The sequence below is a fragment of the Pollicipes pollicipes genome, unplaced genomic scaffold (genome assembly GCF_011947565.3).
Source record: "Pollicipes pollicipes isolate AB1234 unplaced genomic scaffold, Ppol_2.1 Scaffold_7261;HRSCAF=8764_pilon_pilon_pilon, whole genome shotgun sequence".
Taxonomy (NCBI): Eukaryota; Metazoa; Arthropoda; class Thecostraca; order Pollicipedomorpha; family Pollicipedidae; genus Pollicipes; species Pollicipes pollicipes.
Window position 1 is genome coordinate 46331368 of NW_023597054.1, and position 61833 is coordinate 46393200.

The 61833-nt window shown below is 48.7% G+C and overlaps 4 protein-coding genes across 8 annotated transcripts; 3 read left to right on the top strand and 1 right to left on the bottom strand.

Annotated features, from left to right (window-relative positions):
- Positions 1-4747: 4747 nt before the first annotated feature.
- LOC119112576 (charged multivesicular body protein 7) lies at positions 4748-17774 on the top strand. 2 transcript variants are annotated; one of them, XM_037236791.1, is made up of 9 exons: positions 4748-4830; positions 10117-10383; positions 10717-10894; positions 11269-11512; positions 12031-12152; positions 12546-12665; positions 15720-15818; positions 16137-16443; positions 16791-17774. In XM_037236791.1, exons 2-9 carry the CDS (start codon positions 10136-10138, stop codon positions 16895-16897), a joined length of 1425 nt encoding a protein of 474 aa, XP_037092686.1. In that variant the 5' UTR covers positions 4748-4830; positions 10117-10135; the 3' UTR covers positions 16898-17774. The 2 variants fall into 2 exon arrangements, with proteins under 2 accessions (XP_037092686.1, XP_037092685.1); XM_037236790.1 differs by having other exon boundaries at positions 4769-4840.
- Positions 17775-30653: 12879 nt separating this feature from the next.
- LOC119112881 (cyclin-dependent kinase 9-like) lies at positions 30654-33743 on the top strand. Its single transcript, XM_037237176.1, is given in 3 exon segments — positions 30654-30689; positions 32232-32453; positions 32455-33743. Coding segments are annotated over 2 exon segments (1164 nt in total). The 5' UTR covers positions 30654-30689; positions 32232-32243; the 3' UTR covers positions 33409-33743.
- A 1488-nt stretch (positions 33744-35231) lies between these two features.
- On the bottom strand, positions 35232-42707 carry LOC119112158 (uncharacterized). 3 transcript variants are annotated; one of them, XM_037236208.1, is made up of 9 exons: positions 42635-42707; positions 40669-40846; positions 40056-40194; positions 39655-39762; positions 39012-39173; positions 38628-38758; positions 37754-37892; positions 36882-37011; positions 35232-36588 (listed from the first exon to the last, which is right to left on the bottom strand). In XM_037236208.1, the coding sequence occupies exons 2-9, from the start codon at positions 40842-40844 to the stop codon at positions 36497-36499; spliced, it is 1077 nt and encodes a 358-aa protein (XP_037092103.1). In that variant the 5' UTR covers positions 40845-40846; positions 42635-42707; the 3' UTR covers positions 35232-36496. The 3 variants fall into 3 exon arrangements, with proteins under 3 accessions (XP_037092103.1, XP_037092104.1, XP_037092102.1); XM_037236209.1 differs by having other exon boundaries at positions 40669-40849; positions 42669-42678; XM_037236207.1 differs by having other exon boundaries at positions 35233-36588; positions 40669-40849.
- Positions 42708-42993: 286 nt separating this feature from the next.
- LOC119113181 (sequestosome-1) lies at positions 42994-45168 on the top strand. 2 transcript variants are annotated; one of them, XM_037237528.1, is made up of 2 exons: positions 42994-43102; positions 43502-45168. In XM_037237528.1, exons 1-2 carry the CDS (start codon positions 43089-43091, stop codon positions 44928-44930), a joined length of 1443 nt encoding a protein of 480 aa, XP_037093423.1. In that variant the 5' UTR covers positions 42994-43088; the 3' UTR covers positions 44931-45168. The 2 variants fall into 2 exon arrangements, with proteins under 2 accessions (XP_037093423.1, XP_037093424.1); XM_037237529.1 differs by lacking the exon at positions 42994-43102 and adding an exon at positions 43122-43205.
- The last annotated feature ends 16665 nt before the right edge of the window (positions 45169-61833 follow it).

Below are 61833 nucleotides of genomic sequence, written 5' to 3' on the forward strand. Positions count from 1 at the left end.
GGCAAGGCAATCCTCGGGCTCGGCCTCTGATGCCGCTGTTTCCCTTTTGTCCAATTCCCACGCAACCTTTGGTGGGTTTCCCGTTGCGACGATGATGCGAGACTGTGCAGCATGGGGAAAAAGCGTATTAGTGCCTGTCGACGTGCTGCGACATATGCCAATGCAAGAACTGTAAACGATTTGATGACGTGGTGTTCATCTGTGATTTACGTGACACCGAAAGTGCTGCGCCGAATCACGCCTGCTTGCCGTCAGAGATGAAGGAGGACGTAGGGAACACGCTTTCTACGTCGCCACCACAGATTCAGCGATAAGAAACTGCCACTGTTACTTTCACCGACTACGCTTTAGTGTCAGCAGCCATTGGCTGAGAAAAGGCAAAATTTCGAATGTACTAACCCGCGCTTTATGGCACAGGTGCGGTTCTTGTACCTGCGGTGCCGAGCTGGCGCCGAGGTGCTGCTATGTTGCATAACGGGTGACTGCAATGAGCCATTCTCTACCGATTTCGAGTCCCGAGATGCAACTGCTAGTCACTTCGCTGGGAGAAACGAAATAGCCCTGATGCGTTCCGATCGCGCCATACCTAAGTAGGGTGATATGAACTCAGCCAAATCAAGAACTTTGAGTTTGCATTTTCTCAAGGTGCATGCAACATACACAAAAGAACACATTATAGGAGACGGCCTTGGTTAAATCACACACCTTCCCCTTCAACAAGACTATAACAAGACTATTTATTCTCCGAATAAGCCATAATATCAGCTGCAAGGTTTATCAATAATTAATTGGCTGGCGTCCCAGCCAAGCGCCCCGGGCTGGAAAGCCGGGAGACACAACTCTCACAAAGCTTTTTCGGGAATTAATTGCCCAAGTTGGAAATATATATGCAAACCAAAAGAGTCCAAGGCGCATCTTAAAGAAACAACAATTAGAAATCCTGCTGACATAAAAGGTCAAGGTCAGGCAAAGGCCTGCAGACCCCCCATTACATGTTTGCAGGGGCTGGGTCCACTGGAGTGTTTCATTTCCTCAAAAAGTATATGCTCTTTGGCTAAATGAGGATGCTGTGTCACAAACATGTAGATGTCACAATGGGATCAGATCAAGGTCATTCCATTACTGTGATAATTTGCTGTATTCATGTGATCTATGATTCAAAATATTTTCACGTTCATTTTGATCGAGTTACACAGCTTAAACGTCAGCTACAATTTTTTCTGGTCATTACATAGTCAAGATGTGGGTAGGACGTCAAGATGAAGTCATATGAGGCCAACATGACACACAGTATGCTAGTCATGTCATGCATGTTTCTGGATTGCTTATCCCACAGGAATCCAATATTATCACTTATAATCTTGCATCAGGTCATCTTAGTGCCTGAAGAGATCAAAACCTGTCATTTGTTACTACTTACTATGACCTTTGAAATGCATTTAATAGCTATGTGCAGGTAAGGAAATTTATTTTGAAACTGCTGCATAAAAGCTACCACGCTGCGCATGTCTTATTGAAATGTAGTCTTCATAATTTCCAAAGAGGTAGAAATTTCAATTTGTCAGCAATAGTGGAAAACAAACTTTTGTGTAACCATTAGACAATGCCTAGTGCACAGCCTGCCTTTATTTATGCATGCATAACACACTCCAGCATGATTTTCTGAATACCAGGGGCAGCCATACAGTGTCTTATTCTAAATATCAATGACAATGGGACATAAGTAAAAGACCTGGTCACAGCATTTCTTTCTATACAGCATGCACAGTTCTCACTATTGGTAGCTTGGGGCACCAATGCATGTCCAATGTCTATCCACAGCAGCACAGTCTTGTGACAGTTCTTCTCACTGTAAGGACTGCAGACACCCCTCTTTCCATGCCTCCCTCTTGGGTACCTGTCTCTGACAATTTCATTGCAGGTCCCTGGTATATCTAAGCAAAAAAGTGGAGTGCTATAGTTATCATCAGATTTCAAGGGAAGAGCTAGACTTTATGATAACTTTGATATAATTGGATTCATACAACAAATTATGAAGCCTGGACCCCAAAGCATACAATGGAACAGCTACAAAAAATGTTATCTGATCATCGCCATGGAATTTATATATCCATCACATAATGTGCTTATGTGCACTCATACACCTAAGGAAGATATGTGATGATGAAAAATTGACGCAACATGGGATTCAGTCCCCAAAACAACCATAATATGTAATCAGATGAGATTGCAGCCTAATGCTATACATAAATATTCACAGCATTATGTTTGCTACCTGTCATTTGTACTGCTCATACTTGATGCCTCAAAATGACTTTAAAAAAATCAAAAAAGATGCTAGTTATCTGAGCAGTGTCTGGATTAATTGAAGAGATGCATCAGCTTTACAACATGCAATAACAATAATGTGGTATATTTTGCACCACCAGGTTCATACATGCCTTCAAAAATGCAGCTATAGAAACACAACACACACAATCAAGCATAGTGCAAGACAGCAGGCAAATCACTCAACTCCCTGCAACTAGCGGCCCAAAGCCGCCTTACACTAAAATCATGGAGAAAAACCTGTGCCTTCAACATTACCAACAGGTTAACAAATGGCTACTGCACACACAAACAGCATGGTGTACCAGTGTTGGAAATTCCAAAAAATGTCCTGGTAGCGGAGTACAAATTTTCTCTGGTGGAGTACAAAATTATCGAAATGCTGCGGGTCATTACAGTTCTATTTAGCTTATCTTTGAGAGATAACACTACAATGGGTGGTACTCAGCGAAAGCGCCACTTTTCATATACAGCAATTCATGTAAAAGTGCTTTAAATGAAAGGAAACACCAATATTAAACATGGCACACTGAAACAACACAGTCTCATACTCTGTACTATGAAACACATGTGCATATACATGAGTTTTCAATTTATGAAAGGCTCTGGGTCAGGGTGTACTTTCCTACCTAGCGTTAGAAGAAATAATTGTACGCCATTCGTCGTGTTTAAGACAGGACATATCATAAATAATCGCAAAACAGGTAGATTCATGCTCTTACCTTCAAATTTTTTATAATTGCGATGGCGAGCTCCCGAGCACCACATACGCACAGCAGCCGCAACTTAATGTGGTTCGTCATCAATGGTCGGTTAAGTCATCTCACGTTTGAGTTGGTCCGCAAACATAGGAAGTGACAGCTTTGCTTATCTACAGACCGGTGCGATTCTGGTACTTTCTCATTTCCCGGTTTCATTCAAAGGCGATTCCATTCAACATTCACGCACTTTTTTACATTTCCATGCATGGTTTATCATGTACCTAGGTGGCAACACAGGCTGCTTGCTATTGGGCATCTTAGTCTGGTGGGTGCAAGATTTTTGCTCTTGCAGATATCAATACATGGCTCCTGATGGAAGCAGCAAGTCTGAACCTGTTGCATGTTCTGGTTTTATTTTGTCCTGACACAAAGAGGTAGAACAGGCTTTTACAAAAGCTGTTTTTGTTCCATCATGATGGAGTACAAAGTACTTATTTTTACCCAGTAACAATCCTGGAGTACAAAACCTCCTGGTATACATTACACCAGGAAACGTCAAGTTTTCCAACACCATCATGTACAATACAATTCTTTAGCTTTCGTGCATACCACACAAAAACTTCAAACACATCATAATTAAATCCAACATGCATCGCCCCCGATCCCCCACAAAACATCAATAAGATGAACTGAGAAATAGCAAGCGACACCCAGCACACACACGTAGCGACGTGAGTCAAGGTTGGTGAGCTCATTTTGTCTCTTTCGCGCCACGCATTTGGCACTTACCAAAAATGAACAAAATTAACTCAAAAATGAAATGGGGATACACAGGGATGACAGGGGGCTGGGTGTCTTATAGGATTTGCAGTGTACATAGGGGCAGGTGCTCTCTTATCCCAGGTTTTTGGAGGGTGTATAAGCCCGGTACTCAGCCACCTTCTATTTTGGAGGGTGTGTAAGCCTGGTGTGTAACCACCCTCCGTTTTGGAGGGTGTATAAGCCGGGTGCGTAACCGCCCTACGTTTTGGAGGGTGTATAAGCCCTGGTGCGTAGCCGCCCCACGTTTTGGAGGGTGCACACTGCACAGCCTTACTTTTACAACCTGCATCAGTTATGAGTGAGATGACTCAATGAAGGCACTGCATATGAACTAAGTCAAATGAAAAATAGAACAGGAATGAGTCATGAGCTGAATCAGATCCTAAATTCTGTGACCCATTCCCTAGGTGACGCAAGAACTTTGAGCCAAACCCATGCCTAATGCAAACCACTACAGCCCGAGTACCATGTTCCATCATCCGCACTACCCGCAACACGACATACCCCAAGGCCTGTAGTCCAGGATATATCAATATCACACTCATCCCGTAGAAAGTGCTGTTTTGTAAGTTAGGTGCAAGTGTTTCCCCAGGCACGCGCCTCCGCTGCTTGCCCGCGCTCCCCACTGACCGAAATCGGCCGACTGCGTCCTTGAACCAATTCGCCACCAAATGAGAATTGGGATGCCAAAATGATTGAAATGAATGGAAATGAAGGTGTTCCACTCCCATGGAACGAAAAGACATTGACGAGGTTCACCTCTAATCAAGCCACATTTCCGATGTGGAGCCCTGGGTTACCGGGCTGCGTTGTTGAATACCTATGCGTGCCAAACTCTGCCAGTTTTAGCACGAATCGGTACTAAACACGACTCCCCTCTTAGTAAGATTCCGTACTAACAAGGCTCGAGGACGTGTTGACTGGGCTCGCTGGAAGTAGGGAATGGGCTTCCATTTGATCATCAAGAACGGGGTTTTAGGTCGGTTCAGGTAGATTTAATAAGGTTGCATGGCACGGCGTACCTGGCCGAGGCGAGGTACACTGATATCAAGGCTATCTAACGACTGATATTAGCCATCATTACCTGCTTAGTGATTCAGTCGCAAATGCGCACCTATATGCATTGTTACTTTACTCCTTTGTCCAGGTGCCGCTGCATGAGATCGGTGAAAGTATGCATGTAATGCGAGCTGGTTTGTTTCATAGGTCTCATTGATTATTTTCAATTACCAGACTGCTCTGGCATGGGTTGGTATGAGTTAACCAAACAAGCTCACAGTTGTGTGACCTGTAAGCATGGTTGTTGTACTGTATAAAAATTATGTTATGGATATGGTTGTACTTATTTTCTATGTGAGTTGTTCACTGGCCTGATGCATGCCTGGCAGATCATGAACAATATGGAGATGGCAGACTTTTGGAACCCTGATGTTGAACAGCATGTCATGGTGACATTACCTAAAATCAATGTTAACAGATCAAACACTGGTATGTACTTCAGCACACATTTTTGCTGGGTGACAGGGATGTGAGGTTAATTTCACTGCCTAATTGCTGGTGGTATTGGAGCATGTGGAAGTGCAAGACAGGAGTATAAAATGATCATAGTTGAACATTTGTATTGATGATGAAGGTCATATGTATAATTTTGAGCAAGATATTCTGTACACATCAACCTATGGCCTGTCCCTATCTTAATTGCATTGAGTCATCTTAGGGTGACTGTAATATATGCATGCCTTGCCAAAGAAACATTTGCCATGGCCATGACTGCTGTGTTTGACAAGGTGGGTGAGTTGTAATACAAATTAATGGGTGTAGGTGTACTTTCCTACCTAACGTTAGAAAAAATCATTGCACACCATTCGTCGTGTTCAAGGCGGCACATATCGTAAATAATCTCAATACAGGTAGAATCATGCTCCTACCTTCGAATTTCAATAACTTCGATGGCGGGCTCCCGAGCGCCGCGCGCACCGCACCGCCTGGGCTCCCCAGCGCCGTTTCTGCGTTGCCGTTGCGTAAATACAATATTTCTGCTTACTAAGAACTCTACAAAATGTACGGGACCAAGGTAAACCATTCGTCGTGTTTAAGGCGGAGCATATCGTAAATAATTTCAAAACCGATAGAATCATGCTCCTACCCTCGAATTTTAATAAATACGATAGCGAGCTCCCGAGCGCCGCACGCCCCGCACCGCACTGCCTCGACTTCCAAGCGCCGTTCCTGCGTTGTTGCGAAAGCACAATATTTCTGCTTATCAAGAACCATAAAACATGTACGGGACCAAGGTAACAATAATAAAGCAACCAAAATCGTTTCTTATCGAGTTTAGGTACATTTATGAAACACGCAGGCCAGAATAGTCCAGAACATATCCTAACCTAACCTAACCTAACCTAACCTAACCTAACCTAACCTAACCTAACCTAACCTAACCTAACCTAACCTAACCTAACCTAACCTAACCTAACCTAACCTAACCTAACTGAGAATAGACCAGAACCTAAGCTAAGCTAAGCTAAGCTAGCCTGACCTGACCTGACCTGACCTGACCTGACCTAACCTAACCTAACCTAACCTAACCTAACCTAACCTAACCTAACCTAACCTAACCTAACCTAACCTAACCTGAGAATAGACCAGAACCTAAGCTTAGCTAAGCTGACCTACCCTACCCTATCCTAACCTAACTAACCTAACCTAACCTAACCTAACCTAACCTAACCTAACCTAACCTAACCTAACCTAACCTAACCTCCCCACCCTATATCCCCTTCAACCCGGCATCTCATTGGCATCCATGTTCCATGCCATATATAGGTGCCATATAGTGAGCTTTTATTTAGCTGCCATGTTCTCATTTTGCTTTACATTCCCCACCCAATCCCCCTGCAACCCATGGTTCCGTTGGCGTCGAAGATCAGATTTCATGGATTCTTGCTACCTTGTCCCGGTACATTTTTATGGTTCGCAGTAATGTTGTGACCCGAGCAGTAATGGCGCCGGTGTCGCGGGTGCTGTGCGTGTGCGGCGCTCGGGAGCTCGCCATCGTAATTATAAAAAAATGAAGCTAAGATCATTAATCTACCTGTTTTGTGATTATTTACGATATGTCCTGCCTTAAACATGACGAATGGTCTACTTTGGTCCCGTACATTTTGTACAGTTCTTGGTACGCAGAAATATTGTATTTACGAAACGGCACTGGGGAGTCCAGGCGGTGCGGTGCGCGCGGCGCTCGGGGGCCCGCCATCGAAGTTATTGAAATTCGAAGGTAGGAGCATGATTCTACCTGTTTTGAGATTATTTACGATATGGCATGCCTTAAACACGACGAATAGTGTACTATGATTTTTTCTAACGTTAGGTAGGAAAGTACACCCTGACCAATTAATGTGTGTCATAGATGTCACCATCTTGTATTTAAGTATTGTTTCAATGAAGTTTTACTGTCATGATGTAGCCCAAATGGTCAACTATGGAAGGCAATGAACACTTAATTCTTAAAAGGTTATGTGCAAAGTGAACACCTGTGGGTGAGATTTGACATGCATTAGGCAGTTAGGCAATCAAACAATAGAATTGTCATACTGTATGTTGCCCAAAGTAACCCCAGTAACTGGGTATACACAAATTATTGTCTTCCTAGAGGTGGAGGGTCTCCAAGCTTTTCAGTCCATGTTCCTTCCAAAGACACTTCCACTGCTCCCTCACTGTGTTTCCCAAAGTGTGTGTGTGCTGATTTGAATGTAATGAAATGAATGTTCTTATCTGCTTTTATCTTTCTCCATCTTCACATTACAACATTTAACTGGAGCAAGCTGCATGCATCATCATCTTTGCCATAAGGTGGTCAGCCATGTGCTGTCACTTTGTGATGCCCATGAACTTCACTTGCAGGTTCTGAGTACTAGAAAGTAACAGCACACCCTATGTTGGTCTGTTCCACAGAATGTGCCTTGTAGGGCTCTGCAGGCACTATGTCATCTCCTGCACTATGCTCATGATGCACAATGCAGTGATTGATGCATGACACAATGATCAATGCATTTATAACCTCAGCCACATTGCCCATGTTTTTTACTTCTAAATGTTTTAGCTGCTGTAGTTTGTTTTTCAGCATGCTGAAAGCATGTTCAATTTGACATGTGTTTTTTTGTATGGTCTGTTGAAGTGGTGCTGAGTGGCGCTGAGGTGATCAGTGTTTCGGGAAAGGGTGGTGATCTCCGGGGAAAGGGGAAGCTCTTGTCCTCAATGAGGAGTGTGTTAGATGGGAGAAGCTGCCGCTGATGCTCCCTGAGGTCGCAGCAGAGGGGGGGGGGGGGGCTTCTCCAAAAAACAGGAATCGTGGGCTGATCGCGGAACCCTGGAAGTACATCAGTGAGTGCGCCGCGGTGATCACAAGCAGCCGGTAGATGTACTGTTTGGCGATGCTTGTGGGTATTATGGGCAGCTGCTATCTCCTTGCTGGGTGCATCCATGAAGAGAAAAGGCCCGTCGATGGCTGCAATTACACCCGGGGAGTCGACGCACGCTGCAAAACCTGCGATGGTTTCACGCAGCCGCGCTCCTATTGGCCACGCGATGGCATCACCGCTCGCGGCAGCAACATATTTGCAAAATGCTGTCAGATACTAGCGTGACCCAGATTTTGAAGTTGCAAACCTGTTGCCAATGTAGTGTTGGGGCACTGGCTCAGCAAGATGTTGCAGCGCAGGCATCACATCTTCCAACGGACGCTTCTGGTTGTCTCTGCGCTGGCCATGATTGTCATAATAAGGAGCCAGCTTTGCCTGAAGATTTTGAAAAAGCTGTGTACGAGATACGAAACTGCGATTCGAAATCTTCGTCATCATGTCCTGAATTGTTTGTTTTGTTTACGCGCCGTTGGCGCTTTGGCAGGACCAGAACCGCTACGTCGGCGGGTACACCACTGTAATAGTCACTTTCTGGACCCCGTAACGTAGATAGTTCGTCTGGACAGTATGATTGTGGAAAAGTGTATCTATGCCTTGAATGCTTTGGAATGTAAATATACTGCATAACCTGACGTCACATGTCTCCATGGATATTGTTTGTCTGTGTGTCTATATGTAGAACTCCCCTTCACGCGACTTGTCACAACATGAAATTTCTCCCTGCACGCGCGCTCCGAGTAAAGCTGTATCCCTGCGTGCAACCACACGCGCTAAAACTCCTCCATGCGTAAGAAAGTATATGGACGACCCCAACATACATGCACGATGATGTTAGCTAACATAAGGCGTTAAGTTACCAGTGCTTGGCGAACTTCGTGTCCGCGGGATGATCCACTGCATGTGGTTACGCTCGCGGAACGCCTGAAATAACGTAGCGTCTTTCGGAATCGAGGACGATGATCTGCTTTTCTCTGCCTATAATATTCTCGTTAAGGTAAGTCATCATGGTATATGCAGCTGTCGCGAGGGTTGCACCTGAAGTATTTGTACAACTGTACATTGAAGAACATTTAACTTTCCCGACTCGTCAGTATCATATCTGCTGCGCGTCAAGTGTATTTATTGGAAAAAGCCGATTTTACTAGCCGCCATGTTTAGGAGTTACTTGAAGCGTTCTCGATGACGTAGACGGCGTGGCTGTGGAACGCCATAGGTTGTTACCTGAAAAGGCAGAGCATCTGGCAGCATTTGCTCATCAAGAACGGGGCCCTGATTTTACTAGCCACCATGTTGAGGATTTACTTGGCTCTCCATGGCGTCGATGACGTAGCTGTGGAACGTCGTAGGTTGTTATCTGAAAGGGTGGAGCATCTGGCAGCATTTTCCCCATCAAGAACGGGGCCCCGGGCGCGGTGTATCAGCGCGTTGGTGTCGTTGGACGGTGGGTGGGTTAGACATGTGCTGGTGGGCAGCAGCGGACCTAGGCACTGGATGCATCGCAGGGAAAGATTGTGTGTGACTGGTGGAGAGATTCGGCTGTAACCCGCAAGCAGTATCCCTCGTTCAGTCGTGAGTGTGACGCGCGATGCCGTCGAAGTTGCGAGAATAGCTAGCCTCCATCTGACTTCGTTCACAGATAAATATTTTTACATTCTTTTCAGTGTATATTTGTGGTGAACAAAATGTCTTGGGGCTAAAAACACCAAGAAACATCCAAGTTTCAGACACTGGCATGTCATGTGCAAAGTGTCCAAGCAGCATTGCATGCTTCAAAGAGTTGAGATGTTTTCATCGAAGGTGCATGATTTTGTAACAAGACTTACAGCCGTGTTTTCTTCCAGCCTTCCAACACGAGCCAGTATGGCAGCAGTACCAGCCAACTGGAGGGAAAGCGAGATTATTGTGGGCGGACTGTTCGGACCATTCCGCTCTCGTCATGTGAACCCCGTGGGCTACGACTGCAAGATGGCCTTCTGGCGCCAGGAGCTGGCTGATGAGTGTCGCCGTCACCAGCTGTTGCTGCTCAACCGCCATCGGCTGGAGACCACGCTTGTTGTGGGCATCCACCGGCCCAGCTGCCTGCAGGAGGTGTTTAGCAACCTGAGGAGGTGAGGCCGTGGTGGAGTCGGCGTTCCGGCTGCTCTTGTCTTTTACGCTACTCCACCCCACCGTGTAACAATAGATTGTTTGGTACTAATTTTGGTATGCATGCTGATACACCTGCATAGTTCGCTGGCTGGTGGGTGTCTCAGCAATGTTTGAGTATGGCAGTGACATATTTAGCTGTCGATTGTGTGTCGCCCCAATAAACATTGACTGGCCCTTGGCAGAGGACGCAGGCACAGGCAAAGGGCGCGATCGCGCCACCATTCTGCGTGGAGTTGATGATGCTGGCAATGGCTATCGCGCCGGCGCCGTGTGACCCGTGCCTTGCGATGCAGGACGGGCGAGATGATGACTGAGGCTGAGTTGCGCCGCCGCTGCGCCGTCGCTCGTAGCTGGACGGCCTGGGGCACTGAGCTGCTCCTCTGGCAGCCGGCCCGCCTTTTTTGGAGCTGGGTCAAGCCGGCGCTCTGGGCCGAACCCGAAGAGGACGTTGTGCTGCTGACGGCGCTCAAGGTACGTACATGGCAGACGGTGTGCGGGCAGGCGGGCACACTCAGTCTGGAGCTAGCATGGTTCCATGGGTGCTGCGTTACGGGGTTTTATGAATGTCTATGGGGTTTTGTCTAGGCAGTAGAAAACCAGCATGCTGCCGCGATGACATATGTGAGTTCTCGGGTTCCACGGTGGTGTACAGAAGTTTGCCGATGTCAAATATAGCAACATGAGGTCCTATATAATGGCATGCGTGATGATATCCATTATAGACATTGCAGGATTTGGTCTTGTAGCGTTTTGTGTGCGTTTTATCACATGGGAAGGCACCCTGGGCTGACTGACGGCGTTGTTAGTGCACCGCTGACGCCCCTGCCGCCGCCGCCGGCCGGCAGGAGCGCAGCGACGAACTCTACGCGCGGCACGTCTCGCAGCCGGCCGGCGGAGAGCTCCTCCTGGTCGACCAGTTGTGGCGGCTGCATGACGCGCTGTTCGCGACGCGCGCCGACCTGGAGCTGGCGCTGCTGGAGCTTGAGCGCAACGGCCGCGCGACGCTGGACGACGTGGACGGCCGGCTGGCGGTCAAGTTCCGGCTGGACGGCGAGCCGGTCGCGCCGACTGTCACCGAACTGGAGCGCGGTGGGTCGGACGGGTCAGCGCGCGCGCGCTGCGACCGACCAGAGACTGGGCGGTGATGGGGAGGGGGCAGGGTGTGGTTTCCTTTTCAGTTAAGAGCTCCAGCCTCTCTCGAGCTGGGTCTCCAGCCCCACAATTTTTAGAAGAAAGTAGACTTATTCGTGGAATACGTGTTCGTTGTCGTGTTTTCTGGCGGTAAATTTCGTCAGTTTTCACTGTGCTGTCGACTCATTTTACGAAACTACGGGAGGAGGACTTGTGACGCGGTAACTGGGGATAGTTCGGCGAGTCGAAGAGGGGGAGAGGGGAGATGGAGCGATAGGTTCAGTGGTGGTGTCATTTTTCTCGGTTTTTGACCAGCGAGGCGTGCTGGTGTGCGCCAGCACGCTTTGACGTGGGCGAAGCATGCGGAACGCGATCTGTGTCAGCGCGTGCGGAGAAAACTCTTCCGCTGCTCCAGGGCGTGGGGTCGCCTTCAGGCGCAGCGCCCGTTGGCTTCTGTGACCATGTGTCATCCCCAGGCGTTCTGCGGCTCAAGCTGGTGCAGAGTACCATGACCAAGGAGGTGACGCAGCTGGCGAGCGATCAGACGCAGCTGAGGAGCAGCGCTCGTGAGCTGCTGAAGAGCGGGCAGAGGGAACTGGTGCGTGTTGATGCCGGACGGGCGGGACGGACATGCTGCAAAGGGGAAAGCCCTGTTTCTCGTGGAATGTAGAGCAGCCATGACCGGCCCCTGGTGGCATGGGTTAATCCTAAAACTGACCGTCGTAGTCGCTGTGCCGTTAAACCCTAATCATGATCATCGGCGTAGCGTGCCTGAAGCCGTTGAATTTGCACGGAAAACTGGATTTTGCTCGGGCACTATTGCCTGTTGGACAAAGCTGTTTGATTTTTACGGTGTCTTGTTCAATCTTTACAAGAGAAGTAGTCAGTGTGTTGCAAAAACATTTTACTGGTGTGTGGTATTGCAGTATTTACAGAATTTTCGCATCGAATGCACATGTGCTGATTTTTCCCGTACATACTGGATTTGCAGGCAAAGCAAAAGCTCCGCAAGTGGAAAAAGATGAATGTGTCTCTTGAACAGAAATCCATGACCTTGGACAACGTTCAAGATATGCTAGACAGCATTGAAGAATCCAAATACAACCAAAAGGTGGGCTAATTTAGTAGGCAGATGTGAAAGTTCAATACAACTGATGTGTTCAATACAACTCCCATTCAAGCTCTTTGGTGAAGTAAACATGTGATCAACGTAGCAATGCGATACAATTAAGGGACTTCACTCATGGGGAGTCGGTTGGTGCCCATGCCATCCTTCCATTACAGTCGGTTTGTCATGATTCAGTCTTCAGACCAACCCAGTCTTAAGCGGGGTTTGTTTGGCTGGCTTGGTCGGTCGGTCGGTCGGTCGGTCGGTCGGTCGGTCGGTCGGTCGGTCGGTCGGTCGGTCGGTCGGTCGGTCGGTCGGTCGGTCGGTCGGTCGGTCGGTCGGTCGGTCGGTCGGTCGGTCGGTCGGTCGGTCGGTCGGTCGGTCGGTCGGTCGGTCGGTCGGTCGGTCGGTCGGTCGGTCGGTCGGTCGGTCGGTCGGTCGGTCGGTCGGTCGGTCGGTCGGTCGGTCGGTCGGTCGGTCGGTCGGTCGGTCGGTCGGTCGGTCGGTCGGTCGGTCGGTCGGTCGGTCGGTCGGTCGGTCGGTCGGTCGGTCGGTCGGTCGGTCGGCGGTCGGTCGGTCGGTCGGTCGGTCGGTCGGTCGGTCGGTCGGTCGGTCGGTCGGTCGGTCGGTCGGTCGGTCGGTCGGTCGGTCGGTCGGTCGGTCGGTCGGTCGGTCGGTCGGTCGGTCGGTCGGTCGGTCCGGTCGGTCGGTCGGTCGGTCGGTCGGTCGGTCGGTCGGTCGGTCGGTCGGTCGGTCGGTCGGTCGGTCGGTCGGTCGGTCGGTCGGTCGGTCGGTCGGTCGGTCGGTCGGTCGGTCGGTCGGTCGGTCGGTCGGTCGGTCGGTCGGTCGGTCGGTCGGTCGGTCGGTCGGTCGGTCGGTCGGTCGGTCGGTCGGTCGGTCGGTCGGTCGGTCGGTCGGTCGGTCGGTCGGTCGGTCGGTCGGTCGGTCGGTCGGTCGGTCGGTCGGTCGGTCGGTCGGTCGGTCGGTCGGTCGGTGGTCGGTCGGTCGGTCGTTGGTTCGGTCGGTCGGTCGGTCGGTCGGTCGGTCGGTCGGTCGGTCGGTCGGTCGGTCGGTCGGTCGGTCGGTCGGTCGGTCGGTCGGTCGGTCGGTCGGTCGGATGCTTGGATGGTTGGTTGGTTTGACGATCGGTTGGTGGGACAGACGGCTGGTTAGTTTATATGGACCGACCTGTCAGCAATATCTTTGATGTGCAGGGCTTTGTCCGTAAAAACGTACGCCGTTTGCATTATACATTCAGGCAACTTTAAGCAGCCGATGGCGGTAGGTCTCGGATGGTAAAGCTAGAAGTCGGTGGCCAAACGTCTAGCACTAGGCGTTCTTTTTTATACGGGGCCGTAATATTGGAGTGGTTAGTGCTGTCGGCTCCCGCTTGGGGGCGCGGGTTTGAGTCCCGGTTGCGCCATTGCTCCTGCTAGCACGGCTTCTGTTGTCGCATGTGCTCCGTAATGGGGTATGCGCAGACTGCCGTCGCGTTTTCTTTTTAGATAGGAAAAAGCCCTTTGGGCTATCAGATATGAAGATTCGGGCTATGGAAAGCAAGCGGAGTAATTGTTGAAGGGAGCGTTCCACATTCAAGGGACTGAAGCAAACATCAGATATGGTGCAATAAGCTCACCTATGGCTATTGGTTACTTTGAAGTGGAAAACGCTGGCCTAGACAGCGCAGTTTCTCTGTTTAGTTGATATGCTCCTCAAAACATCGTTGTTTGATGATGTACTCGTGCCTTGCACAACATTGATTAAGAGCTAACTGACGGTCGTTTTGTTTGAAAATCGCGACTATGAAAGCCAGATATGGACGACTCGACAGTCATATTTTTCTTCACATTGTTTGCCGCAAGACCAATGGAATGGCAGGATTTGAATGAGGTTGCTATGGTGTCATGGATGCCTGTGTGACCTTGAAATAGTCTTCGCAAAATAACCTGCTCATCTTTGCGGGCGTGTGACTTAGAATCTAGGAAGGGCTAAGGTCTTTAAAGGGGCGGGACTGTGAACTACATCGAGTTATCTTCAAGTTGGCTTTGCCGCCTCAAACCCTGTACAAATGTGGAGCACGCTCTCTAAAAAAGACGCCGCGTGGAGCGTTCGGTGTTAGTTCTGATTGCGACACGTGCCATGCGCAGCGTTCGTTAGTCCATCCACTTGTACCTCCTATGGAAAGCTGTCGCTATTCTCAGAACAGGGGGGGGGGGGTCATATAACTATATGAACCTGTTTAACCGTTCGCGTTCTTTTGAGAGTTAATGCTGAAAGGATAACGTATGAAAAGTTGGGCCTGGTTTATCCTTATTTTATTGAATTGGGGCAAGCTTTACTTTCACATGACAAAAACCCATGTTAGTTATTTATGACTGATCTGAATGCAGCGAGGATGATATAACGACACTGGAGGCCTTCCATTCACCTTCGTCGGGCACTGGGCTTCGTCGTCGCATCGTCTTCTGCGCGTGCAGATGGTTCATTATTCGCCTTCACGTGAAACACCGCGGCCATTCTTAACATGCTGTACGGCAATACTCCATAGTGCATATAGTAGGTTTACCGCTCGCTGAATCAAAAATGCGTTGTTTTTCTGCCAGGGCGACGCTGATGAGCAGGCATAACACATGCCATGGTCGCGCTGGACGAGGACTAGAGGACCTTTGGGTGGAGGGGGGGGGGGGGGGGGGGGGCAGAAGCGGGCACGCTGCCATTAGCTGCAGGGCATGAGTGCTCATCGAGCTCTGTTGATTGTGCGGCTGTGTATCAGTTGTCGCTGTGTGTGGCCCTCATCCTTTTATTTATTTGGTTATTTTCATTGTGTGTGACCCTCGTCTCCCTTTACATCACTGAGCATGAAATTACGCTAGCTTTGATCACTCATCTACCTCATCGCAGGTTCCATTTTGACGAATTCTTGATTGGTCAGGACTAGGAATGCTTCCAACAGGTGCAGGTGTGTGCAGCACATTTGCTGTGACGGTGGATAGATATCGCGGACCGGTGAGTGCCTGGCGGATTGTGATGACTCCCGGGAGTGTTGTGCGTCGCCAGGTGACTGACGCGCTGTCACGAGGCACGGCCGCCGCCCGCGGCGCGTTTGGCAACGTCACCATCGACAGGGTGGAGCAGGTGGTGGCCGACTGCCAGGAGGTGCGTATGACCCGACCTGGCCCGGCTAGCAGCTGTGCGCGCGTGCGTGTGCGTGGCCGAGCTGCTGCTATTGCTGCTACTGCTGCTGTGTGGTTAATAAGTGACCAGCCGAAATGTCTGTTGACTTGAAAAAGTGACCTAAGACACGCTTTGGGTCTGGATAAGTGGTTGCCCTGACCCATGGATCTGTGGTCGGTGGTATTCCAGTGACTTGTGTGGCCCCGTGGTGTTGTTGCCCAACCTGACCGGTTAATCTTATCACCCGGCTGCTCACGCCGCCGCCGGCCGGCGCGCTAACTGGGAGGGCCGTCCGGCCAGGCGCTGGAGGACCGAGACGAGGTGGTGTCGGCGCTGGCGCGACCTCTCTCGCCGGTTGACGCCAGCGAGACAGCCGACCTGGAGGCCGAGCTTAACGACCTGCTGAGCGGCGTCGCCACGCCGCCTTCGGCCGCCCAGCGCGACCGCAGCGCCACCTCGCGGACGATCGCTCCGTCCCAGTCCCCGGGACGCGACCGTAGCGCTACCCCGCGGCGCGTCACCCCACGCCCAGCCGTGTCGCACACCTGGAAGGACTCGGAGCCCAGAGCGGCACACCCGTTGCTAGACTCGGACTCGGACGCTGAAGGTAACCGACCTCGCCCGCTGCGCATATTGCCGCCGCAGCTGGGGCGGGTATTCGCGGCACTGGGAAGTAGGGACGCGTTTTGTAACGGCATGCGCCCGACAGGCGACATTTTGTAACGTCAGACCTCCAGTCCTACAGACGAAGTCGTGGCGAGCTCAGAACATATGACGGGTTCAGCAGTCGTATGTTTTTATATCTGCTGTGGCTCAAGACGCTTGGTCAAACGTACAAAGCTGTGGAAAAAAACTGCGCTCCGGGTTTGTCTATTGTGGCCCCGCGCGGAAACGTTGGTAGCCGGGGGTTATGGTCAATATTAGTTGTACTGACGCCAGTGCATTGGTTTGCAGCTCCGTCCAGTTGCGGACCCGAAGCTGTAGGCTCAAAGGCGTTAGCGGACACGCCCCGGCAAAATAAATCCAAGAGGAAAGGGCACGGGCATCTAGAGGCGCTCTGAGGTTGCCCGAGCTACCTCTTCAGGTCACTAGATCACGCTGGACAGCTGCGATACTCGGGTGCGGCCGGTGGACGGGCTCGACGCCGCTGTCACATTCCCGAGCCCAGAGCGGCCTGAGCTGGGCAGCTGTGATACTCGGGTGCCCCCAGCGGACGGGCTCGGCGCCGCTGTCAGACGTCCGAGCCCAGAGCGGCCGGAGCTGGGCAGCTGTGGTACTCGGGTGCGACTGGCAGACGGGCTCGGCGCCGCTGTCAGACGTCCGAGCCCAGAGCGGCCGGAGCTGGGCAGCTGTGGTACTCGGGTGCGACGGGCGGACGGCGGACGGGCTCGGCGCCGCTGTCAGACGTCGGAGCCCAGAGCGGCCTGAGCTGGACAGCTGTGATACTCTGGTGCGACCGGCGGACGGGCTCGGCGCCGTTGTCGTCGGCGCCAGACGTCCGAGCCCAGAGCGGCCTGAGCTGGGCAGCTGTGGTACTCGGGTGCGACCGGCGGACGGCGGACGGGCTCGGCGCCGCTGTCAGACGTCCGAGCCCAGAGCGGCCTGAGCTGGACAGCTGTGATACTCGGGTGCGACCGGCGGACGGGCTCGGCGCCGCTGTCAGACGTCCGAGCCCAGAGCGGCATGAGCTGGACAGCTAGCTGTGATACTCGGTTGCGGCCGGCGGACGGGCTCGGCGCCGCTGTCAGACGTCCGAGCCCAGAGCGGCCTGAGCTGGACAGCTGCGATACTCGGGTGCGGCCGGCAGATGGGCCCGGCGCCGCTGGCAGACGTCCGAGCCCAGAGCGGGGCTGTGGAACGGAGGCCTTTCTGGATGTTGTGCGGTGTTAGTCGCATTGATGAGTGATTGAAATCAATGGAATAACACTGTTGCATGTGTACGTCTTTTGCCTGCAGGTTTAGAGGGTGAGTACGTATGACCGTTTAGTCAGTCCTCCCACACTGCGCTTTGACCACGGATGCCGAGCCCACAACGGCTGTCGGGCCGCTCATTGCATTATGTATTTCTGTTTTAAGGGCAAGTTCATGCATGGTTGAGGCAATAGGCGTGTAGCGACACGATTCGACGGCATAACGCCGTTAACTGGCGAGCAATGGGTAGTCTTTGCCGGTGGCCTTGTACCTGTTTGTTGCGCAGAAGACTAAATAAGGTTTGAAGGATAACCTTCGCGGATGCAATTAATAGCATGTCTGCATACCAGGAGCCCTACATGAGCAAACTACTAAGTACGATTTGTTTGCTACCGTTTCATGCCATAAAAGACTGCTGATATGAAATCGGTGTACAGTAATAATAAAAGCAAAAATGGGTAACTTAGCATTGGTAAACAATCCATTTGAGCACCATAGGCCAATAATCCACGAGTCGCTTAACGTAGACATGCACTCAGGAGTCCTGCTTGACTGCTGGAAGGATTGGAGCACATCTGGTATAGAAAGTGTTGCACCAATCTCGAGCCCGCCACGTTGCGTCGTGCACACTCCTTGATACATGGCTGGCACACTGGATCTGTGAGTGTAGGTATACATTGGTACCTGATGTTGGAAAAAGTCATTGTACATCATTCGTCGTGTTTAGGGCCGGACATCTCGTAGATAATCATAAAATAGGTAGATTCACGTCCCTACCTTCGAATTCTAATAACTACGCTAGCTATCTCCCGTTGTTGTTGTTGTTGTTGGTTAAGGGCGCATAGCCTCTTGGGCTCAGGCGTCCATCGTTGAAGTGTTGTCTTACAAGTTTGGTAGCACAGGTGGTAACTAAGCGCGACAGAGGATAGAAGGAATGTGTCGCACTGGTCAGGAATTTTCGTGCAGGATAGCGGTGTAGCAAGGAGGTGCAGTAAACGGTGTTAGTTTCTAGAAAACTCGGTGTTAAATGTTCAGATACATAAACTGATTAGTGAACTAAAACAAGAGAACAAAAAGTCCGGTTTTTTTTTGCCAGGCTCTTTTTTATCATTTTCTTTTAACCGCAGTTTCCCCACATGATAGACGTTGCAGGTTAGTCATCAGTCAGTCGGCAGTCACAACATTGCCGTTTAACAAAGCATTTACCAGATGGAAATTTCACATATCTGCCATGCCGTGTACTCTAACGCATGCACGCACATTCATCTGTCTTCACCATGCTCGTTCAAACCTCATTCATGTAATCTCCTCTGCTTACGCACACACCCACGTATCACACATATTTGCTACACATAATTCCTATACCACTTCCTTGCTTCTCACATTTCTCAAGCATCCAGTCAGACATCGTACGCAGATATGCACGCAAGCTTAAATTATACATAGAATAAACAACTCATTTCAAACAATTACAATATAGTATAAACAACATGGCAGCAATCAATGACAGCAAAGCAAAAATTGCACTTGTCCCGCACGCAAAGGCAGCACTTCACAATTGTTTCAGTAGGTCGCAGTGTCGCAAATATTTCATCACTCCATCAATGATGTCCGGGAATTGATTTCCTACCAGCGACCTCACACAAAATTGTGTTCCGGACCGTTGACATAGTGTTACCAATGATCGTCTTTCGTGAAAATATACGGGGCATTCAAGAAGAATGTGATACACTGTTAATGGACACTGACATCGTTCACATTCAGGTTGGAGGTTTCTATCTATCATGTATGAGTGGGTATAGCGAGTATGCCCAAGTCTCAGCCGGCACAGCACTATCTCTTCGCGTCGGACTGCTCGCTTACAGGAGACCCAGTCTCCTACCTCTTCTTTGATGCGTTTTAAATTAGTCCTAGGGTTGTAATCTGTCCAATATTTGTTGAATAATTCACGAATACTTCGACGCACCTTAGGAAAATAATCTTTAGGACCCATTTGAAAATTACACACGTCATTCAGTCTTATAGCCATCTTTGCTTGTGCATCCGCTGTCTCGTTTCCACGTATATTACTATGGCTTGGGATCCAGAGGACAATGATTATACTGCCCATTTCAATAAGCTGACTGACCGTCTCTAGTAAATGGATCACGATCGGGTTTTCAGAAGTCGGATTTCCCAGGGCTGTTATAATGGACAAGGAGTCTGTGCATATAACACATTTGAGGATGCGATTTGTATGTGTATAATTCAGAGCCTGTAATACTGCGAATCCTTCAGCTATAAATATCGAACAAAGTTCAGGAAGTTTAAATTTTTGACGTCTTTCACCGTGGACAAAAGCACATCCAACTCCGTCTGCACTTTTTGCTCCATCGGTAAATATGAACTCGTATTCTGTATACCTGCTTCTCAAATCATTAAACTCACATTGAATTTGCACTTCATCTAGCGTTCTCTTGCTCCTGTTAGTCAACTTTATCAACGTACATTTACGTAATCTCCATGGCGGAACGACGCTGCGTTTTAAGGTCACCTCTTCTGGGAAATCGAATCCTGTTTCATGGCACATATCAAGTATTCTCTCATATAGCGGGAAACCAGAAATCCTTTTCATATATCCAGTCTCTACCTCATGTAACGCAGCCTCATTGGCCATAAGTTTTCTGCATGGATGATCCTCTCGACTTAGTATCTTCAGGGAATAACGGAGAGACAAGCTTCGACCCGCAGCTTCGACTCCCCCGCGCCGTTTCTGCGCTATCGTTGCGTGGTTACAATATCTCTGCTTATCAAGAACTATAAAAAGTGTACGGGGCCAAGGTAACAATAATAATGCAATGAGATACGTTTCTTATCGCGTGTAGGTACGTTAATGAAACAGACAGGCCAGAATAGTCCAGAACGTAGCCTAAATTTGCCTAACCTAACATTACCTGACTGAACTGAACCTAACCTAACCTAACCAAACCTAACCTAACCTAACCTAACCTAACCTAACCAAACCTAACCTAACCTAGCTAACCCAACCTAACATAGCCCGGCCTAGCCTAGCCTAGCCTAGCCTAGCCTTGCCTAACCTAACCTAACCTAGCTAACCTAACTAACCTAAGCCAACCTAACTAACCTAACCTAACCTAACTAACCTAGCCTAACCTAGCCTAGCCTAGCCTAGCCTAGCCTAGCCTTGCCTGACCTAACGTAACGTAACGTAGCGTAACGTAAGCGTAACGTACCTAACCCACAATGTCGACCAATCTACAAACGGTACGAAAGACTGCTTGGAAACGCAAGAAACATATTTCATTGGATTCTTGTTACCTTGGCCGGGTACATTGTTATGGTTCTTGATGGGCAGTAATGTTATGATCACGCGTAGCAATCGCGCCGGGGCCGGGGTTGCTGCGTGTTTGCGGCGCTCGAATGTTCGCTATCGCAGATACGTAAGTTCCAAGGTAAGAGTGTAGATGACCTGTTTTACGATTAATTACGATATGTTCCGCCCTAATAACGATGACTGATGTACAATGCTCTTTTTAACATGAGGTAGCGATGTACACCATGACCTCTTTGTTGTTTATTGGAGTTTAAGGGCGCGCCGACTGCGGTGGTCATTTGGCGCCCATAGCGAGTTTTGTTTTACCTATCTAATAAGCAGCATAAATGGTTCTAAAGTTGATGTGTTTGAGAAATAAAGAGATCTGTTGAGCTCCAAGAAATTGTGAGTTGTCTCCTATCATATCACTGAGGGTAAGGGGCGAGTCACGCTGTCCAAAGTAACGTGGGTGCTCCTTCACGATGCGCGGACAAGATATAAGGACATGGTGAACGGTGAGGACAGCGCCTCATCGATGGCAGATAGGTTTATCGGCTGCCTCCAACATATAGCCGTGGGTTGCGTACGTGTGTCCGATGCGTGGTCTGCAGAGCATCACCTCTTCTCGCCTCATTTCGCGGAAACACGAAAACCAATGACCCAGCTTAGGTTTTATCTCTTTAAGCTAATTACCTTCCATCTGATCCCAACAACGCTGCCACTCGTTATGCAGGAAGGTTTTCATTGCAGGATGAAAGTCCCTGGCAGGAATAGAAAGGGAGCGAACACATGGAGCCAGCGCTGCTCGCCTGGCAGCCGCATCAGCCAACTCGTTGCCCCTGATTCCGACGCGACTGGGAACCCAACATCGCATGACTTTCTTTCCGGCCTGATCCAGTTGAGCCAAACGTATTAAGATGTCCTGTATAAGGGGACATGACGGATAATAAGACTTCACACTCAGAGCACTGCTCAGAGAGTCCGTCAAAATGAGATGTAAGGGTTCGTCACCGACTTCAATGAAACATAGTGCCTTAATGATTGCTATGAGCTCCGATGTGAACACCGAAGCGTTTGGGGGCAATGAAAACGACCAGGTGACGCCACCGCTCACAACGCACAGCCTGCACCATCAGAAGTTTTAGAGCCGTCCGTGTAAGTATGTGTGTAGCCCTGATATAACGCTAAAACCCTGAAGCGCTCTGGACCTCAGTATATCTGGCAGCGAGACATTCTTTCTCATTTCAGTCAGAGATGTGTCTGTGAAGGGAGAGATCAAATGCCAGGGAGGAGTGCACAGATGACCTGATTGCTTCACCTTTCGAATGGGAATTTCGTTTTCCCGCAGTAAGGCTCGTATCCGGGAGCCAAAGGTCACAGCATGCGCCCGAGGTGCATTGCGAACAAACGGCACAGCAGGCCGCGGAAAGACTGCGTGATATGCGGGATGCCACGGGAACTGTCGCAGCTTAAGCGCGTAACGTATGTCTAACATTTTCCTCCTCGCTAACAACGGCGGCTCGTGCGATTCTACCAAGAGGCTTCGGATTGGAGATGTACGGAACGCGCCTGTGATGGCACGTACAGCAGTGTGATGGATGGTGTCAATGATCCGTTTCGTGGACTCACACGCGCTGTCATAAATATAACATGCATAGTCCAGGTTAGAGCGTATGATTGCCCGATACAGCAGCAAAAGCGTGCTCCGATCTCCGCCATACGATGTGCGCGAAACACATTTTAATACGTTCAAAGATTTAAAGCAGCGTTCACGTAGCGCTCTAAGATGTGCCTTATATGTAAGTCGGCGGTCAAAGTATACCCCTAGGTATCTAGCCACAGGCTCAGTTGGGATGCACTGCCCATACAGACGGATAGACAGGTCACCGCATTGCCGGCTACGACAAAACTGCATGGCTACAGTCGTGCTACTTGAAAACCTGAACCCGTTCATGGTACCCCACTTCTCAACACGGTCTACAGCCAACTGGAGTTGGCGCTCCATCGTTGGTGCTCTTGTTGCGCTAGTCCAAATGGTAAAATCATCAACAAAAAGGGCACGACCTACAGACTGGCAGCTCAATCCCGATATCGTTGATCATAACAGCGGACAAAGCTACGCTGAGAACGCCGCCTTGGGGCACACCGTTAACTTAAACATGTCTCTCAGAGAGCGCGTTTCCAACACGGACACGGAAAGAACAGTCAGCTAGAAAGTTTTGAAGAAAGGTGCCCATATTGCCGCGTGTACCATACCTGTATAGCTTGAGAAGAATGCCTTGACGCCATGTGGTGTCATAGGCGCCCTCTTTGTCAAAGAACACTGCGCCTATGTGTCAGTTTGCTTTAAGTCCCATACAAATCGCAGTGTCAGGACCTAGAAGATTGTCCGCTGTGCTGCGATTCTTTTTAAAACCACACTGGGCGTTTGTGAAAACGCCGTGATGTTCTAAAAACCAAGTTAAACGGACATCAACCATTTTTTCCATTAACCTAGACAGCGATGAAGTGAGAGAAATAGGTTTATAGTGTAAAGGATCTTGTCCACTTTTAACCGGTTTTAAAAAAGGAACGACAGTACCTTCTCGCCAAGAGGCTGGAAAGTCACCACTGGCCCAAAGCGCATTAAATACCGCTAAGAGAGCGCGAAGCACGCAAGGCGGCACATGTTTGAGCATGTCGTTGTGCACAGTGTCCGGACCTTCTGGCACGCTGCGAAGCTTTGCAAGCGCGCATTCCAACTCGACTAGGGTGAATGGATCATTATAGGAATGTAGCTCACTCGTCGAAAAATCCACTGCGGATTGCTCACATTGCGTCCGGTGCCGCACAAACTGGGTTAGTGTTGCCGCCTTCGCTGCGGTAGGCCAGCGCCCGGGCAATCTCGTTCGCAACTTCCAACGGGCGCGTCACGGCCTGTCCGTTCACACATGGTACCGGAAGAGCCATGGATGAAAACTGCCCCGTTATGCGCTTAATTCGAGACCAAACCTGCGATGTTGGCGTGAACCGATTCAGCGTACTCACGTAAGCGTGCCAGGAAGCACGCTTCGCTTCCCTTAATAAGCGCCACACTGCTCTCTGCTGCCCTTGCCCTGAGCACACCTCCGTTACTCAAGATGTCGTAAACAGCGGAGCGAACTGTGCTTATGCAAAACTTTTGCTATCTCATCCACGCTATACATTTCTGTACCATTGTTATACATCCCTTGGTCTTATTCGATGCCGGGTTCACCGCAATCTGGCCTATGCTGTTACGGCCATCGACGGCCTTGGCCGATCAGCTGATCGTTCGCACCATTTTCGTTCGCGCCAACTTGCCTGTCAAGTGCGTGCATTTTGGCGCGTGCCTGAAGATGTTCTTATTGGCCCGGCGGGAAAAGCGTCAAAGCCAATCACCGGACCGGACCGCCAACGGATCACGACTTGGAGCATGGGTTGGTCTTGGGAGGTGGATCTAGGTGAGGTTGAGCGGGGAGTAAGCAAATATGGAGGCAAGCGAACATATTGCCTGCCATGGCTGCAATTATCAACAACATAACAATCAGCTTGTCACGAGGCATCATTGTGATACCCAATGCATCAATGATATAAAGTGCATGACACAGAAAGAAAAGGCACTTCCGAGAAATTTTACAAGAGCACAATGCTGGCACCGTTCGCTAACGGGGACGCTTCTATCCGGAATGTAATTCACTTGATCTACGATGACCTTTTAGGTCGGCACTAGACCACTCCTTGACGCCAGGTCTGATGTATGACGTAGCCACATGCTCATTGAGTAGCGAAATGCGTTTACGTACATACGTTCGCGTACATATGTTTGTGCCTGTGTGTATATATATTTCATTTACCTCGAAACAGTTTTAAAATGGTGTCTTCCAATGATTGCACCGGAGTAAACTATACTGACCCGTTTGAAAAGGACAGACGATGCTGGTGGTCGAATCGCAAATAGTTCGTCTATACTTAACACCGGCCATGATATTTCAGAGTGAACTTAGTGTTCCTGAGTCATTTGAACAAAAAATAAAACATTTGCAAAGGTTTCTAAAAGCAGCAAAGTTTGCGGTGAAATTTGAATTTAATTGCAGGCGTCGTAAGATCTCGTAAGGTTATAAAACGTTTGGTTGGAAGCGATTTCTTGACTTGTGCTAGCAGCGGACACATGGGCGGAGAAACGTGTCAGAAAGGTGAGGGTTGCCCAAACGTATTTTGTACTCGAACGATTCGTGCGAAACATTTTCGGAAACGGGGGGGGGGACACAACACCCAGGTAACCACCGTTCCCTCCCCTTTGAGACAAAACACATTTTTATTGATTCCCACGTCCCATGTCTGTTGTTTTCTCTGCTACATAATGTGAGACAGTCATATCTAATTTGTTTAGGGAAACTCTCGCTTTATGGTGCACACATAGAACCGCTCTCAAGCGTTGTTGTAGACTTCAAGGCGGTTAATAATTACGTCGATCTGAAGTTGAAGTAATATATGTATATATATATATATATATATATATATATATATATATATATATATATATATATATATATATATTACCACATGCTTTTATGACAAATTATGATCCATGCGCTATTCATCATTCAGTGAGAAACCGCAAACATACACAAATATAAGAACCCATTAATCCGCAGAGCTGAATGATGTTGATAAGACAATAGTTTTAGCCTTATTCCTCGCAGAAAAACCAGGACAATGAAGATATGGTTTGGTTGATATTTCGGCAACATGCCTCTATCGAAACAATAGCAGAAGCTTGCTATTGCTCTTGTTTTTTAGTTACTATTGCTATTGCTGTTTGAAGGTTGCTTCTGCTGTTGTTTCGATAACGTTTGTTGCCGAAGTATCAACCGAGCTATATCTCCATTGTCCTGGTTTTTCTCCGAGGAATAAGGCTAATTCTGTCCTCTCTATGTGAGTAATGTTTCTCGCTAATGCACTGAACAACTTACGCAATTTTGAATGATGTTGAATGATGTTGAAATCATTTTAAAAATGCTTAGAGAACAAATTGCAATATGCATCGCTTGGCAGATCACTACCGCGGACAAACACTGGTTATTAGGCACGAACCCAGAGCGTACGTTCAGGCCGATGCAATACTAACCCGCCTGTGAGCATGACACAAGGTTCGCATACAGCTATATATGAATGTCATGAAACGTGTGTTTGCTTGAAAAACCTAGTGTAATAGTCACGAGTGACATGAGAGAGAAGCCATCACATTTGGGACGGGGAAATCAATTACGCTGCGCCTTTTGTGCTGCAAGCGTAGAAACGTTGAATCTCTACGTCTCATGGCACCCCCCCCCCCCCCTCCCCCTTCCAAGATTGTTGAGATTTACCCTATGGCAACCAATGAAAAAATTAAATGCAAAATTAATATGGGCGACACCTCTTTGTGAGCCGTTCCTCTGCCTAGGTCTCAGCAGGCAGCGCCAGTCCGCATATTACTTTTCCAGCCAAGCCCTTCCATTTACCTTCCGGCCGTCTCCTATAAAGTCTCCAATTTCACAGCATGACATAGCTTTTCTACATTTATAAACTACTGCACGGTGCACCGAATGATTCGTAGACGCAACGTCATTGAGCTAAATCCACTCCGAGTTACCAATATGGCCGGTGATAGCCATGAGCGGACTCTTTACGTTTCGGCCGCCAGCATTATCTACCCATTTCAGACGTGTGAGTACAGTTCCCGTCGGTGCAACGAATAGTGGACATTATTCCAAAGCTGTTTAAATGGCACCTGAAATATTCTAGCCCAGTTAGCTTTTCACGGGCAGTACCACGACCTCTAGGGCACATAGCCAGAGCGTGCGTTAAGGCCTACGCAATACCCATACGACCCTTCGAGCGTGAAATACGGTGTGTATGCGGCTAAATGTATTTACGATGAAAGGTGTATTTACCTGAAAAATCAAGTCCAACGGTCACATATGACACGTTGAAACGAAGCACACGTCCCAACGAGCACACAAGAGAAGCAGAGCTGACAATAGGTATAGGTGATAGGTATGAGCGGCCTGTACTATTCAGCCGTCAGCATTGTCTGCCGATTTCAAGCGTGTCAGCTCAGTTTCCATCAGTGAAATCACTAGCCAACACTTTTTCAAAACTGTCTAAATGGAAATTCATATATTCTTGTTGGCGGGTTATTCCCGGGGACCAGCGCTGCCAACTGGGTAAATAGGAGCAGCGTGCCATGTGCCCAGTTGTCCGGCGTAATATCAAAAGCCTGCCAACCGAAACACTCTTGTTTTCGCTATACAATGTACCTTTCAACGTGTGTTCATCTGAACGTCCATGTGTCACGGCCAGGACCCTGAAAGCATTGTAGCCTCGAGAGATTATTCCTCGGGGCCCACCATGACCTATTGGGCACAAAGCCACAGCGTACGTTAAGGCCAACGTAATACCTAACCGCCTGCGAGCCTGATACAAGGCTTGTATGTGGTTATGTGTATACCATACAACGCGTTGGTCACACATTACAAAACAGAGAAAACACTACGTCAGTGCAGAAAAATGAATGCGAAAGTCCACTTCCGGCTGGTAGCGCTGGTCGCCAAAACACGACTTCCAACCAATACTCATTTCCATTACGACCGCCTGCCATGAAATGCCCAATATGACTCCATGACCTAACTTTGCTGCATTTAGAAAGTACTGGAGGTCCAAATTATTCATGAATAAACTTGCATTAAAATCAGTCCAATCGATGTTACAAATAGTGGCCGTTAATAGACATAAGCGGGCTCCTTACGTTTCGGCCGCTACCATTGTCTGTCCATTTCAAACGTGCTAGCATAGTTTAAATGGATGATATCACTAGCAGCACCATTTTAAAACTATGCATGCAATTTTGCTATCATCATGGAGACAGTGGACCGATCCTTCCTGAACTAAACGTCATTCGGGTATGCCCACTCGGAGTTACCAATAGGGCCGATAATGGCGTAAAGTGAACTCTTTACGTTTCGGCCGCCAGTATCATTTGCCATTTCAAACGTGTCAACATAGTTTCCATCAGTGCAACGACTGGTGGACATAATTCTAAAACTGTTTAAACGGCATCTGAAATATTCTAGCACCGGTTAGCTTTTCACGGGCAGCACCACGGCCGATTGGGCACATAGCCAGAGCGTGCGTTAAGGCCTACGCAATACCCACTACGCCTTCGGGCGTGAAGCATGGTGTGCATGCGGCTAAATGTATAAACCATGAAAGGTATGTTAACATTAAAAATCAAGTTCAACGGTCATATATGACCCGCGGAAAAGCGGTACACATCCTAACAAGCACACAATAGAACGAGGTTTACCAATGGGGCCAGTGATAAGCTTAAAACTCACCTCTTTACGTTTGGGCCGCCGGCATGGTCTACCCATATCAAACGCTGCAGCTTAGTTTCTATCGGTGCGATCATAACCGGAAACCATCTCTGTTTAACAGAGCAGTTACATATTCTATGATAAGCAGGTCGTGCCAGGGGGAGCACCACGACCTATTGGGCACATCGCAACCGCGTGCTTTAAAGCCGACGCAATATATAACCGTATGCGAGACTGAAACAAACTATGTATGCGGCTTATGAGCAGATACCATGAAACATGTGCTGATGTGAAATTCGAGCATCGTGATCAGGGCAATAACAGCATTCTAGCCTCGGCCGATTATTGACGGGGAGCGCCACGACTTATAAGACGCGGAAAGACAGCGTGTATTTGGGCCAGCGCAGCACCTAACCGCATGCCAGTCTGCAACAATGTGTGTATACAGCTTTACGCATCTACCATGAAACGGTGTTTCACTGTACGTCACGGTGAGTCCCTGGCCGACACAGTAGGCCTCTAGTTGACTTAAGGGGCCCCCAGTCAATGTAAATCGCAGGCCCCAGCCGTGTCCCTAGTTTTAAAATGGATCCCAGAGGCCAGGCCACGTTCGTGGCATTATGTTCAGGAACCATTTGGAGCACTTTGCAGTAGTTTTCAAACGCAGCAAAGCCATTTCATGCAGTTCAATTGAAGATTTCAAAGCGGGCGGCCGTAAGGTAAGTTGAAGAGTTTGGATGCAAAAGTGATAAAAGGTCTGCCGCTGGCACCCGTAAAATACACGGAGGAACGTTTTAGAAAGGAAGGGTGCCCCTAGTCATATTGTCGGCGAGTCCTCCCATAAGATTCCATAAGTTTAATGCTCTACATTCCCAGAAAGTGGGGATGCCGCTGCACTCCATCCTTCCTCTGCATAGGAGCCACAGGCACATTTCCATAGAATTTATTAATTTCTCTGCTTCGCCATGTGCAGCCATTGTGCTTTATTTGTCAGATAAACACGCTTCATGGGAAGTATATGCCTGCAGCTGCAAAATAACAATCGCTTATGCTCGCAGGCGATTAGGTTACTGTGCCGGCCTTAATGTACGCTGTGTGTATGTGCCACATAGTCCGTGGTGGTGTGCAGTAGTAATCTGCCAAGGATTGCACATTTTAGTTGCTTATAGACACTTTTAAAAAGGTATCCGCTGATGATTGCACTGATGGAGAATGTATTGACATCTGAAATGATCAGATGATGCTGGCGGCCGAAATGTAAAGAGTAAGCTTATGCCTATAAACTACTCTTTTGGTAATTCGGGATTGGCTTTCTCGAATAACATCTTGTTCAGAAATGGTAAGGTCATTTTCTCCACGACATGAGGGAAAATATCTGCTCATTCCTAAAATGGTGCTGCTAGTGGTTGCCATCGATTGAAACTATATTGGCACGTTTGAATGGGTGGATAAGGCTGACGGCCGAAGGGTAAAAGTACGATCATACCCATCGACGGCCATACTATTGACTCGAAGTGGACTGGCGGACACCGTCAAAATGGTGCCGCCAGTGGTTGCACCGATCGACAGCTATTTTGGAATGTTTGTTAGAGGCAGAGAATGCCGGTAGCCGGAAACATTGAGTCAGTTCATGCCTTTTTCCGGCCCCATTGGCAACTTAATGTGGAAATGTCTGAATGCGGTTTGTTCATGGATCATTTGAACCTTCTTGTAGTAGTTTCTGGAAGAAGCCTACTGAGAAAGGTGGTCCTCCGCCAGTATTAGGTTCCCTAGTGATACGAAACGAAGACCATAACTCGTGTCACGTGACGTCATGAGCAGTAGGTGAAAAGTAGCTTACTTTTTTCTTCATTTGTTTTTCAACCTGGCATAACCATAAGAATGTAAACCACGAGTATGTACGTAGACTGCACGTGCACCGTAAGTCTCCCGAAACGTCGCGAGCACCGGGAAAACACAGCCGAAAAACGTGTCCCATCAAAGTTTTCAACTGACGACCGATTCTTTCGTCCCAGGTTACGTCATCAGTGGGATGCAGGACACGTGTTATTACGACTACCTGCTTGGTTTTCAATGTTGTCATCATAAGTGGCTTGTGATCCTTGTAATATCGTGGGAAATGAAAGAAGTCCAATCTTCACGTGTCTACCAGTGACGTCATGATAAGCACAAAACCTGTCATTGGGCAGCGACGTTTCGTCAGCTGATTAGCCGGTCCTCATTACAGACCTAAGCTGACACTCTTTTCCTCCGCAGAGTGTTGTCGGCCGAAAGGTAAAAAACGCTCGCCCATCGAGTAATTGACTCTTACGACGTTTTCCGGCCTCGCCATTGGCACGGAATGATTAGCGGCGGTCTTAACTGGTGAGCATTGCAGATGACCAGAATTTATATTGAATATAATGCAACTTTGCCTCCTTTTCTTGCATGTGTTTCATATAACAAGTTTGTATAGTTTAACAAACTTGGGATCTCAATCTGCTCCACAGAAAAAAACCTCAGCTTTGTGTCCCAATGGTTGCTGTTTAAGAGCATGAGATGGGTGTGTGCACCTGATGTGTTGCCTTATTTCTATTTCCTCTTTCCCACCTTATCACCAAAAGGATCCACTTAAGGCTCGGGGACAAAGCTAAGTTCAGCATTGAAATCATGACCACAGTGCTCTTCCAATGGCTTTGAGTTCTACTCCAGCTTAGAACCATTTTGCATGACTGGACTCAGCTTCAGCATTGTGCTTTTTCAAATGTTAGGGTGGCCTTGGTGTGATTTGAACAGCTGGGTTTGATGTTTGCCTTTGCTTTGAACAATTTTTCAAATTTTGGCAGCAGTTTAAGCTGTATGCAATCATGAACTGCCTGCTTCAGTGGTGTGATGGTGATTTTTTACTGCAGTTGCAACTTTACTTTAGTCAATACAGGTATGTTGGTCCTACTATCACAGTTTGTGATACAAGTTTTCCAGGCTACAACTCATATTCATAGAAGCTTGCTCATCATTCTCAGGACTAATTAGCACCTGATGAGAACCAGAGAACTAACTTATATACAGGATTAGGCTAATAGTCCTACATATCTGCTATTCCTACTGTCAGTTCCTTTTCTTAATCATTCCAGGAAACTTTGGTGTTTTCTGGTCCCATGCTGTTCCAGCAGACACAAGTGATTTTGGTTTGACAAAATATTGCCATACTTTAGATGTTGGATTGGCTTCAGTCTCATGAATCCAAATTGCATTTCCAGCCTCAGCTAAGCATTTCCTAGGGTTCAGCCTTGGCTTCATGTTTTGTAAGACTGGAAGATTTAGACTTTGGTGTCACATGTACAAAGTTGGAAGCTGCCAGCTTTTGATTCTGCTGAGCATTGTAAATGTGCAGAAATACTGGCCTTGGCTTCATATTCAGAGTTCTGAATACACAAGCATGTACTTTAGCTTTATATCATGATCTTGGCTTTGGATTCAGCTTTAAAACTAGAAGCCCAGTTTTGTCCCCTGCCTGATCCATGTGTAACACCAGGCATTGCCATTGCTCCACTACATTGGTGGCCTGGGTGTAGCTGCTGCAACCTGCCTTGTCCATAACTGGCACAGCCTCATGCTGCCGCACCAAGCTGTATTCCCTATTGCCAGGAAATATTTTTGCCCTTTGCCATCAACATGGCTGCTCAGTGAACTGCACTAATTGGTGTGAATGTACTCACCACTGGAACTGATAATTTGCTCAGATTATTTTGATTCTTTTCACAAGAGGGCAGTGACGCTCAGGATATGAGCCTCTCAATGGCATCATGTCACAGCTGGGTGTGTTCTTTGTTTCAGAGTGGCGCCACCATGTCACAGTCGTCTTCGAGCGGCCTGTCCAGCAGTGGCCGCGACCTGGATGGATACATCGAGTCGCTGCGCTACCCCTTTTGCCATGACGTCTCCAAGTACGAGCGCATGGCTAAGATCGGCCAGGGCACCTTCGGCGAGGTGTTCAAGGCGCGCCTGAAGACGGACCGTTCCAAGATCGTGGCGCTGAAGAAGGTGCTCATGGAGAACTGAGAAGGAGGGCTTTCCGATCACCGCGCTGCGCGAGATCCGCATCTTGCAGCTGCTTAAGAATGAGAACGTGGTGGCCCTGCTCGAGATCTGCCGCGGCCCGGCTAACGCCGCCAACAAGTTCCGCTCCACCTTCTATCTGGTGTTCGAGTTCTGCGAGCACGATCTGGCCGGTCTCCTGTCCAATATCAACGTCAAGTTCAACCTGGGCGAAATCAAGAAGGTAATGCAGCAGCTGCTCAATGGGCTCTACTACATCCACCTCAACAACATCCTGCACCGCGACATGAAGGCGGCCAACGTGCTCATCACCAAGAACGGCGTGCTCAAGCTGGCCGACTTTGGGCTGGCGCGCGCTTTCAGCAAGATCTCGGGCACGCGCAACCGCTACACCAACCGGGTGGTGACGCTGTGGTACCGGCCGCCCGAGCTGTTGCTAGGTGAGCGCAACTATGGGCCGCCGGTGGACGTCTGGGGCGCCGGCTGCATCATGGCCGAGATGTGGACGCGCTCGCCCATCATGCAGGGCAGCTCGGAGCAGCACCAGCTGACGCTGATCTCGCAGCTGTGCGGCGCCATCTGCCCCGAGGTCTGGCCCGGCGTGGAGGAGCTCGAGCTCTACACCAAGATCCAACTGCCCAAGCAGCAGAAGCGGCGGGTGAAGGAACGGCTCAAGCCGTACGTGCGCGACGCCTACGCCTGCGACCTGCTCGACCGCATGCTGACACTGGACCCGGCCAAGCGGATCGACTCGGACACGGCGCTGAACCACGACTTCTTCTGGACCGACCCGATGCCCACCGACCTGGGCCGCATGCTGGAGCAGCACAAGCAGAGCATGTTCGAGTTCCTGGCGCCGCCGCGGCGCGGCATGCCGGCCCGGCCCGTGCAGCAGCAGCCGGCGCAGCGCTCGGCCGTCGACAACATCTCCAGCTACCAGGACCGCGTGTTCTGACCGTGCGCCCCGTCGTGCCGCGGCCGGCGGGCTGGCGCGCAGGGCTGACGGCGCCTAGTGGAAGTGAGGAGGCCGGCGCCGCGGGTGTCGAGCTCCGAGGTCGGCTGTGATGCGGCTGCGGAAGCGCAGCGTGCCGGTGTTGTGCGGTTGGTTATGTCATTTTGTACGCGCTGAAGCGTATCGCCAGTGATCTGTCAGCAGTTGTGCTCTGTTTGTGACATACGTGTAGCAGTCGGGTTGCACTTCGCGTAAGCGCGCTCGCATTTAAATGGGTGAAACACCCCGGCCAAATCCGGTTCAATATAGTGGGGCCAGGCCTCAGAGAGGCACGTTAACTGAGACTACCAACGGAACGAGGAGCCGAGGAAGGGTAAACGTGCGTGCGAACTACTCCATGCATAAGTTGATCTCGGATGCCTTCAAACCACCTGCAGTTGGACTGTGACAGCTTCTAATGGTCGTCAAGGTCTGGGGGGGGGGAAGCTTGGCGGCCGTGCGTTATCAGCGACTGATCTACCGTCCGGCACAGAGTGACGGCTTTAAGACGCTTGATCGGTTCAGTGGAGACGGGGTACCTCAAAAATACATCCCATTCATCAACGTATTGTTCGCGGGCGAGCCAAAATAGATGAGCGGGTCAAGAGGTGCAAAACGATCCTGCCGGTTGTCTGGTAAAAACGGCTATTCAGCTCATTAGAACTGTCGATATATGTGAAGTTGGGTGGACGGCGTCCTCAGCAGCATACTGACGTTAGGCCTGATGGTGAATTGTACGGTCACAACAACGTGGCGAATTCACTATTGCAAAAAGTTGCTAAAGTAGGTATGAGGTATTGGCCGACGCGTGCAGTTTTTAACATGGAACATATATGATGCATTTATTATACATCACTATCTGATGTCATATATATATATATATATATATATATATATATATATATTCATTTAAAAGCACATAATACGTAACATCGGATCGCACCCCTGGAAGCTCAACTGCCGATTGGAGCATAACACAGAGCTCAGGCACTGGGGCAGTCGCCCCGTATATGGGCGGCAGCATGACGCTCTTCTGTTGCATCGCCCGAGGATGGCATCAGTAGCATGCAGTGCACAGCAGGGACGGGAGGCGATGCTACGAGCGCGCAGTACATGCCATTCGCGGAATTGACGGTCCTGATTGGTTGCATTGCATTGCATTGACTGCATCGCGCCGGGTCTTTAGCCCTGCTAGGTTCTGGGGACTTACGAGAATGCGGAGCTGACAGACCCCACAATTGTTTCTCACGAGCGCGTTCGTCGGCAAGGTGATTGAGGACGGACGTGCGCAAATTGCGAGTTGGCCGTGCGACGCGCGAAAAGGAGTGCGAAGTTGTCTCGCAGCGCGTGGGGTTATGCCAACTCCATCCCGAACATGATGTGATTTTGGATTCTCTTATTCTGAGTCGTAGGTATATGCATTAAATACGGAATCTATTCCGATAGTCAGTTTAGTGCCTACAGCTCAGCTGAAACGTCACTCTACAGGCCACGTGCGGGCCTTTGCCGGACCGGACAGTTTATCTGGAAGACCGGACAGCGACTGTTTTCGCACAAACGTTCCAGCAGATAAAGATAAGTAAAGTTATTTAGCTGACAAAGAATATCGGTCGTATACTTCCGTTTGCATTTTAGTCAACTTTGATTCCGCCCAACGCGGCTGAATCAACGCCGTCGTAAACCTAACGCGTTTTTTAAGAATAACTCGTTGATTTCAGCCAGCGCGGCTACAACAAAGCCGTCCTAAACTCAAAATTTTTCGAAGTATATATTTTTCCAGCTCAACTCCGGCGTCCGCCCCCGGCCGTGGAGCACACTAATGATTAAAGGAGGCAGCAAACCATGACAAATAATAACATCAACAGCGAACGTTCTTCCGAATAGCCGCATTGTTCACAACCTTTCTACCATTTTCTCCACGAAAAGTTAGTTGTGCTTTGTAGCAATCTTGGCGAGACTCCACACCAATTTGTGTGATTCGTCACGTTTTCCTCCTCATTCGCAGGTTCACAATGCATCGATACAAAAGATGCTAAAACCAATGCCGGTGGCACTAGATCGTTGTTCGCGCTGGCCACGTCGTGGCTTGCCGGTCTCGGGATCGGCGTCGGTCGGTGCCGAGTTTACGGAATACCAGGGATCCGGTACTAGTACCAGGGCTGGTACCAACCAAATGTTGCAGGCTCTAGATGACACTCGTCCATGTAACCGCCAATGGTACCTGGTCACGCACAATCATCCTAGATAGCCATTTCACATCCGGCCAGAGAAGAGCTCGAGAACAGCACAGTTCCTCTAACTTGATAACTTCGCGGGGCATCATGCAGACATATATTTCACGACACCAAGCAATACAAAGATGTACAAGCCATAGACCAAGAACCAGTGTAATAAGCTCGCACCCAGTAAGGAGCAGAAGTTCACACCAGCTCTCCCGTTGTGCACGATCTGTATTCGAAGCGTCAAGTGTTTATATCCAGCGCATTCTGCCTGAACAGGTACGGTTCGGAAGTGAAACAGAAAGCTTTGCAACATTACCGGAGAAAAGCACGCTTCATGACCACTTGTCCAAACTAACACTCCATGGGGAATAACCAGAGTCGACTCGCAGAACCACAAGCGGCCGATTCATGTTTGCTTGTTTTCAGTGTGCCGAGAGCGCACAATGCACAATCTACATGAAAGATTGGATTCATTTTGACTGAGGTAACGACAGGATGAATTGGAAATTGAGACGCATGCGTTAGCAACACAGTGATTCTATCCGGTGCAAAAATGCAATCAAGACGATAATTGCTGACACGCAAATTGTGGTAGGCAGCAGCAACGAACCATGATATAAACCAATGATGCACGAAAGTTGTTAACAGGAGCACAACGGTGAACATGATATGAAGAACACCCACGAAGATTTGTGATGCCTTTTCGCATACACTTGCGCAAGCTCACGCTAACCTCAGACTTTTTACGGTAGGACACTCCCGTAAGAAAGCCGGAATAGCAGACGACATTAAACAGACCGGAGCTGTGCTGGTTCAACGGGGTGCGCCGGTCACTCCCAGAACCCCGCCGTGCCGATCGCAACGTTATCCGTCCCGTGTCCTGGCATGTAATCCATCATCCACATGAAGTCTGTGAACACCACTGAAAACGGAACATCCGCGTCAGTCCCGCCAATCGAGCACCCCACGCTCCAGGGCGTGACGACAGGCTCGCATGTCACGCTTCTACACGCATCCGGTCCGTTTTGCAAACGGAGCTCCCAAACTCAAGCCCACCGAAAAAGGCAGACACGTTTTCGTCCCCGACCCCCGCTGTCCAACGCAACAGAGCCAGTGTTGGTGACGTCAGTTTAGTGCGAGGCGGCACAGCGGCTGTGTCAGGAGTTGGACCGGCTCCGGTCCACGTCACCTGCTGGAGCCGGCCTCGCCACTCACGAATCTCCCCGGGCCGGAGTGTGTCGACGATCTCGGGGCAGACGGTGGTGCAGGGGTCGCGCGCTGCTAGCCGCACTAGCGAGGTGCCCTGCACCTGAGCCATCCACACTAAGTCGTTCACCACCGGCAGCTGGCGGCGCGGGGCCGGAGAGGGCGGTCAGAGGCGGCCGCGGCACAGCCAAGCCCGCACACTCCCCAACGTCCTTAAGATGTTCGAGGGTGGATACATTGATAGGTGCAATTTGTGACAGCCATCTCCCAACATTATGCGCCAGCCTAGTGCATTTGCGCTAGATGATGATGATGATTTGGGGTTTTAGGGCGCATCAACTGCTGAAGGTCATGCAGCGCCCATCATTTGCGCTAGGTACAGCGCTGTTCAGCCTCAAGTGCACAAGATAATGTGTAAAACTTGATGCCTTACTCTCCAAAGTTGAGGCCAAAAGGAGCCCAATCTCAGTGCTGACCAGCTCAAATACCAATACCAGGCAATGGTCCCGGACATCGAGCAGAAGAGGTCAGCGATACACGGAGGAAGACGACATGCGAAGACCACGCTTCACCACCGGATTCACGCCAAAACAACCGGCAGATCAATGCCAACGATCTGTTCAAGTGAAAGACAATCTGACCGCGCAGAAAGAGCATCATTGCTGGCTGCCACCCACTCATCATGCACCGAATGGAAAAACTGCAGCCAATATGTATCTGTTTTTGCTACCACATGACCAGCAACGCCACGAATATCCAACAACTTAGAAGCCTCCACAAGTGACAGAGATTATGCACGACGCCTACCAACGTCCCGGCGGTGCAGATCCATTCTACCCACTGCGACTGCTGCCACGTGACTAGGAGGGCGGATAACGCACCATCTTATAGACGCTTCCGGTGTAGTTGGAGGAAACGAGCACCCAGTTAGATTCCGTTGTATCCACCGTCGTCGGCAAGAAGTAGGGGCGCCTGTACATGGTTCGAAGCGCCTTCGCGACCATTTTGTCACAGTTTTCCCTGAAATAAAAGGTGGCACAATCAGCACGACCAGCCGTGCGAAATAGCCGCTTGTAGCCAAACGGACACTCTGTCCAAGACACAGGGCGTCGCCAAACAGCAGGAAACTGGTACGATCATTACATCAGACCAGCACCTGCTTTGCCAGCGGCCAGCTCGCCACCGCCAGCAGCATAGTTACGAGCACAAAATACAGGCGAAAAATCTGCCATCTTCATGTCGAAACTCATCCGAAGCCAAAATTCCACCTGAAAATGCGACATCTTCGTTATCATCGGCATACACACCGGTTGGATCAAGCACACATTAGAATATACGGCTGCTGCATTTCATTGGAGGTAGTCCACCACGGCGTGGGAACAATACATGTTCATTTCAGGTTATATTCTTTCAGCCCAATGCAGCCTTCAACGCTTGCCTTTTGCAACGTGCCTTTCCCGAAACGACTGCTGGCATCACTTTCTGGCACGAGTCGCCGTCATAACGGTCTCAAGGTACGAGTCGATACTGAGAGCCCGTAATATGACCGCAGTCGCTGTCTGTCAAGCCGCTCACAATTCCAGTCATGTCCCGTTCGAGATGGCCCTCTGGTACCAATGAAGATAACGTTTCCATTCTCTCCGGCAATGGCCTTAGTGTGCACCAGCCCCGCCCAGCGCGTGCGGCGGCCCGCATGAAGGTAAGGGTCGGCTGTCCGCACGATACAGCGGCGCCGCCCGAGCGCCAGACACTCACCAATGGGCGAACCACTTCTTGATCACCGGGTTGCTCATCTTGTCCAGCAGCAATTTCATGTTACGGCGCACCATCAGATTGGTCAACAGCTCGCAGGGATGGGAGTCGGCCAGCTTGTCGTCCTTGAACATCTGGAAACAGCGACACCCAGGCTGTCACTTCCCGGAGGGAAAACACACAACTACAACTGATTGACCTGTCACCACGACGCTTGCCTCCTTCCTCTCGCTCACCCTCCACTACCGTCGCATACACGCACTCGAATCACAGCCGGCACGAACGGGGTGGAATGCGAGGCACCGAGCAGGTACTGAAGCCGCTGACGGTACGCCGATGTCGAGCATGGACCCGGTGGTCTTGCACGTGGACCAGGCGACGCCATACCTCGACCAGGCGGTGTCGGTCGAAGGCGGGCTCCCCGAATGCGGGCCAGCTCTTGGTGGCGTCCGTGACGATGATGGGTCGGTCCAGGCGCATGTAGTTTTCCGTGAAGGCCGCCACGCTCACGTTGGACAGCCGGTCGAGTTCGCTCATTGACTCGCACGTCTGCACGGCGCGGCCACGGTCAGACAGTGACGGGCGATGGACGGACGCTGACAGTGGAGGGACGGCGGGCGGGCAAATGGCCGCGGTTTCAGAGACTGCCAGAAGGACCAGGCCGTATGGGCTGGTGATTGGTTTCACTGTAGACGGAGGAGCAGGTGATCACATTCAGAAGGATGACTACTGAACACACATAGCTGTCAGGACGCGAGCACAACACTCTCAGTGGAGCACGCAAGAAATTAACGCAGAAGTACGACAAAATTAATGCATGCAAGTGAATTAAAATGCTACGAAAACCCCGTCCTGAAAGAATACTCAAAGGGCAAAATGAAACAAGACGTGGAGATATTAACCACCAATAGTATAACTTCGTTCCTTCCTGATGGTAGCTGAATCTTCAGCGACTGCGCAGAGCCACGCCCCCGCAAGGCTGACCTGACACGTCGCGGCCGAACCCGGACGAGCGGCGCGGGTGACTCACGTGACAGTTGTCAGCGGAACGCTCCGGTGGGTTCGGGTTCTGGTACAGGGGGTTCTCTATCAAACAGCGTAGGTCGCACAGCGTGGACCAGTCCCAGTACGGCAGAACCTGGACACGGCAGACACGCACACTTAGCTGTCCGCCGGCGCACCAGCAATGTTCGGCGTTATAGTGGGAAAGGCAGGTGAGGGGGCTTTTAGGGCGCATCGACTGCTGTAGGTCATGCAGCAGGAAGGCAGGTAAGAAACGCGCACTAGATAAGTGCTATACAACTCCTTATGGGTAATGTTCTGGCAATCTGTTAAAGCCTTCGGTAATCGGACGTCTGCTGCGTCACAGCCCGGATTTCCCAGGTTTCGATAGTCATGGTTACCGTCATGCCATCAGGACCCCAACTTTACCTTCACCATGGCTATTCTTGCATACGTATGGGCTTGTTGGCCCACACTTGTTGCCACTTCTTGAAAAGGCGTTGTCCCCATCAGCAGGATGACAGCGGCACAGATTAGGAGTACAGCCACGATGCATCGAGTCACCGACCTGCGGACGCGAGCAGTCACAAAATGTGAGCATTTCGCATCATCAGGCCCTAGCGTCACGGCCTAAGGGCCCACAGATCGGCAAGAAACAAAATCTGGCTAAGGTGCCACATTGAAAGGTAGGACATGGATCCAGCGGATTGAGTCGACCCGATTGATACGATCACAGGCACATATACAGCGCAATCATCAGATAAATAATTTCGGTAGTAATGACTCTTGGCTTGGATAAGCGGCGCGCTGCGTTGCGCCGCACTTGATCCCCATCAACAAGTGTGATTTTTCGCACAGTGCACAAAAGCGCTATCGAGACTAATTCGTTCTGGATCTTGTCGGCCCTGAAGGGCCGGAGACAGTCAGTCCACTGATGAAGCATTTCAGGGGCACACTCAAGTCGCCATGTCTGTAGCAGCCGGTCAGACGTCCAATCAAAGGCAGGTGGGGGAAGTGGGTGCAGGGGGTGGAGCACACTCACCTGGCGGTGTCTATGGTCCCTGACCACTGGACAGCGGAAACCAGCGGACGCAGGGCCTCGCGTACCTCTTCCGGGGAGAGGTTTGACTGACTGCAGTACTGGTGCAGTGACAACAGGTCCTGGTCAAGCGCGGCCAGACTCTCGGCCTCTGTCTGCCGGCCACCCTCAGATGGCATGGTTGCTGCAAACAGAGCAACCTCAGCACTGATGCAATTCCATGTGCATTGCTGTCTAGGAAGTATCATGCACCATGGAAAACTGGACAAGTCTAATGAAACTCTGACCCTTGTCAACATCCATACCAATTTTGGAGCTGTGATACAGCATAGCATGGGTATTGCCTAACCAAACTCCAGACATATGAAGTGTACAAAAATCATCTGTGAAATGCTCAAAAGAAGCATGCCAACCAGGGTTGTAGCTCCAGATAAATATGTTAGGGACCAAGCAGGGAAAATAGCTAAGCTTCCCTCTAAAACATGCTAAAAAGCACATTTCATCTCAAATTTAATGTCCTTTCCTTTCAAGGATAGGAGCTGGAGCCCTTCTCTTAAAAGAACAGGAGACTTCAGCCCCGACCATCTGACACCAACATGTAAATGCTGATGGCAGTGTCCCTACGGAAACAGGTCAACCGTGGCATACTTCAGCAGACTGTCCTGCACCCACTTTGCTTTCCACTTTTGTAAACAATATTATCTCCAAAGACTAAGTACTACCCAAGTCCAAAGATGCTTGCAAACAGCATACATACATATATATATATATATATATATATATATATATATATATATATATATGGGGAGATGTACAACAAACATTCAACAGCTGTCCAATATAAACCCATCACTATCAGTTCATATTGGACAAAGTGATGATGAAATTGTGAAAAACCAGCACTCTAAACATAAAATTGAATGGGGCAAAATAAGATTAAAGGTCTTTATATATAATACAACTTATCCTGTTCATAACCAGGCATGCATTTGAAATTGCAAATGCCTGACTACCACTACTCTTGTGTGGAATATGTGCCATTGTTGCAGTGTGGAATCCAATCTGCAAGAAAAATTCATCTGCTACACAGAATGTCATCTCAGCTCAACATTAGTACTGTGGATCTTATGCTCACCTGCACCTAACTTAGACCAGGCTAGTGTGCTTAATTTTCAGCGAATTTTACCTGGCAATGTTTTCAGGGTATTTTTGACTATAATTACCTCTACATGACATCCCAAAACAATAGCTCTCTATGTGCTTCAATTGGTGCCAACCACATATAAAACTCCAGGTGCTTAGATTTACAGCATGCATGCTTTCCAACTATTGCAAGATGTCATTGCTATGAAAGGCATGCTCCACACATGCACTTGCAGTGGTCTGGCCTGGAATTGGTGGGACTTTGCTGCAATATTTAATTCATTTTTACCAATAAATGATAGATGCTTAAATGCAATATGAAAGCCAAGAAACTGGTACAGTTTTACATCCAGTTTGGGGCCTTTTAGCTCCAGGCTTTAAAAAAAAGCATGTCAAATCTGTGGAGAAACCTATTTGTTGGTGAGTTTCAATGTAAGGTTGAGCTGACTTTCTCTACTCGCCCCTGCAAGCTTTTTTGAAACTATGTCCCTGCTAAGGGAATATTTATTGGGCACACCCTGAAGCATATGTTCTGTGTAAAACTGATACACGATCCAAATCAAGTTTTAATCTGCACACTTCCATCACAAGTAATTGATGTAGCCACACCTCAAATACTGCTGTGGTCGCTTTCTGTTTCGATGCTATTTGACATGGCCAAAGCACAAAAGCAGCTGACCTTCAAAATGATACTGGGACCCGAACGCCCATTCATCCCCGTGGCAGTTACACCTATATGGCATGAGTGCAGTATGGTAAAACAGGCGAACGATTCACTCCCGGTTTACCGCAAACAGCTAATATGAGGTGAAAATTGCTTCGTTACCCTCAATACGTCGCTACAGATGGCGTAAACACACCCCCGGCGCCTTCTGGGACGGCTGAGAAAACAGTTGACGCGTCACGGGGTTAAGGAGAGTTGATTTACCCTGCATTCGATTGGTGGAAACCTGTGACGTCATGGGCGGCTACATAACAAAGCGGCTGTGTTGCATCATGATGAATATCCCGGAAAAAAAGCACGCATGCAATTTTTGCAGCTGTTCACGACGTGGATATATTTAGAATTATTGAACATAATATTCATCGGACTTCATCGGCTTTTGTAACAACCGAACGGTAGCACCGGTCCGCTCGCCCCTTTCTGCTGTTGGCCTTGAGATCAGACGACTTTCAGCATGACTCACAAGTCGGGCAGTGTTGTGCGTCGTTGCCAGCGCTTGTGGGTGACTGAGTGAATTGCGTTCTCGAACATTCGTGTCGATTCAGGTCTGGCAAAGATGAATCAGGAGAGGTAGGTACTTATATATAATCCGGGCGGTGTGTGCCGGACGCATTCGCGTTGTGGAGGCGGAGTTGCCGGTTGCCTTGTACGAAGTTTGAAGAGGACCAATTCGGTGTGTGCCTGAAATGTGTAATGATGAAATGTTCATGTAGCGTATGCGTATGCTAGATGTAAATGTGTGATGTACTAGCTGCCATACCATCTACTTTTGCCTATCCCAGTATCGTGATCATGCCAACTGTTTGACCTAACCAAAGTAGGGATCGGGGCTTCATCTAACAGTGCTTGGGCCTAATTGCGGTTTTGGCCTTGGTTGCCTGTTTTTGTTTCGGTCCATTTTCAATATAAATGTGGTCTTGTACAGATGTGGTGAGGGTCATGCACTAACATCTCTCTTTTTTTTCTCAGGTTTCCCACCATGGATGGGAAAAACATATCAGTCAAGGCATACATGGACCTAGAGGATGGCAAACAGGAAATCCGCCGGTTTGGTCTGGATAGCTCGGCTGCCACCAGCTTCCCCTTCCTGCAGGGCAAGCTGCAAGTAGTGTTCCCGGGGCTGCTACGACAGCAGTTCGACATCCGCTGGGAGGACGCTGATGGCGACGCCATCACGATCAGCTCTGATGAGGAGCTGTTGGTGGCGCTGGTCAGCTGTCTGCAAGTGGCCGGCCAGCAGACACTGCGCCTGCACGTGGTGCCCACCCGCCGGCGGCAGCCACCTACCGCCGCCAACGCCGCCGCCGCCGGCCCCGTCCACTGCGGCGTCAGCTGCGACGGCTGCGAGCAGACCATCCGCGGCCACCGCTACAAGTGCATGAGCTGCGACGACTTCGACCTGTGCGCCGGCTGCGAGGCGCGTGGCACGCACAAGGAGCACCTGATGCTGCGCATCCCCAGCCCGGATCAGGTGTGGCAGCCGGTGTTCCGACACGGCCGGCGCAGCGGCCGCCGCGCTGCCTGGGCCACGCACGGCCGGCCGGCTTGTGCGCGTTCACCGACGGGCCGCCCCGAGCGGAAGGCCGCGCGTGCCGCGGAGAAGGCCGACGCCGCTGCGGCCTCGGCGGCTGCGCCCGGTGGCGACGGCCAGCAACGGCCCAATAACTTTTTCGAGGCGATCCATTCGGCCATGTCGGCGCTGGGTGGCTTCACGTCCGAGATGGGCGCCGGCGCGGCAGCCGCCCGCTGGTCGGAGAAGAGTCTCGAGGAGCTCGGCCACACTCTCGCGTCCGTGCTCGACCCGTTCGGCATCGACGTGGACGTCGGGGTGGAGGCCCGCCAGCAGCAGAGAGCTGCCGCCGCCACCGCTGCCGCCGAGAACGTCGCCCCGCCGCCGCCCGGGCCGCAGCAGAAGGCATCGTCCGCCAAACAGCCAGCAGGCGGCGCCACTGTAGAGCCGGCGTCGGCAGCGGCGGCCAGCGCTGGCGGAGCTGAGGAGATGGAGGCGGAGCCGGCCATGGCTGCCGGCGTCCCGAGCGAAGCGCCTCCCGCTGAAGACACCATCATTCCAGTGATCATCGACGACGAGCCGCACGACGACTGGACGGTGGTGGGCGGCAGCGGCGGCGCGCCAGACGAGTCGAGCGGCGCGCGTGGTCGGGTGTACCCGGACCTGGCGTCGGATGCCGTTCCGAGTCCCACCGCTGCCGCCCCGTCCGCGACGAACGACTCGGCCGCCTCGCTGGACGCGCGCATCCAGCGCGCTCTGCACGTCATGTCCGCCATGGGGTTCTCCAACGACGGCGGCTGGTTGACGCAGCTGCTGCAGGCCAAGCAGGGCGACATTGGTGCCGTGCTGGACGTGCTGCAGCCGGTGCGACCCCGCCCGGACCAGTAAGCGGCCCGCCGACTGGAGCCGACCGGTGATGCGCCCCGCTGTAGCTGTTTGTCAAAGCATAACGTTCCTTTCGTCGCTTGTCACATGGCCTGTGGCATAGCTAATTCGAATTGATTTTCGTAGACGTAAGCTGGGACCGATTCTGCCCGCTGTGTGGTTGTTGGATGGTTGCGTATCGATGCATTCCTTAGCAGAAATATTCATGTATATATATATATATATATATATATATATATATATATATATATATATATTATATATATATATATGTATATATATATATATGTATATATATATATATATATATATATATATATATATATATATATATATACACATACATATATACTGGTGGCGGTGTTTATGGGTCAAGTTTTAAATCGGCCCGGAGTTTTTAACCATGTAGCTTTACGTATGGATGTGGCAAAGAAGGTACGAGGAAAAGCGACAGAGCCGTGATATGTTCATGTCACCGTCGATCACCAGGCAGACGTGCATGAATAAAATCCAAGTGAGTGCATGCTTGTCTGAACATGTCGCGGAAAACCCGCTGTTGAAAATTTGGCACATGCCGAAACGTTGACTTAACGATGTTGAGCAAGCCGAGCCGCGACATGTTTCCAAACACAGGGTGGATGACCCTGTGCGTGGTCACGAAATGTGTCCTACCCTTAGATAGGGCTGTAGTAGTAACCTTATTCCTTGTAGAAAACTAGGAGAATGGAAAGATAGATACATTAATATTTCGGCAACATGACTATCGAAACGAGTAACAGCAGTAAATTCAAAATCGTCCGCCGATCCTAGTCGATTTTCAGTTTTCTTTTATACAGCAAGCCACAGTTTTTACAGGTCACCAACCTCCAGGGGATTAAACAAGGACCACTTACTAGCCATTACTTCGATACGGTGTATATCTAAGATTTAGAATACGCGAAAATACGTGTACATGCCAATGAATTCAAGTACTTACAGGCGTCACACTTCATTCAAATCTGCAAGGGCTTTTAATCAAACAGGCATCACGCATCACGCATCAATTATATATGCAAACGATGTCAATAAAACAGGTATCGCGCATCAATGCATCTATCCATCCATTCTCGTGGGTTTTCTACAAGGAATAAGGCTATTACTACTGTCTTGTCCACATGCAAAACGCTCCTCGCGAATGTACTTACGACCTATGTCCTACCCTTCGCTAATGAGTTGCCACGGTGTATCCACAGTGCCTTAGAGCTAACAGTGTTGGTTGGAGCATAGCAGGCCATATAACGCATATTTCCAAGCATTTGAAATTCCTGTCGGATCAGGGCTGCCGGAAAGGACTACTATGTTGTGGGTGCTTGAGGACTGGCCGGATTGAGGCCAATCCTCATCACCGCTCCGACATCCACATTGGTCGCTGCACATCACCCATCATTGCCCCGACATCCACACCGGTCACATCGCGTCACTCATCACCGCTCCGACATCCACATCGGTCGCTGCGCATCACCAATCACTACTCCGACACCCACACCGGTCACCCCACGTCACTCATTACCACTCCGACACCCACACCGGTCAACTCACGTCACTCATTACCACTCCAACACCCACACCGGTCAATTTACGTCGCTCATTACCACTCCAACACCCACACCGGTCAACTTACGTCACTCATTACCACTCCAACATCCACACCGGTCACATCACGTCACTCATCACCGCTCCGACATCCACATCGGTCGCTGCGCATCACCAGTCACCACTCCGACACCCACACCGGTCACCCCACGTCACTCATTACCACTCCGACACCCACAGCGGTCAACTCACGTCACTCATTACCACTCCAACACCCACACCGGTCGCCTCACGTCACTCATTACCACTCCAACACCCACACCGGTCACTTCACGTCACTCATCATCGCTCCGACATCCATACAGGTCACTAGTCACTCATCACCGTTCAGACACTCACACCAGTCATCTGTGTCATTTCTTCCCATCACTGTCGGGCAGTTCCATCCAGGGGTTCGAGACGAAAAATCAATGCGATGGGAAATGGGAAGTGGTCATGGGCGGTATGTCGCGTAAGGCGGGGAGGCGTGGAACGATGTCTGAAAAATTACTTATTTCCAGGGCGACACGATCATTACTATCAGTGACACTTTAATTATCATCATTATCAGTGGCATTATCATCATTATCAATCATTATCAGTGACAAAATGGACACTTGCAATTAAATCGGGGACCAAATTGTGAAACTGGAAACAAATTACAACAGACCACCCCAGTAAGACGAAACCCAAAGCCAAGCATTGGTTTCTATTCGCTGATAGCTGCAGCCTGAGCTTGTGCAGAGCAGATTTCGAAGCACTGACATCTCGCTGCATGGGCAAGTTGAGCCACAAAATCAGACTTCATTGACTTAATATGAATGACAGATTTCGAGCCGTGGACCTTCGCTCTCTGCTGCCGGATGGAAGCAGAGTTTAACTTTAAACTTTTCTGCAACTTTAAAGGGCTGCGAAATGTTGCACTGGACTTATTGTCCAGATTCAAGTTTTATTCTTTGATAGGTCTCCCAGCACTTGCAAACTGGCATAGCACATGACCGAGTTGACATGGTTAAGAAAGATAAGCTCTTTTTACACTGGCATCATTACACAGGGGTACAATTTAGTACCAAATCTGACATAAACAGGAGCGAAAGCTCTAGTTTGTCGTCAGGTCCATAAAATACCGTAAATGATACTCTGAAGACGATGCGAAAGTGGCATGCGATGTTACTGACGACGTCGATGTTACCAGCCCCCGTTGAGCCGCTACATTGCTGGATGTTATCCAAAAACGGTCCGCGGGCGAACCCAGGCAGTCCTGTGCCGCCCCTCACGCGGCCGGTATGGGGTGACGTGTCCGGCGATAAGGCACCGGTCGGGGCTATTTCAGTCATGTACCGCCGGTCGGGTGGGTAATGCCCCTTTGGGGGCGTTGCATCCGGCTAAGCGCCGGTGTTCTATAGCGGCGGCAGAAATCAAGCAATAGGGGCAACAGCGGCAGAAACCAGCAACGACGGCAGCGTTTGTGCGTCAGCTGTGGCAGTACAGCTGCAGGGGCAATGCGGTTGTAGCAATGCGGCAATGTAGTACTACAGCAAGGCGGGCCAGCTGTTGTAGTACAGCTGGCCCGCATTGCGTGCGTCTTGAGACGAGCGGGGAACGGATATTGTAAACAGGAAGACGTCTGCCTGAGGGCATTTGGGGAAAGGCTGTGGACCATGTTCTGATATGGCGCGTAAGGAGCGGTAACGTTTTGTTTGACATTATTTGAAATGCGTACGTTTCATCGATCACATTTTGGTGCGTTGGGATTGGAAACGTGAGCGTCCACGGGCTGCGATAGCCTTATATATATATATATATATATATATATATATATATATATATATATATATATATATATATATATAATAAACACGAAATGCAACAACATATGACAGACATGTTTATAATAAACCAAGACCAGACAACAACCACCCGTCCAACTGTACCATGAAAATCAAATGACATCTGCCTACAAACGCGACGAAAAAGCTCTACGGGAAATCATTTCTCGCCATGGAAAAGACAAGGACGACCACAAAACAGACATTGCCATTTAATATCGCAACAGGAAAATCGCTGAATTTTGTGAGGAACAGCGCAGACAAACCCGATAACCTAAAATGCACCAATGTAGCGTATCAATTCAAATGCAATATCGAAGGCTGCAAACTTTGTTCCATACACTACATTGGTGTAACCACAACGGCACTCTCTTGACGCCTGCCAATGCGCTTGCGTGATGGGCATCTCTAGACCACGTGCGACACGAACAGGCACGAACATGATCGGACATTGAGGGGACAACATCTGACGGACGACGCTGACATTCCTCAGACGTGCAGTTACAGAAGATGTCTTCATATTTGGCAAAGTATATTTATCAACGAACTCTCTCCAGCCCCAGAAAAAGAAACAAATTCTTGCACAACCCTTGAATTATTAGGTGGAGTGTGGTGAGTGCTTTTGATGTGATCGTGGGAATATGTCTGTTTATTTGTAGTGTTTCCCTGTTATGGGTGTGTTTGATATGTATCACAGTAATAATAGCATTCTGTCCTAGTTCAATTGGCCATGCCTCATTTGTATTCTACGTATTAAAAAAAGCTTTTTCTATAGTAATGCTCAGCTTCCATCCTTTGAAACTCAACACTTTTCTTGTGTCATGTAGACTTCTGCGATGAGATAAGGCCTCGAAACGTAACAATGTACAGATTGACGAATATATGAGTGATATTGTACAAGTAATCTTTGATCTAAACAAAGTGCTAAGTCAACAGCCCGGGAACTCCAACGATGCATGAAAAAGCTCGTCAATGCTGAGTTAGCCGGTCAGAGATCCTGTCAGAGCTGATAACTGATAAGAAAACTACGTAATGTGGTGTTAAACATGTGTGCTCGCAGGCACGGGCGTAGGAACAGGGGGAGGGGCCAGGGGCCATACCCCCCCACTTTTCAAGGTGGGGGAGGGGGGCAGCAATGTTAACTGCCCCCCCCCCCCCACTTTTCAGATTAAGGTTGCGTTTGGTTTACTTTTGCACTACATTAAACATGCATGCCGATTTCCCTAGTTCACCAGCCATCTTCCTTAAGACGCGTCATCTTTTTCGTTTGCTCGTTGGTCATTGCTTCGTGTTGCAGCCGCAAGACCGACGCCGCACGGCCGGGCTGCAACGCCGGGCGCCGAGGCTGTTATTGCTGACTTGCGAGCTCGCGTGTTCAAGACCGTATCACGTAATTTTCTTATCCGTAATCAGCTCTGACAGGATCTTGAGCATTTTAAGACGAACATGGGATAGCCACGTTAATACAAATTAGGAACTTCAGTTCGTCTAAAATCTACAATAGGGAGAAATCAATATCTCCGAAGAACACAGAAAAAACACGGAATTGCAGTCTATGTAACAACCATCGGACTGCCTGCAATGATCAGGGATGTTGTTGCGTCAATGAGGGTTCCTGTGCGGATCCAGGGCCAACTGTGCGGGTCAGAAGGCCTCCCGTGTCAGGGATGGGAACAACGTGATATGATACATCCTCCTAATAGCCTCCGGATCGACCAGGAGATCCCGCCCCGTGCCACCAGAATGATAGCCAGAAGACACTTTGCGATGGGACGTAATGGCCCTTCGATCCTTAACCGGAAACGGTAACGTACCCCTGGTGTTCTACTCAAGAGGCCCCTTGCCCAGAATGGAATAAGGGGTCTCATTATTGTTGAGTAAATGGGTGTCTCATTATTGTTAAATAGGGTGGGACGAAATAAGCTTACAAAACGAGCAAGGTCATGCTATGTTTGCCTGAGAACGTTCATTTTTTTCAGAAGGTATGTTTAAAACAAATTACATCAAAAGGCTTGAACATGCCCGCCCGCAGCCTTGAGAGCAAGGACAAGGATGGTCTGGGTTGCAGCTTCCGTAAAATCGAAAAATTTCGGCTACTGCAAGTGCCACCAGACGACGGGCGCCGTGTCAATCTGTCTTCTGGATAGATAAATAGCTGCGGAAACACGAAAAATAGAGATTCCACCTTTACTCTTGCAGCTAAACCAACAGATTCCAGCCCCACTTCGCGATGCTTTAAGGGCCAATCCGTTCTTTTCATCAGTCTAAAAATTGCACACGTGAAACATGCGCTCAGACTGCCTTCTAAATGTAAGTCCTAATGTCATGAAGCGTTCAAGGATACTTTTTCAGAAGCGTCGTCATTTTCTTCCACACGTTGGCCACAACTTAATATTAGCTGCCAGACCGACGCTGCACGGCCTACGGAGACTGCAACGCCCGGGGTCGAGGCTAGTGTTTCAAACAATTTTGAACGCACATGCTCAAAATTACATCACATAACTTGTGTTACTAGTCGATTGCAGCGTTTAAAGATAATCGTTTCAGAGGCGTCATCATTTTCGTCCACTGGTGAGCCACGGCTAAATATTAGCTACTGGGCGAGCGCTCCGAGGACTACGGAGACTGAAACGCCTAGTGTCGAGGTTTTTGTTGCTAAGATTTGCGAGCGCGATATTAAAAAGCGCGTTACATAAATCGTATCACTTATCGAATCTGACTGAATGGTGAACATTTGCAGGCAAACATGGCTTGGCCATGTTAATACACATTGTTGATCACTCGATCTGCAATCAAATTTTCATCTTCAAATTTGGATCAAACATGTCGATCTACAATCTACCTTCACAATGTCCTCAATGTTTACAGAACCCATATAAAAATGTTGACAAGGCTTCTGAATTCTATCGGTTTAGAAAACGTCAACTAATCGTTGTAAATTAAGAGCGCCGATGATTTATTCCACTCAGTTGTTTAGCAATTGATTTCTGCAGTTTATTGACCTCAAAATACAAACAGAATTGAGCTCACGGTAGTTCTTGGTTTCTGTTCTGGTTACAAGGTAAAACATAACAATAAAACAATAATTTTTTCCGCCTAAAATGCTAAGACAAGCCTTATCTCTTGAAAAGCAACCACCGAAACTAAGGTGCATGAAAAATCCGTCACACTGTGAGCCATCGATCCATTTTCAAAATTCTCACCATCCTATATCCAGACCGTATTTTGGCATCTACACTGTGGAGGCAGATGCTTCCTCAATGACCAAAAATGCCTACCCACTCGTTGAATTTCGTCTCCCCAGGAAACACAATGTTGAAATCGACGAATAATCTAGGGAAGCTGGATAGCCTATTTGCCAAATGACAGATGAGTCGAACAGGCAAGATTGTGCACCAGTGAGAAACAGCTCTAGATGCACATCTAGCGTGGCAGCCATGACATTTGAATTAAGAGCGATAACAACCTCCATCCCTACATCCCCCCCCCCCCCCCCGGTCATCGGGCTCGCTTTCCAGAAAAAGTTCCTGAAGTACACCCTGAGCTGGCCCCCCCCCCCCACTTTTTGAAACGTTCCTACGCCTATGCCCGCGTCATAGCACTAACAGCCTCGACGCCCGGCGTTACAGTCTCCAGGCCGTGCGGCGTCGGCCTTGCGGCTGTAACACTAAGTGATGGCCGGTGAGCAAACGAAAAAGATGACGCATCTTAGGGGAGACGGCTGGTGAACTAGGCAAATCGGCATGCATGTTTAATGTAGTGCAAAAGTAGGCCAAATGCAACCTTAATCTAAAAAGTGGGAGGGGGGCGGGGGCAGTTAACATTGCTGCCCCCCACCTTGTAAAGTGGGGGGGGGGGCAGGCTCCCCCGGCCCCTCCCCCCCTGTTCCTACGCCTATGTTCCAAACTCATTGATTCAGCTGACTTCAGACCATTGCTTGCGTTGAATCTTTTGGCTTATGACTCAAGCGGCTTGCAAAATTCAACATGCCATTCATTTCGGGCTCGTGGCTTTATGACTCGTATATCACATATGATGTACATGTATATATAAACATAGATGCTATACATATGCAAAATATTTATATATATATATACCTATATATATATATAACTATATATATATAAATATATATATACCTATATATATATATATATGGATGAGGGATCAGGTTTAGATTACTTCATTGTTAGCAGCTGCCAATGTAAAATATGACCGGATTGGATTTTGGATTGGATATGGATTTTCGTGAAGGAGAATTTTTTGCTCCGAGCTTTATAAAACTCGGAGGAGGAAAATTTGAGAACAATTCCCTCCGCTGACGGTATTTTTTAAAATAAAGCTGGCCTCAGGCTCTGGATTTTGTAGGTAGCGGACGATCTTTTCACTGGTTTCACCATAGGATAAAGGAATGAAGGATGTCTCTACCCTGTTATATGTAGTGGGTAACTGGCCGAAACTTGGCAAGCTTTAGATCAGAATCAGCAATACTGTACTCGCTGCTTAGAAATTACAGTAGCGAGTTTCGTGCTGATGTTGCAAACAAACTTTATTACTAATGATGAATGCGGTTCATTTTAACGCTCTGAAATGATCTGGTCATTTGCCTGGGCGTGCCGTGTTTCCTCATGTTACCATTTTAATTTGAAACATATGGCTCGCTGAAACGTCAAAGTTAAAAATGATCGGCGCACGATTCGGCGCATGGTTTTAAGAAAAAATTCAGCTCATGGCTCCAAGCAAAATCTTCCCTAACGAGCCGACTCAGCTCGTGGCTCACCCCAGAACGATCGGCTTATTAGCCAATTCACGATTCAGCTCGAGTCAAACACAAGAATGTATATTGATCACATGAATGTCACACAAAGGCCTTTGTATATTTCAAAGAGACCAAAATGGATAATAATGATTTGGCAATTGTCGTCATGCTTGTTTTGCCAAAAGCTATGGAAACTTGAAACCATTGGGCAAGCGAAAAACTGGGGAACTGAACGCCTTCCGGCTGCGACTCCAGAGATCATCGCGGGCAACCATCAGTAGCGCAGACAGGGGGGGGGGGCACACGGGGCACGTGCGCCGCCGGGGCCCGAAGGGCCCCTCGGAACTTGAATTCTTCATTTCGGTGAGACGCCACCAACGACGCACAGTCGGCTCCGTGGCGACATGAGCCTAAGGGCCCATTTCTCAAGCAGGGACAAAGCAGGAACTAGCGATTCGCGTTGCTCGGGGCCCCACAGCGCATAACAGGGGTCATGCGTTGTTAACAATGGGCCCGATTCGGCCAGATGTAGTATTCGAGGGGGCCCGAAGGGCCCAGAGGGCCCAACCGGTCCGACGATCCAGGGTACCGATTGGAGGGTCTAAGGCCATAAAGGGCTGGTTGGAGTCTTATTCAAAGGCCCAGGCCTACGAAGACGGACGCTCAAATAACGGTCAGAGGGCGCTTTGTGCCGATTTGCGCCCTGAGTCGATATGGGCCCATCTGTCGGCCAGGTACCACCGTACCACATAGTCGCCTCCGTGTCGGTATGGGCTTGAGAACCCACTTCCCAATCAGCTATAAAGCCGGGGCCAGGGATTTAACTGCTCGAGGGCCTTGGGACTGTCAGCGGCCCACAACGCATAACGGAGGGCCCTGTGCTCGAAAAGGCCCCGAGTCGACCAAGGGAAGTGTTTGATGAGGCCCGAAGAGAGGCCCAGGCGGCCCACCGGAACCGACTATCAAAGGCCAGTTGGAGAATATAAGGGCCAAAAGGACCGGCTGCAGGTCACATAAAGAATCGCGGTCCGTAGGGTCATGACCTGAAATATTAGTCAGAAGTCCTCTTGCGCCATTTTAGAAACCCCTGAGACAATGCGGTGTAAAAGTCGGCCAGAAACCACGAACACCGAACAGTCGACTCTATGCCCGTCTGAGCCCTTGAGACCCATTTCTCGAGCAGAAACGGGGCCGGCGTTCGCGATTTGAAATGTTCAAAGTCCCTAACATAATGAGGATCTCCTGTGTCGGTTAGGGCAACAGTGCCGAACGGGGTCCTGCAGAATCGACTAGTGAAAAAAAAACAGTGTCCTAGAATTGCCGACTTTGGGTGTAAAGCAACACCCTATGAGGATATATTTTTCACTCCTTTTCCCCATATCTTATGTGAATTTTTCACTACCGCCTGACATTGTCTAATCGCACATGTCAAACCCCTATTTCCCCTCCTGAGGTTTTCAAATGTCATCCAAAACTGAGCTCACTTGAAACCACCAAGCATAAACGAGGCTCCGCAGAACCTGGACACCTAGGGCTATGTCCTGCTTCACCTACATCTGAATCATGTCTATGTATGCACAGAGCAAGGGCGCCAGGTACCTCCAAGCCCAAGAACCCCAGCGACTCCAGCCGCTTGCAGGCATTAAGTTTGGTTTGTTTCAAAATGCATCACAATCGGCAGCTGTGTGCCAAATGCAAGGTTTTCACGCATCCCCTATTTTTTTGGTCTCACCACCACGCCACGAAAGCGGAGCCTGGTGCAAACACCGGCAAGGCCTGGTAGATAATTTTGCTCCACGAATTCCTTTTCTCCCGAGGAAACTTGACCACTAAATTGCATCACTCCCGAAATGCAGGAGTGAAGGATTCAAGACATTTCTTCCAAACTAGATTTACAAGATGAATATCACCATTTGAGCACTTATTTTAACACATTTTAAGTCAAATCAGCTGATCACAAAGTTTTGCCAGAAACGTATGAGGCTTCATATTTGTTTAGCTACTTTTATTTTTATTGGTATTATACAAGTGTGATACCACTTCATTCTTCCTTTCTTTTGGATTGCCTTCAAAGGTACCATCTGTTGCTTAAAATGTTGAACAATTTCTCTGCAAGGTTCTCCAACTGCAAACTTGTACGTATCTCATACATAAATTGGATTAATTCGCCAGCCGCCCAAACATGTTTGATATGCACCCAAGAGTGAACAATTCTCAGGGAATGAAGGAGACAATTTGAAGCACGGAGCATTTTTTTTACCGCCATTTTTCCCTCTTAAACCTTCGGTTAGCCGTTTTCTTGGTTCATCGCGGTGCTCAATAATGATAAATTCAAGCCTTTCGAGTATCTGTCTCACCAGGCTGCCTGGCAAGGCTATGAAGGCAAGGCAAGGCTGCCATATAAAGCCTTGGGACAGGCCTGATGCAGCTAAAACAGAAGTGTTTGATGGCGAAATTCTGCCCTCTGGAGATATTTATCGTGCACACCTCTTACTTGCTTCGCATTTTGATCTCGAAATTTGGTGGGCATGATTAAAATCTATGTTTGGGGGGTGAGTCGGATGACTCTGTCTGCCAGCAGACCATGCAAAATGTGCTGAATTTTTGGTTTGGGGGGAGCAGGAAGAAGCCAGGAAGCCCCCTGTGGACCAAATAATTGCTTACCTTACCTGCTTTCAACACATGATTGGTAACCAGAGTTAGCCATTTTCTGTTTTAATGCATCGGGTTTTGGCATAAGACAAATTATGATGCCAAAAGCTTATTTTGTTCCATATTCTTGGTTATTTGCCCCAAATTTCTTAAAGTGGTACCCATGGCTACTTTAACCAGATCTTTCTATAGTTGTCATGGTTTGCTGACCGGCAAATGCCTGTACTGTATATATGCACTATATTTTTAACACAGGGATACTCTAAGCTGGATAGCAATTACAGCACGAGTTAAATATTGGTATGTAACAAACAGTCAGACAACCCCATTCAAAATGAGAAGCCGACATCCCAAACGTTGTCATTAAATATGACTAAACAAGCCCAAATGGGGGCATTTGCTGCAGCCGAAAAAGCAAGCAGTAATACAGGCATGGTCATCTAAAAGCTATGTTACTTTTGGAGAAGAGAGATTGTTTTGTGGAGCATACCCGTTAGTGCCCTTGGCATAGTTTAACCATGACAATCAAAGTAAGTTGTTCAGTGATTTCAAGTGTTCTGATTTGTGTGTTTACAAATTTGTCTGATGTCAACAAGCATACACAAATGAACAGAACAAAAATGTCAATTGGAACCAGCCAAAAACCAGCTTTAAATATCGTGTTTTTATCACAAGTGCTGCTGTCAACAGATAGGTGAGTTGAGATGATGTTCATCATATGAGCTACTCTAAGTTAGGCTAAGTTGGTCAAGTGCATGGCAAGTGGCAATAGGAATTGTGCAAGAATCAGTAACTCACAACTGCTGCTGTGAAACAAACAGGTTGTACAGGATGAGATGATGTAAGGCTTCTTTAGGTTAGGCATAAGCTACTTTCATGGAAAGAGGCTTTGGCATTTTGTAAGAAACAGTGACAAAATGTTTGTTTTCCCTGACCTCATCTTAACAGAAGCCAGAAGTATGTCGATTGTGTTTGACTTGGTGATGGGCTGATGTGTAGGAGTCCAAGGTTTTTTTTTTGTTTGAGTGTTTTATGCTTGTTGAATTTTCTGTGGTTATTTTGTTATTGAATTATTTGCTTTGTTTTGTTTTAAAAGTGTTGTGGAAGATAATTGAAAAGTGCAGCATCAAATTTAACACGCTCCTGGTTGCTCGTAAGGTTTTTCAGAGATACGCCCCTGGTACGTCATGTAATCGCGCCGAACCTTTTAGAAGCCCTTGGATCATTCACTGAGTTTGTCAGTGTCCTAGAATTGCCGACTTTGGGTGTAAAGCAACACCCTATGAAGAAGAATTTTTCACTCCTTTTCCCCATATTTTATGTGAATTTTTCACTCCTGCATGAAATTGTCTAATTGCACATACCAAACCCCTATTTCCCCTCCTGAGGTTTTCAGATGTCATCCAAAACCGAGCTCACTTGAAACCACCAAGCATAAACGAGGCTCCGTAGAACCTGGACATCTATGGCTATGTCGTGCCTCACCTACATCTGAATCATGTCTATGTATGCACAGAGCAAGGGCGCCAGGTACCTCCAAGCCCAAGAACCCCAGCGACGCCAGCCGCTTGCACACATTAAGCTTGTTTTTTTACAAAATGCATCACAATCTGCAGCTGCGCGCCAAATGCAAGGTTTTCACGCATCCCCTATTTTTTGGTCTCACCACCACACCACGAAAGCAGAGCCTGGAGCAAACACCAGCAAGGCATGGTAGAGAATTTTACTCTACGTACTTATTTTTTCCCGAGGGAACTTGACCACTAAGTTGCATCGCTCCCGAAATGCACGAGTGAAAAGTTCAAGAAATGTCTTTTAAATTAAAATTACGCGATGAATATCACCATTTGAGCACTTGTATTAACATATTTTTAGCCAAATCAGCTGATAACAAACGTTTGCGAGAAAAGTAGCAGTCTTTCTGTTTATTTAGCTACTTATGTTCGTCTTGGTATCATACCGGTGTGATACCACTTTATTCTTTCTTCCTTTTCGATTGTCTTTAAAGGTACCACCTGCCGCTTCAAATTTTAACCAATTTCTCTGCAATATGCTCCAACTGCAAGCTTGTACCTATTTCATACATAAATTGGATTAATTCGCCAGCCGCCCAAACATGTTAGATATACACCCAAGCGTGGACAAATCACAGGGAATGAAAGAGACAATTTGAAGCACGGAACCTATTTTTAGCGTCATTTTTGCCCTCTTCCTTCCGTTACTGTTCCGTTAACTGTTTTCTTGGTTTATGGCGGTGCTCAATAAGGAAAAATCCAAGCTTTTCGAGTGTTTGACTTACCAGGCTACCTGGCAAGACTTAGAATAGCCTTGTCGAATGCTACCTCTGTATGGCAGCATTAGAATATACTGCCACATAAAGCCTTGGGACAGACCTGACGCAGCTAATACAGAAGCGTTTGATGGCCAGATTCTGCCCTGTAGAGATGTTTACCATGCGCACCTCTTACTGGTTTCGGATTTTAATCTCGAAGGTCGGTGGGCATGACTAATATTCATATTTGGGGGGCGAGTCGGATGACTCTATCTGCCAGCAGACCATGCAAAAGGTACTGCATTTTTGTTTTTGGGGTAGCGGGAAGAAGCCGGCAAGTCTCCTGCGGACCAAGTAATGGCCTACCTTACCTGCTTTCAACACATGATTGGTAACCAGAGCTGGTCATTTTCTGTTTTAATGCGCCGAGTTTTGCCATAAGACAATTTATGATGCCACAAGGCATGCAATGGGCTTATTTTGTTCCATATTCTTGGTTATTTGCCCCAAATTCCTTAAACTGGTCCCTCATGGCTGCTTTAACCAGATGTTTGCTATAGTTGTCATGGTTTGCTGACCGGCAAATGACTGTACTGTATATATGCACTATATTTTTAACACAGGGATAATCTAAGCTGCTTAGCAATTATGACATGATTAAATATTGGCATGTAACAAATAGTCATACCACCCCATTTACAAAGTGAAGCCAACATCTCAAACTTATACTAATTACTCATAAAATATGAATAAAAAAGCCCAGATGGATGCATTTGCTGCAGCTGAAAAGGCAAGCAGCAATACTGGCATGGGCATCTAAAAGTTATGTTATTTTTGGAGAAGAGATTGTTTTGTGTAGCATACCCATTATTCCCCTTGACATAAGTTAACCATGATAATCAAAACAAGTTGTTCAAAGTGATTTAAGGTGTTTTGATTTGTTTGTTGTCAACTTTGTATGATGTCAACAAGCATACACAAATGAACTGAATAAAAATGCATGTTGAAACCAGCCAAAAACTAGCCTTAAATATCATGTTTTTATCACAAGTGCTGCTGTCAACAGATAGGTGAGTTGAAATGATGTTCATCATATGGTCTACTCTAGGTTAGGTTAAGTTGGTCAAGTGGATGGCAAGTACCAATAGGAGTTGTCCAAGAATCAGTAACTCACAACTGCTGCTGTAATACAAACAGGTTATACGGGATGAGATGATATAAGGCCTCTTAGGCTAGGCATAGGCTACTTTCATGGAAATAAGCATTCATATTTTGTAAGGAACATTGACAAAATGTTTGTTTTCCCTGACCCCATCTTAACAGAAGTCATAAGTATGTCTGTTGTGTTTGGCTTGGTGATGGGCTGATGTGTAGGAGTCCAAGGTTTGTTTTTGTTTTTGTTTGAGTGTTTTATGCTTGTTGCATTTCCTGTTGTTATTTTGTTATCGAATTCCTTTGCCTTGTTTTGTTTTAAAAGTGCTGTGGGAGGGAATTGAAAAGTGCAGCACGAAATTATTAGTGTTAATAATTTGTTTTGCTCATAATACTGTCATGAAATTACTATGTTTTAACACGCTCCCGGTTGGCCGGCTAGACACCCTTCGCTCGGGTGGGGGTGGGGGGTCAATTTGACCCCCCTCTGAGATTTCTGGAACTAGGAAAGCTAAATACACCAAACTTACATGGTGTCTTGACCTATACGTGAACTCACTTAGGTCAAGGTTTCAGCTTCCTAGGTCATGACCTTCAGGTAGAATAAGGTCAAACAAGGTCAAATTTCAGGTTTGTCCCCAAAGCGCCCCCGGAACCTAGGCAACTGTCTCCAAGCAAAAGGTCACAGGCCCATTTAAGGTCATTGACCTTCTTTGACCCTTTGAAGGTCATGGTGACAAAAATGATACAAGACTGCTCTGCGTTTTGCATTTGAATAAACGACAAAGTTTGCGCTAGGCAGTATGTTCCTAAAACAAAACGTTCGACCCGGGTCATCTTAGGTCAACGGCCTGTTCTGACCTCTAGGAAGTCAATTGAAGATGTTTAATGCGGTTCCTGCTGTCAATAAATTCGAAATGAGCACCAGAAACTATTCCATACGTCAAGCCCTGGAGTTATAAAAAAGGTTGGTTTTGACTTTGGTCTGACCATCATACCTGACCTTAGGTCAACGTAATTTGCTCATTCAATATTTGTTGTGCCTAAGAAGGCATCTCAGAGATGCATGTCTTCGTCAAACACTCCGTTGTTGTATCAGATTGAACGATTCCCCAGAAATTGCCTTCGCTGAAACCATGGGCTGACTTTAACCTGTCATAGGTCAGCGACCTTGCAAGGTACATCTAAAATTTGTACGTCAAACGATCCACTATGCAATTTGCTACAGCTACGCGAAAATTTGGCGCAACTACGCCGCGCCGTTCAGAAAACATTCGGGAAAAGTCCTGGGGGGGGGGGGGTCAATTTGCCCCCCACCCCCACCCAAGCGCGTGTTAATGTTTCCGTTTCATTTTAATGGCCTAAGATGTAAAAAAACGAAATAGTTTCGTCAGGTTCCTGATATTACGTCCATGTCAACTTGAAATAGATGTCTTTGTTTGCTGAAGCATCAGTCACGAGCTCATAAGCTCCATCTTTTGTGAAGTGATTTTTTCACTCCCGCACGGTCTTTTTGCGATGAAATTTTTCACTCCCACCGTAGTTCAAAAGCGATTCTAGCTCTCTGGAAATAAACTACCATCAAAATCTTTGGGCCTGTGCGCCGGGTGCCAGAAGTGTAGTAGTTCACGCGCCTGCGTTAACCTCAGCGCGTCTGGGAAACCACAGGAACGGAGTTCGATTCCCCGTGGTGCCCGCCCTTCCCGCCAGGGTGAGAGGCTGGCGGCGCCATTAAGCCCCAGGCTGGCTCTGCTGGCTCCCGGGAGCTGAGTGCGTCATAAAGCCCCACTGACACGGCCGTAAGCTGGGGGAGCAGGGATATCGATGTTTTGGGTTGCAGTTTTAGTAAAACTGAGCGGCGTTGGCAAGCAAGTAACGCCAGAGGGTGGGCGCCGAGCGCGCAACAAGGGCCATAGTAAAGTAATGTTTCTGAATGTCTTTCACAATTAATTCGCACGGTTCAAAGATTACAACGGGCGATTTTTTACAATTCTGAGGATGTCCTCTGAACAGATTACAGTAACAGCAACACAGCTAGAAATTTTACCTCCATTCGTCGAGTTGCACCACCAGATCACAGTACCACTATGGGGCGCTGTAAGGACCACTGCGTTATTGTCAGTCCTAAAAACCGTACAGGTGAAATGTACGCCCTCAATATCACTGAGTGCACGATTTGGTGTCAAAAAGCGCGCAAAGGTTTCAGATGCGTCATTGTCTTCGTTTACCAGTTGACCACGGCCTAGTGTAAACCACGAAGCAGTGTCCTAGAATTGCCGAGTTTAGGTATAAAGCAACGCCCTATGAGGAGGAATTTTTCACTCCCTTTCCCCATATCTTATGTGAATTTTTCACTACCGCCTGACATTGTCTAATCGCACATGTCAAACCCCTATTTCCCCTCCTGAGGTTTTCAAATGTCATCCAAAACTGAGCTCACTTGAAACCACCAAGCATAAACGAGGCTCCGCAGAACCTGGACACCTAGGGCTATGTCCTGCTTCACCTACATCTGAATCATGTCTATGTATGCACAGAGCAAGGGCGCCAGGTACCTCCAAGCCCAAGAACCCCAGCGACTCCAGCCGCTTGCAGGCATTAAGTTTGGTTTGTTTCAAAATGCATCACAAT

What these genes read in the sequence shown, in the direction of transcription:
- LOC119112158 (XM_037236208.1), bottom strand. Translation starts at nt 40,844, where the DNA reads ATGCCATCTGAGGGTGGCCGGCAGACAGAGGCCGAGAGTCTGGCCGCG. An exon ending in CCGGAAGCGTCTATAAGATG is followed by an intron (nt 37,012 to 37,753) that starts GTGCGTTATCCG and finishes CCGCGCCGCCAG; the next exon opens with CTGCCGGTGGTGAACGACTT. An exon ending in ACTCCGGCCCGGGGAGATTC is followed by an intron (nt 36,589 to 36,881) that starts GTGAGTGGCGAG and finishes TTCCGTTTTCAG; the next exon opens with TGGTGTTCACAGACTTCATG.
- LOC119112576 (XM_037236790.1), top strand. Translation starts at nt 4,794, where the DNA reads ATGGGCTTCCATTTGATCATCAAGAACGGGGTTTTAGGTCGGTTCAG. An exon ending in AATCCAAATACAACCAAAAG is followed by an intron (nt 12,666 to 15,719) that starts GTGGGCTAATTT and finishes GTGCGTCGCCAG; the next exon opens with GTGACTGACGCGCTGTCACG. An exon ending in CTCGGACTCGGACGCTGAAG is followed by an intron (nt 16,444 to 16,790) that starts GTAACCGACCTC and finishes ATTGGTTTGCAG; the next exon opens with CTCCGTCCAGTTGCGGACCC.